Raw genomic sequence first — 72,089 nt, 5'->3', positions numbered from 1 at the left:
ATAAGAAGGTTTAAGGGATACTGTAAACCGGAAGTGAGTCATCGGAATCTAAAACTGGACTCACAGGAGAGGTTCAAATCATAGAAAGTTAGAGTGTCAGTCCTCGTGTACTTAAGTCGGCATTGTGCCTTTTGTATTAAATTCGGACGCAATTTCTATGTTTCATCGTCAATATGAAGGACCGAGGGATACAGTAAACCTGAAGTGAAGCATCGGAATCCAAAACTGGACTCACAGGAGAGGTTCAAATCATAGAAAGCTAGAGTGTCAGTCCTCCTGTACTTAAGTCGGCATTGTGCTATTTGTATTAAATTCGAATGCAATTTCTGTGTTGCATCGTCAATAAGAAGGGCCAAGGTATACAGTAAACCTGAAGTGAAGCATCGGAATCTAAAACTGGACTCACAGGAGAGGTTCAAAACATAGAAAGCTAGAGTGTCAGTCCTCTTGTACTTAAGTCGGCATTGTGCCTTTTGTATTAAATTAGGATTCAATTTCTGTGTTCCATCGTCAATGAGAAGGTCCAAGGGATACCGTAAACATGAAGTGAAGCATTGGAATCTAAAACTGGACTCATTGGAGAGGTTCGAACCATAGAAAGTAAGAGTGTCAGTCATCTTGTACTTAAGTCGGCATTGTGCATTTTGTATTAAAATCGGATGCAATTTCTGTGTTTCATCGTCAATAAGACGGTACAAGGGATACAGTAAAACTGAAGTGAAGCATCGGAATCTAAAACCGGTGTCACAGGAAAGGTTCAAATCATAGAATAAAATAAGTGTCAGTCCACTTGTACTTAAGTCGGCATTGGGCCTTTTGTATTTAATTCCGATGCAATATCTGTGTTTCGTCGTCAATAAGATGGTCCGAGGTATACAGTAAACCTGAAGTGAAGCATCGGTATCTAAAACTGGACTCACAGGAGAGGTTCAAATCATAGAAAGTTAGAGTGTCCAACCTCTTGTTTTTAAGTCGGCATTGTGCCTTTAGTATTAAATTCGGATGCAATTTCTGTGTTTCATCGTCAATAAGATGGACCAAGGGATACAGTAAATCTGAAGTGAAGCTTCGGAAACTAAATCTGGTCTCACGGGATAGGTTGAAATCATAGAAATTTTGAGTGTCACTCCTCTTGTACTTAAGTCGGCTTTGTGCCTTTTGTAATAAATTCGGATGCAATTTCTGTGCTTCATCGTCAATAAGAAGGTCCAAGGTATACAGTAAACCTCAAGTGAAGCATCGGAATCTAAAACTGGGATCAAAGGTGAGGTCCAAATCATAGAAAGTTAGAGTGTCAGTCCTCTTGTACTTAAGTCGGCATTGTGCCATTTGTATTGATTTCGGATGCAATTTCTGTGTTTCATCGTCAATAAGTAGGTCCAAGGGATACAGTAAACCTGCAGTGAAGCATCGGAATCTAAAACTGTAATCACAGGAGAGGTACACTTCTTAGAAAGTTAGAGTGTCAGTCCTCTTGTACTTATGTCGGCATTGTGCCATTTGTATTAAATTCGGATGCAATATCTGTGTTTCATCGTCAATAAGAAAGACCAAGAAATACAGTAAACCTGAAGTGAAGCATCGGAATCTAATACAGGACTCGCAGGAGAGGTTCAAATCATAGAAGGGTAGAGTGTCAGTCCTCTTGTACTTAAGTCAGCATTGTGCTATTTGTATTAAATTCGGATGAAATTTCTGTGTTTCATCGGTAATAAGAAGGTCCAAGGTATACAGTAAACCTAAAGTGAAGCATCGGAATCTAAAACTGGACTCACAGGAGGGGTTCAAACCACAGAAAGTTAGAGTGTCAGTGCTCTTGCACTTAAGTCGGCATTGTGCGTTTTGTATTAAATTCGGATGCAATTTCTGTGTTTCACCGTCAATAAGAAGGTCCAAGGGATGCAGAAAACCTGAAGTGAAGCAGCGGAATCCCAAACTGGACTCACAGGAGAGGTTCAAATCATAGAAGGCTAGAGTGTCAGTCCTCCTGTACTTAAGTCGTCATTGTGCTAATTGTATTAAATTCGGATGCAATTTCTGTGTTGCATCGTCAATTAGAAGGTCCAAGGGATACAGTAAACCTGAAGTGAAGCATCGGAATCTAAAACTGGACTCACAGGAGAGGTTCAAATCATAGAAAGCTAGAGTGTCAGTCCTCCTGTACTTAAGTCGGCATTGTGCTATTTGTATTAAATTCGGATGCAATTTCTGTGTTGCATCGTCAATAAGAAGGTCCAAGGTATACAGTAAACCTGAAGTGAAGCATCGGAATCTAAAACTGGACTCACAGGAGAGGTTCAAATCATAGAAAGCTAGAGTGTCAGTCCTCTTGTACTTAAGTCGGCATTGTGCCATTTGTATTAAATTCGGATGCAATTTCTGTGTTTCATCGTCAATAAGAAGGTCCAAGGTATACAGTAAACCTGAAGTGAAGCATCGGAATCTAAAACAGGACTCACAGGAGAGGTTCAAATCAAAGAAAGTTGGAGTGTCAGTCCTCTTGTACTTAAGTCGGCATTGTGCTTTTGTATTAAATTCGGATGCAATTTCTGTGTTTCATCGTCAATATGAAGGTCCAAGGGATACAGTAAACCTGAAGTGAAGCATCGGAATCTAAAACCAGTCTCACAGGAGAGGTTCAAATCATAGAATAAAATAAGTGTCAGTCCACTTGTACTTAAGTCGGCATTGGGCCTTTTGAATTTAATTCCGATGCAATATCTGTGTTTCGTCGTCAATAAATGGTCCAAGGTATACAGTAAACATGAAGTGAAGCATCGGTATCTAAAACTGGACTCACAGGAGAGGTTCAAATCATAGAAAGTTAGAGTGTCCAACCTCTTGTTCTTAAGTCGGCATTGTGCTATTAGTATTAACTTCGGATGCAATTTCTGTGTTTCATCGTCAATAAGAAGGTCCAAGGGATACAGTAAACCTGCAGTGAAGCATCGGAATCTAAAACAGGACTCACAGGAGAGGTTCAAATCATAGAAAGTTAGAGTGTCTGTCCTCTTGTACGTAAGTCGGCATTGTGCTTTTGTATTAAAATCGGATGCAATTTCTTTGTTTCACCGTCAATAAGAAGGTTTAAGGGATACTGTAAACCTGAAGTGAGTCTTTGGAACCTAAAACTGGACTCACAGGGGAGCTTCAAATCATAGAAAGTTAGAGTGTCAGTCCTCTTGTACTTGAGTCGGCATTGTTCCTTTTGTATCAAATTCGGATGCAATTTCTGTGTTTCATCGTCAATAAGAAGGTAGAGGGGATACAGTAAACCTGAAGTGAAGCATCGGAATCTAAAACTGGACTCACAGGAGAGGTTGAAATCATAGAAATTTTGAGTGTCTCTCCTCTTGTACTTATGTCGGCATTGTGCCTTTTGTAATAAATTCGGATGCAATTTCTGTGCTTCATCGTCAATAAGAAGGTCCAAGGTATACAGTAAACCTCAAGTGAAGCATCGGAATCTAAAACTGGGCTCAAAGGAGAGGTCCAAATCATTGAAAGTTAGAGTGTCAGTCCCCTTGTACTTAAGTCGGCATTGTGCCTTTTGTTTTAAATTCGGATGCAATTTCTGTGTTTCAATGTCAATAAGAAGGTCCAAGGTATACAGTAAACCTGAAGTAAAGCATCGGAATTTAAAACAGGACTCACAGGAGAGGTTCATATCATACAAAGTTAGAGTGTCAGTCCTCTTGTACTGAAGTCAGCATTGTGCCTTTTGTATTAAATTCGGATGCAATTTCTGTGTTTCATCGTCAATAAGAAGGTCCAAGGTATACAGTAAACCTGAAGTGAAGCATCGGAGTCTAAAACTGGACTCACTGGAGGGGTTCAAATAATAGAAAGTTAGAGAGTCAGCCCTCTTGTACGTAAGTAGGCATTGTGCGTTTTGTATTAAATTCGGATGCAATTTCTGTGTTTCATCGTCAATAAGAAGGTCCAAGGGATACAGTAAACCTGCAATGAAGCATCGGAATCTAAAACTGGACTCACAGGAGAGGTTCGAATCATAGAAAGTTAGAGTGTCAGTCCTCGTGTACTTAAGTCGGCATTGTGCGTTTTGTATTAAATTCGGATGCAATTTCTGTGTTTCATCGTCATTACGAAGGTCCAAGTGATACAGTAAACCTGAAGTGAAGCATCGGAATCTAAAACTGGACTCACAGGAGAGGTTCAAATCATAGAAAGCTAGAGTGTCAGTCCTCCTGTACTTAAGTCGGCATTGTGCTATTTGTATTAAATTCGGATGCAATTTCTGTGTTTCATCGTCAATAAGAAGGTCCAAGGTATACAGTAAACCTGAAGTGAAGCATCGGAATCTTAAACTGGACTCACAGGAGAGGTTCAAATCATTGAAAGTTAGAGTGTCAGTCCTCCTGTCCTTAAGTCGGCATTGTGCTTTTGTATTAAATTCGGATGCAATTTCTTTGTTTCACCGTCAATAAGAAGGTCCAAGGTATACAGTAAACCTGAAATGAAGCATCGGAATCTAAAACAGGAATCACAGGAGAGGTTCAAATCATAGAAAGTTAGAATGTCAGTCCACTTGTACCTAAGTCGACATTGTGCCTTTTGTATTAAATTCGGATGCAATTTCTGTGTTTCATCGTCAATAAGAAGGTCCAAGGGATACAGTAAACCTGCAATGAAGCATCGGAATCTGAAACTGGACTCACAGGAGAGGTTCGAATCATAGTAAGTTATAGTGTCAGCCCTCATGTACTTAAGTCGGCATTGTGCCTTTTGTATTACATTCGGATGCAATTTCTGTGTTTCATCGTCAATACGAAGGTCCAAGGGATACAGTAAACCTGAAGTGAAGCATCGGAATCTAAAACTGGACTCACCGGAGAGGTTCAAATCATAGAAAGCTAGAGTGTCAGTCCTCCTGTACTTAAGTCGGCATTGTGCTATTTGTATTAAATTCGGACGCAATTTCTGTGTTTCTTCGTCAATAAGAAGGTCCAAGGTATACAGTAAATCAGAAGTGAAGCATCGGAATCTAAAACTGGACTCACAGGAGAGGTTCAAATCATAGAAAGTTAGAGTGTCAGTCCTCTTGTACTTAAGTCGGCATTGTGCCATTTGTATTAAATTCGGATGCAGTTTCTGTGTTTCATCGTCAATAAGAAGGTCCAAGGTATACAGTAAACCTGAAGTGAAGCTTCGGAATCTAAAACAGGACTCACAGGAGAGGTTCAAATCATAGAAAGTTAGAGTGTCAGTCCTCTTGTACTTAAGTCGGCATTGTGCGTTTTTTATTAAATTCGGATGCAATTTCTGTGTTTCTTCGTCAATAAGAAGGTCCAAGGGATACAGTAAACCTGCAGTGAAGCATCGAAATGTAAATCAGGACTCACCGGATAGGTTCAAATCATAGAAAGTTAGTGTGTCAGTCCTCTTGTAATTAAGTCGGCATTGTGCCTTTTGCATTAATTTCGGATGCAATTTCTGTGTTTCATCGTCTGTAAGAAGGACCAAGGGATACAGCAAACCTGAAGTGAAGCTTCGGAATCTAAAACTGGACTCACAGGAGATGTTCAAATCATAGAAAGTTAGAGTGTCATTCCCCTTGTAGTTATTTCGGCATTGTGCCTTTTGTATTCAATTAGGATGCAATTTCTGTGTTTCATCGTCAATAAGAAGGTCGAAGGGATACAGTAAACCTGAAGTGAAGCATCGAAATCTAAAACTGGACTCACAGGAGAGGTTCAAATCATAGAAAGTTAGAGTGTCAGTCCTCTTGTACTTATGTCGGCATTGTGCCTTTTGTATTGAATTCGGATGCAATTTCTGTGTTTCATCGTCAATAAGAAGGTACAAGGGATACAGTAAACCTGAAGTGAAGCATCGGAATCTAAAACTGGACTCACAGGAGAGGTTCAAATCATAGAAAGTTAGAGTGTCATTCCTCTTGTACTTAGGTCGGCATTGTGCTTTTGTATTAAATTAGGATGCAATTTCTTTGTTTCACCGTCAATAAGAAGGTTTAAGGGATACTGTAAACCGGAAGTGAGTCTCCGGAATCTAAAACAGGATTCACAGGAGAGGTTCAAATCATAGAAAGTTGGAGTGTCAGTCCCCAAGTACCTAAGTCGGCATTGTGCCTTTTGTATTAAATTCGGATGCAATTAATGTGTTTCATCGTCAATAAGAAGGTCCAAGGGTTACAGTAAACCTGCAGTGAAGCATCGGAATCTAACTGGACTCACAGGAGAGGTTCAAATCATAGAAAGTTAGAGTGTCAGTCCTGTAGTACTTAAGTCGGCATTGTGCCTTTTGTATTAAATTCGCATGCAATTTCTGTGTTACATCGTCAATAAGAAGGTCCTAGGGATACAGTAAACCTGTAGTGAAGCATCGGAATCTAAAACTGGACTCACAGGAGAGGTTCAAATCATAGAAAGCTAGAGTGTCATTCCTCTTGTACTTAGGTCGGCATTGTGCCATTTGTATTAAATTCGGATGCAATTTCTGTGTTTCATCGTCAATAAGAAGGTCCAAGGTATACAGCAAACCTGAAGTAAAGCATCGGAATTTAAAACAAGACTCACAGGAGAGGTTAAAATCATAGAAAGTTAGAGTGTCAGTCCTCTTGTACTGAAGTCAGCATTGTGCCTTTTGTATTAAATTCGGATGCAATTTCTGTCTTTCATCGTCAATAAGAAAGTCCAAGTTATACAATAAACCTGAAGTTAAGCATCGGAATCTAAAACTGGACTCACAGGAGAGGTTCAAATCATAGAAAGTTAGAGTGTCAGTCCTCTTGTACTTAAGTCGGCATTGTGCCTTTTGTATTGAATTCGGATGCAATTTCTGTGTTTCATCGTCAATAAGAAGGTCCAAGGGATACAGTAAAAATGCAGTGAAGCATCGGAATCTAAAACTGGACTCACAGGAGAGGTTCAAATCATAGAAAGTTAGAGTGTCAGTCCTCCTGTACTTAAGTTGGCATTGTGCCATTTGTATTAAATTCGGATGCAATTTCTGTGTTTCATCGTCAATAAGAAGGTCCAAGGTATACAGTAAACCTGAAGTGAAGCATCGGAATCTAATGCAGGACTCACAGGAGAGGTTCAAATCATAGAAAGTTAGAGTGTCAGTCCTCTTGTACTTAAGTCGGCATTGTGCCTTTTGTATTACATTCGGATGAAATTTCGGTGTTTCATTGGCAATAAGAAGGTCCAAGGTATACAGTAAACCTGAAGTGAAGCATCGGAATCCAACACTGGACTGACATGAGAGGTTCAAATCATAGAAAGTTAAAGTGTCAGTCCTCTTGCACCTAAGTCGGCATTGTGCCTTTTGTATTAAGTTCGGATGCAATTTCTGTGTTTCATCGTCAATAAGAAGGTTCAAGGTATACAGTAAACCTGAAATGAAGCATCGGAATCTAAAACTGGACTCACAGGAGGGGTTCAAATAATAGAAAATTTGAGTGTCAGTCCTCATGTACTTAAGTCGGCATTGTGCGTTTTGTATTAAATTCGGATGCAATTTCTGTGTTTCATCGTCAATAAGAAGGTCCAAGGGATACAGTAAACCTGCAATGAAGCATCGGAATCTGAAACTGGACTCACAGGAGAGGTTCGAATCATAGTAAGTTATAGTGTCAGCCCTCATGTACTTAGGTTGGCATTGTGCCTTTTGTATTACATTCGGATGCAATTTCTGTGTTTCATCGTCAATACGAAGGTCCAAGGGATACAGTAAACCTGAAGTGAAGCATCGGAATCTAAAACTGGACTCACAGGAGAGGTTCAAATCATAGAAAGATAGAGTGTCAGTCCTCCTGTACTTAAGTCGGCATTGTGCGTTTTGTATTAAATTTGGATGCAATTTCTGTGTTTCTTCGTCAATAAGAAGGTCCAAGGGATACAGTAAACCTGCAGTGAAGCATCGAAATGTAAATCAGGACTCACCGGATTGGTTCAAATCATAGAAAGTTAGTGTGTCAGTCCTCTTGTACTTATCGGCATTGTGCCTTTTGCATTAATTTCGGATGCAATTTCTGTGTTTCATCGTCAGTAAGAAGGACCAAGGGATACAGCAAACCTGAAGTGAAGCTTCGGAATCTAAAACTGGACTCACAGGAGATGTTCAAATCATACAAAGTTAGAGTGTCATTCCCCTTGTAGTTATTTCGGCATTGTGCCTTTTGTATTCAATTAGGATGCAATTTCTGTGTTTCATCGTCAATAAGAAAGTCCAAGGGATACAGTAAACCTGTAGTGAGGCATCGGAATCTAAAACAGGACTCACAGGAGAGGTTCAAATCATAGAAAGTTAGAGTGTCAGTCCTCTTGTACTTGAGTCGGCATTGTTCCTTTTGTATCAAATTCGGATGTAATATCTGTGTTTCATCGTCCTTAAGAAGGTACAAGGGATACAGTAAACCTGAAGTGAAGCATCGGAATCTAAAACTGGACTCACAGGTGAGGTTCAAATCATAGAAAATTAGAGTGTCATTCCTCTTGTACTTAAATCGGCATTGTGCCATTTGTATTAAATTCGGATGCAATGTCTGTGTTTCATCGTCAATATGAAGGTCCAAGGTGTACAGTAAACCTGAAGTGAAGTATCGGAATCTAAAACAGGATTCACAGGAGAGGTTCAAATCATAGAAAGTTGGAGTGTCAGTCCCCAAGTACCTAAGTCGGCATTGTGCCTTTTGTATTAAATTCGGATGCAATTAATGTGTTTCATCGTCAATAAGAAGGTCCAAGGGTTACAGTAAACCTGCAGTGAAGCATCGGAATCTAACTGGACTCACAGGAGAGGTTCAAATCATAGAAAGTTAGAGTGTCAGTCCTCTTGTACTTAAGTCGGCATTGTGCCTTTTGTATTGAATTCGGATGCAATTTCTGTGTTTCATCGTCAATAAGAAGGTCCAAGGTATACAGTAAACCTGAAGTAAAGCATCGGAATTTAAAACAAGACTCACAGGAGAGGTTAAAATCATAGAAAGTTAGAGTGTCAGTCCTCTTGTACTGAAGTCAGCATTGTGCCTTTTGTATTAAATTCGGATGCAATTTCTGTCTTTCATCGTCAATAAGAAAGTCCAAGGTATACAGTAAACCAGAAGTTAAGCATCGGAATCTAAAACTGGACTCACAGGAGAGGTTCAAATCATAGAAAGTTAGAGTGTCAGTCCTCTTGTACTTAAGTCGGCATTGTGCCTTTTGTATTGAATTCGGATGCAATTTCTGTGTTTCATCGTCAATAAGAAGGTCCAAGGGATACAGTAAAAATGCAGTGAAGCATCGGAATCTAAAACTGGACTCACAGGAGAGGTTCAAATCATAGAAAGTTAGAGTGTCAGTCCTCCTGTACTTAAGTTGGCATTGTGCCATTTGTATTAAATTCGGATGCAATTTCTGTGTTTCATCGTCAATAAGAAGGTCCAAGGTATACAGTAAACCTAAAGTGAAGCATCGGAATCTAAAGCAGGACTCACAGGAGAGGTTCAAATCATAGAAAGATAGAGTGTCAGTCCTCTTGTACTTAAGTCGGCATTGTGCCTTTTGTATTACATTCGGATGAAATTTCGGTGTTTCATTGGCAATAAGAAGGTCCAAGGTATACAGTAAACCTGAAGTGAAGCATCGGAATCCAACACTGGACTGACATGAGAGGTTCAAATCATAGAAAGTTAAAGTGTCAGTCCTCTTGTACCTAAGTCGGCATTGTGCCTTTTGTATTAAGTTCGGATGCAATTTCTGTGTTTCATCGTCAATAAGAAGGTTCAAGGTATACAGTAAACCTGAAATGAAGCATCGGAATCTAAAACTGGACTCACAGGAGGGGTTCAAATAATAGAAAATTTGAGTGTCAGTCCTCATGTACTTAAGTCGGCATTGTGCGTTTTGTATTAAATTCGGATGCAATTTCTGTGTTTCATCGTCAATAAGAAGGTCCAAGGGATACAGTAAACCTGCAATGAAGCATCGGAATCTGAAACTGGACTCACAGGAGAGGTTCGAATCATAGTAAGTTATAGTGTCAGCCCTCATGTACTTAGGTTGGCATTGTGCCTTTTGTATTACATTCGGATGCAATTTCTGTGTTTCATCGTCAATACGAAGGTCCAAGGGATACAGTAAACCTGAAGTGAAGCATCGGAATCTAAAACTGGACTCACAGGAGAGGTTCAAATCATAGAAAGATAGAGTGTCAGTCCTCCTGTACTTAAGTCGGCATTGTGCGTTTTGTATTAAATTTGGATGCAATTTCTGTGTTTCTTCGTCAATAAGAAGGTCCAAGGGATACAGTAAACCTGCAGTGAAGCATCGAAATGTAAATCAGGACTCACCGGATTGGTTCAAATCATAGAAAGTTAGTGTGTCAGTCCTCTTGTACTTATCGGCATTGTGCCTTTTGCATTAATTTCGGATGCAATTTCTGTGTTTCATCGTCAGTAAGAAGGACCAAGGGATACAGCAAACCTGAAGTGAAGCTTCGGAATCTAAAACTGGACTCACAGGAGATGTTCAAATCATACAAAGTTAGAGTGTCATTCCCCTTGTAGTTATTTCGGCATTGTGCCTTTTGTATTCAATTAGGATGCAATTTCTGTGTTTCATCGTCAATAAGAAAGTCCAAGGGATACAGTAAACCTGTAGTGAGGCATCGGAATCTAAAACAGGACTCACAGGAGAGGTTCAAATCATAGAAAGTTAGAGTGTCAGTCCTCTTGTACTTAAGTCGGCATTGTGCCTTTTGTATTGAATTCGGATGCAATTTCTGTGTTTCATCGTCAATAAGAAGGTACAAGGGATACAGTAAACCTGAAGTGAAGCATCGGAATCTAAAACTGGACTCGCAGGAGAGGTTCAAATCATAGAAAGTTAGAGTGTCATTCCTCTTGTACTTAGGTCGGCTTTGTGCTTTTGTATTAAATTAGGATGCAATTTCTTTGTTTCACCGTCAATAAGAAGGTTTAAGGGATACTGTAAACCGGAAGTGAGTCTTCGGAATCTAAAACTGGACTCACAGGGGAGGTTCAAATCATAGAAAGTTAGAGTGTCAGTCCTCTTGTACTTGAGTCGGCATTGTTCCTTTTGTATCAAATTCGGATGTAATATCTGTGTTTCATCGTCCTTAAGAAGGTACAAGGGATACAGTAAACCTGAAGTGAAGCATCGGAATCTAAAACTGGACTCACAGGTGAGGTTCAAATCATAGAAAATTAGAGTGTCATTCCTCTTGTACTTAAATCGGCATTGTGCCATTTGTATTAAATTCGGATGCAATGTCTGTGTTTCATCGTCAATATGAAGGTCCAAGGTGTACAGTAAACCTGAAGTGAAGTATCGGAATCTAAAACAGGATTCACAGGAGAGGTTCAAATCATAGAAAGTTGGAGTGTCAGTCCCCAAGTACCTAAGTCGGCATTGTGCCTTTTGTATTAAATTCGGATGCAATTAATGTGTTTCATCGTCAATAAGAAGGTCCAAGGGTTACAGTAAACCTGCAGTGAAGCATCGGAATCTAACTGGACTCACAGGAGAGGTTCAAATCATAGAAAGTTAGAGTGTCAGTCCTCTTGTACTTAAGTCGGCATTGTGCCTTTTGTATTGAATTCGGATGCAATTTCTGTGTTTCATCGTCAATAAGAAGGTCCAAGGTATACAGTAAACCTGAAGTAAAGCATCGGAATTTAAAACAAGACTCACAGGAGAGGTTAAAATCATAGAAAGTTAGAGTGTCAGTCCTCTTGTACTGAAGTCAGCATTGTGCCTTTTGTATTAAATTCGGATGCAATTTCTGTCTTTCATCGTCAATAAGAAAGTCCAAGGTATACAGTAAACCAGAAGTTAAGCATCGGAATCTAAAACTGGACTCACAGGAGAGGTTCAAATCATAGAAAGTTAGAGTGTCAGTCCTCTTGTACTTAAGTCGGCATTGTGCCTTTTGTATTGAATTCGGATGCAATTTCTGTGTTTCATCGTCAATAAGAAGGTCCAAGGGATACAGTAAAAATGCAGTGAAGCATCGGAATCTAAAACTGGACTCACAGGAGAGGTTCAAATCATAGAAAGTTAGAGTGTCAGTCCTCCTGTACTTAAGTTGGCATTGTGCCATTTGTATTAAATTCGGATGCAATTTCTGTGTTTCATCGTCAATAAGAAGGTCCAAGGTATACAGTAAACCTAAAGTGAAGCATCGGAATCTAAAGCAGGACTCACAGGAGAGGTTCAAATCATAGAAAGATAGAGTGTCAGTCCTCTTGTACTTAAGTCGGCATTGTGCCTTTTGTATTACATTCGGATGAAATTTCGGTGTTTCATTGGCAATAAGAAGGTCCAAGGTATACAGTAAACCTGAAGTGAAGCATCGGAATCCAACACTGGACTGACATGAGAGGTTCAAATCATAGAAAGTTAAAGTGTCAGTCCTCTTGTACCTAAGTCGGCATTGTGCCTTTTGTATTAAGTTCGGATGCAATTTCTGTGTTTCATCGTCAATAAGAAGGTTCAAGGTATACAGTAAACCTGAAATGAAGCATCGGAATCTAAAACTGGACTCACAGGAGGGGTTCAAATAATAGAAAATTAGAGTGTCAGTCCTCTTGTACTTAAGTCGGCATTGTGCGTTTTGTATTAAATTCGGATGCAATTTCTGTGTTTCATCGTCAATAAGAAGGTCCAAGGGATACAGTAAAACTGCAATGAAGCATCGGAATCTGAAACTGGACTCACAGGAGAGGTTCGAATCATAGTAAGTTATAGTGTCAGCCCTCATGTACTTAAGTCGGCATTGTGCCTTTTGTATTACATTCGGATGCAATTTCTGTGTTTCATCGTCAATACGAAGGTCCAAGGTATACAGTAAACCTGAAGTAAAGCATCGGAATTTAAAACAAGACTCACAGGAGCGGTTAAAATCATAGAAAGTTAGAGTGTCAGTCCTCTCGTACTGAAGTCAGCATTGTGCCTCTTGTATTAGATTCGGATGCAATTTCTGTCTTTCATCGTCAATAAGAAAGTCCAAGGTATACAGTAAACCTGAAGTTAAGCATCGGAATCTAAAACTGGACTCACAGAAGAGGTTCAAATCATAGAAAGTTAGAGTGTCAGTCCTGTAGTACTTAAGTCGGCATTGTGCCTTTTGTATTAAATTCGCATGCAATTTCTGTGTTACATCGTCAATAAGAAGGTCCTAGGGATACAGTAAACCTGTAGTGAAGCATCGGAATCTAAAACTGGACTCACAGGAGAGGTTCAAATCATAGAAAGCTAGAGTGTCATTCCTCTTGTACTTAGGTCGGCATTGTGCCATTTGTATTAAATTCGGATGCAATTTCTGTGTTTCATCGTCAATAAGAAGGTCCAAGGTATACAGTAAACCTGAAGTAAAGCATCGGAATTTAAAACAAGACTCACAGGAGAGGTTAAAATCATAGAAAGTTAGAGTGTCAGTCCTCTTGTACTGAAGTCAGCATTGTGCCTTTTGTATTAAATTCGGATGCAATTTCTGTCTTTCATCGTCAATAAGAAAGTCCAAGGTATACAGTAAACCTGAAGTGAAGCATCGGAATCTAAAACTGGACTCACAGGAGAGGTTCAAATCATAGAAAGCTAGAGTGTCAGTCCTCCTGTACTTAAGTCGGCATTGTGCTATTTGTATTAAATTCGGACGCAATTTCTGTGTTTCATCGTCAGTAAGAAGGACCAAGGGATACAGCAAACCTGAAGTGAAGCTTCGGAATCTAAAACTGGACTCACAGGAGATGTTCAAATCATAGAAAGTTAGAGTGTCATTCCCCTTGTAGTTATTTCGGCATTGTGCCTTTTGTATTCAATTAGGATGCAATTTCTATGTTTCATCGTCAATAAGAAAGTCCAAGGGATACAGTAAACCTGTAGTGAGGCATCGGAATCTAAAACAGGACTCACAGGAGAGGTTCAAATCATAGAAAAGTAGAGTGTCAGTCCTGTTGTACTTATGTCGGCATTGTGCCTTTTGTATTAAAGTCGCATGCAATTTCTGTGTTTCATCGTCAATAAGAAGGTCGAAGGGATACAGTAAACCTGAAGTGAAGCATCGAAATCTAAAACTGGACTCGCAGGAAAGGTTCAAATCATAGAAAGTTAGAGTGTCAGTCCTCTTGTACTTAAGTCGGCATTGTGCCTTTTGTATTGAATTCGGATGCAATTTCTGTGTTTCATCGTCAATAAGAAGGTACAAGGGATACAGTAAACCTGAAGTGAAGCATCGGAATCTAAAACTGGACTCACAGGAGAGGTTCAAATCATAGAAAGTTAGAGTGTCATTCCTCTTGTACTTAGGTCGGCATTGTGCTTTTGTATTAAATTAGCATGCAATTTCTTTGTTTCACCGTCAATAAGAAGGTTTAAGGGATACTGTAAACCGGAAGTGAGTCTTCGGAATCTAAAACTGGACTCACAGGGGAGGTTCAAATCATAGCAAGTTAGAGTGTCAGTCCTCTTGTACTTGAGTCGGCATTGTTCCTTTTGTATCAAATTCGGATGTAATTTCTGTGTTTCATCGTCCTTAAGAAGGTACAAGGGATACAGTAAACCTGAAGTGAAGCATCGGAATCTAAAACTGGACTCACAGGAGAGGTTCAAATCATAGAAAGTTAGAGTGTCATTCCTCTTGTACTTAAGTCGGCATTGTGCCATTTGTATTAAATTCGGATGCAATGTCTGTGTTTCATCGTCAATATGAAGGTCCAAGGTATACAGTAAACCTGAAGTGAAGTATCGGAATCTAAAACAGGATTCACAGGAGAGGTTCAAATCATAGAAAGTTGGAGTGTCAGTCCCCAAGTACCTAAGTCGGCATTGTGCCTTTTGTATTAAATTCGGATGCAATTAATGTGTTTCATCGTCAATAAGAAGGTCCAAGGGTTACAGTAAACCTGCAGTGAAGCATCGGAATCTAACTGGACTCACAGGAGAGGTTCAAATCATAGAAAGTTAGAGTGTCAGACCTGTAGTACTTAAGTCGGCATTGTGCCTTTTGTATTAAATTCGCATGCAATTTCTGTGTTACATCGTCAATAAGAAGGTCCTAGGGATACAGTAAACCTGTAGTGAAGCATCGGAATCTAAAACTGGACTCACAGGAGATGTTCAAATCATAGAAAGCTAGAGTGTCAGTCCTCATGTACTTAAGTCGGCATTTTGCTATTTGTTTTAAATACGGATGCAATTTCTGTGTTTCATCGTCAATAAGAAGGTCCAAGGTATACTGTAAACCTAAAGTGAAGCATCGGAATCTAAAACTGGACTCACAGGAGAGGGTCAAATCATAGAAAGTTAGAGTGTAAGTCCTCTTGTACTTAAGTCGGTATTGTGCCATTTGTATTAAATTCGGATGCAATATCTGTGTTTCATCGTCAATAAGAAGGTCCAAGGTATACAGTAAACCTGAAGTGAAGCTTCGGAATCTAAAACAGGACTCACAGGAGAGGTTCAAATCAATGAAAGTTAGAGTGTCTGTCCTCTTGTACTTAAGTCGGCATTGTGCTTTTGTATTAAATTTGGATGCAATTTCTTTGTTTCACCGTCAATAAGAAGGTTTAAGGGATACTGTAAACCGGAAGTGAGTCTTCGGAATCTAAAACTGGACTCACAGGGGAGGTTCAAATCATAGAAAGTTAGAGTGTCAGTCCTCTTGTACTTGAGTCGGCATTGTTCTTTTTGTATCAAATTCGGATGCAATTTCTGTGTTTCATCGTCAATAAGAAGGTACAGGGAATACAGTAAACCTGAAGTGAAGCATCGGAATCTAAAACTGGACTCACAGGAGAGGTTGAAATCATAGAAATTTTGAGTGTCTCTCCTCTTGTACTTAAGTCGGCATTGTGCCTTTTGTAATAAATTCGGATGCAATTTCTGTGCTTCATCGTCAATAAGAAGGTCCAAGGTATACAGTAAACCTGCAGTGAAGCATCGGAATCAAACTGGACTCACAGGAGAGGTTCAAATCATAGAGAGTTAGAGTGTCAGTCCTGTTGTACTTAAGTCGGCATTGTGCCTTTTGTATTATATTCGCATGCAATTCCTGTGTTACATCGTCAATAAGAAGGTCCAAGGAATACAGTAAACCTGAAGTAAAGCATCGGAATCTAACTGGACTCACAGGACAGTTTCCAATCATAGAAAGTTAGAGTGTTAGTCCTCTTGTACTTAAGTTGGCATTGTGCCTTTTGTATTAAATTAGGATGCAATATCTGTGTTTCATCGTCAATTCGAAGGTCCAGGGGAAACAGTAAACCTGAAGTGAAGCATCGGAATCTAAAACTGGACTCACAGGGGAGGTTCAAATCATAGAAAGTTAGAGTGTCAGTCCTCTTGTAAGTTGAGTCGGCATTGTTCCTTTTGTATCAAATTCGGATGCAATTTCTGTGTTTCATCGTCAATAAGAAGGTACAAGGGATACAGTAAACCTCAAGTAAAGCATCGGAATTTAAAACAAGACTCACAGGAGAGGTTAAAATCATAGAAAGTTAGAGTGTCAGTCCTCTTGTACTGAAGTCAGCATTGTGCCTTTTGTATTAAATTCGGATGCAATTTCTGTCTTTCATCGTCAATAAGAAAGTCCAAGGTATACAGTAAACCTGAAGTTAAGCATCGGAATCTAAAACTGGACTCACAGGAGAGGTTCAAATCATAGAAAGTTAGAGTGTCAGTCCTCTTGCACTTAAGTCGGCATTGTGCCTTTTGTATTGAATTCGGATGCAATTTCTGTGTTTCATCGTCAATAAGAAGGTCCAAGGGATACAGTAAACCTGAAGTGAAGCATCGGAATCTAAAACTGGACTCACAGGAGAGGTTCAAATCATAGAAAGTTAGAGTGTCAGTCCTCCTGTACTTAAGTTGGCATTGTGCCATTTGTATTAAATTCGGATGCAATTTCTGTGTTTCATCGTCAATAAGAAGGTCCAAGGTATACAGTAAACCTGAAGTGAAGCATCGGAATCTAAAGCAGGACTCACAGGAGAGGTTCAAATCATAGAAAGTTAGAGTGTCAATCCTCTTGTACTTAAGTCGGCATTGTGCTTTTTGTATTACATTCGGATGAAATTTCGGTGTTTCATTGGCAATAAGAAGGTCCAAGGTATACAGTAAACCTGAAGTGAAGCATCGGAATCCAACACTGGACTGACATGAGAGGTTCAAATCATAGAAAGTTAAAGTGTCAGTCCTCTTGTACCTAAGTCGGCATTGTGCCTTTTGTATTAAGTTCGGATGCAATTTCTGTGTTTCATCGTCAATAAGAAGGTTCAAGGTATACAGTAAACCTGAAATGAAGCATCGGAATCTAAAACTGGACTCACAGGAGGGGTTCAAATAATAGAAAGTTAGAGTGTCAGTCCTCTTGTACTTAAGTCGGCATTGTGCGTTTTGTATTAAATTCGGATGCAACTTCTGTGTTTCATCGTCAATAAGAAGGTCCAAGGGATACAGTAAACCTGCAATGAAGCATCGGAATCTGAAACTGGACTCACAGGAGAGGTTCGAATCATAGTAAGTTGTAGTGTCAGCCCTCATGTACTTAAGTCGGCATTGTGCCTTTTGTATTACATTCGGATGCAATTTCTGTGTTTCATCGTCAATACGAAGGTCCAAGGGATACAGTAAACCTGAAGTGAAGCATCGGAATCTAAAACTGGACTCACAGGAGAGGTTCAAATCATAGAAAGCTAGAGTGTCAGTCCTCTTGTACTTAAGTCGGCATTGTGCGTTTTGTATTAAATTCGGATGCAATTTCTGTGTTTCTTCGTCAATAAGAAGGTCCAAGGGATACAGTAAACCTGCAGTGAAGCATCGAAATGTAAATCAGGACTCACCGGATAGGTTCAAATCATAGAAAGTTAGTGTGTCAGTCCTCTTGTACTTAAGTCGGCATTGTGCCTTTTGCATTAAATTCGGATGCAATTTCTGTGTTTCATCGTCAGTAAGAAGGACCAAGGGATACAGCAAACCTGAAGTGAAGCTTCGGAATCTAAAACTGGACTCACAGGAGAGGTTCAAATCATATAAAGTTTGAGTGTCATTCCCCTTGTAGTTATGTCGGCATTGTGCCTTTTGTATTCAATTAGGATGCAATTTCTGTGTTTCATCGTCAATAAGAAAGTCCAAGGGATACAGTAAACCTGTAGTGAGGCATCGGAATCTAAAACAGGACTCACAGGAGAGGTTCAAATCATAGAAAAGTAGAGTGTCACTCCTGTTGTACTTATGTCGGCATTGTGCCTTTTGTATTAAATTCGCATGCAATTTCTATGTTTCATCGTCAATAAGAAGGTCGAAGGGATACAGTAAACCTGAAGTGAAGCATCGGAATCTAAAACTGGACTCACAGGACAGGTTCAAATCATAGAAAGTTAGAGTGTTAGTCCTCTTGTACTTAAGTCGGCATTCTGCCTTTTGTATTAAATTAGGATGCAATATCTGTGTTTCATCGTCAATAAGAAGGTTCAAGGGAAACAGTAAACCTGAAGTGAAGCATCGGAATCTAAAACTGGACTCACAGGGGAGGTTCAAATCATAGAAAGTTAGAGTGTCAGTCCTCTTGTACTTGAGTCGGCATTGTGTCTTTTGTATTAAATTCGGATGCAATTTCTGTGTTTCTTCGTCAATAAGAAGGTCCAAGGTATACGGTAAACCTAAAGTGAAGCATCGGTATCTAAAACTGGACCCACAGGAGAGGTTCAAATCATAGAAAGTTAGAGTGTCAGTCCTCTTGTACTTAAGTCGGCATTGTGCCATTTGTATTAAATTCGGATGCAATTTCTGTGTTTCATCGTCAATAAGACGGTCCATGGGATACAGTAAACCTGCAGTTAAGCATCGGAATCTAAAACTGGACTCAGAGGAGAGGTTCAAATCATAGAAAGTTTGAGTGTCAGTCCTGTTGTACTTAAGTCGGCATTGTGACTTTTGTATTAACTTCGGATGCAATTTCTGTGTTTCATCGTCAATAAAAAGGTCCAGGGGATACAGTAAACCTGAAGTGAAGCATCGGAATCTAAAACTGGACTCACAAGAGAGGTTCAAATCATAGTAAGTTAGAGTGTCATTCCTCTTGTACTTAAGTCGGCATTGTGCAATTTGTATTAAATTCGGATGCAATTTCTGTGTTTCATCGTCAATAAGAAGGTCCAAGGTATACAGTAAACCTGAAGTGAAGCATCGGTATCTAAAACTGGACTCACAGGAGAGGTTCAAATCATAGAAAGTTAGAGTGTCAGTGCTCTTGTACTTAAGTCGGCATTGTGCCTTTTGTAATTAATTCGGATGCAATTTCTGTGGTTCATCGTCAATAAGAAGGTCCAAGGTATACAGTAAATCTGAAGTGAAACATCGGAATCCGTAACTGGACTCACAGGAGATGTCCAAATCATTGAAAGTTAGAGTGTCCGTCCTCTTGTACTTAAGTCGGCATTGTGCCATTTGTATTATATTCGGATGCAATTTCTGTTTTTCTCATCAATAAGAAGGTCCAAGGTATACAGTAAACCTGAAGTGAAGCATCGGAATCTATAACTGGACTCACAGGAGAGATTCAAATCATAGAAAGTTAGAGTGTCAGTCCTCTTGTACTTAAGACGGCATTGTGCCTTTTGTATTAAATTCGGATGCAATTTCTGTGTTTTATCGTCAACAAGATGGTCCAAAAGATACATTAAACCTGAAGTGTAGCATCGGAATCTAAAACTGGACTCACTGGAGAGGTTCAAATCATAGAAAGTTAGAGTGTCGGTCCTCTTGTACTTAAGTCGGCATTGTGCCATTAGGATTAAATTCGGATGCAATTTCTGTGTTTCATCGTCAATAAGAAGGTCCAAGGTATACAGTAAACCTGAAGTGAAGCATCGGAATAAAAAACTGGACTCACAGTAGAGGTTCAAATCATAGAAAGTTAGAGTGTCAGTCCGCTTGTACCTAAGTCGGCATTTTGCCTTTTGTATTAAATTCGGATGCAATTTCTGTGTTTCATCGTCAATAAGAAGGTCCAAGGTATACAGTAAACCTGAAGTGAAGCATCGGAATCTAAAACAGGATTCATAGGAAAGGTTCAAATCATAGAAAGTTAGAGTGTCAGTCCTCATGTAACTCAGTCGGCATTGTGCCTTTTGTATTAAATTCGGATGCAATTTCTGTGTTTCATCGTCAGTAAGAAGGACCAAGGCATACAGTAAATCTGAAGTGAAGCATCGGAAACTAATACTGGACTCACGGGATAGGTTGAAATCATAGAAATTAAGAGTGTCAGTGTTCTTGTACTTAAGTCGGCATTGTGCCTTTTGTAATAAATTCGGATGCAATTTCTGTGCTTCATCGTCAATAAGAAGGTCCAAGGTATACAGTTAACTTCAAGTGAAGCATCGGAATCTAAAACTGGGCTCAAACGAGAGGTCCAAATCATAGAAAGTTAGAGTGTCAGCCCTCTTGTACTTAAGTCGGCACTGTGCCTTTTGTATTAAATTCGGATTCAATTTCTGTGTTTCATCGTCAATAAGAAGGTCCAAGGGAAACAGTAAACCTGAAGTGAAGCATCGGAATCTAAAACTGGACTCACAGGAGAGGTTCAAATCATAGAAAGTTAGAGTATCAGTCCTCTTGTACTTAAGTCGGAATTGTGCCTTTTGTATTAAATTCATATCAATTTCTGTGTCTCATCGTCAATAAGAAGGTCGGAGGTATACAGTAAACCTGAAGTGAAGCATCAGAATCTAAAAGTGTACTCACAGGAGAAGTTCAAATCATAGAATGTTAGAGTTTCAGTCGTCTTGTACTTAAGTCAGCATTGTGCCTTTTGTATTAAAATCGGATACAATTTCTGTGTTTCATCGTCAATATAAATGGTCCAAGGGATACAGTAAACCTGCAGTGAAGCATCGGAATCTAAAACTGTACTCCCAGGAGAGGTTCAAATCATAGAAAGTTAGAGTGTCAGTCCTGTTGTACTTTAGTCGGCATTGTGCCTTTTGTATTAAATTCGGATACAATTTCTGTGTTTTATCGTCAATAAGAAGGTACAAGGTATACAGTAAACCTGAAGTGAAGCATCGGAATCTAAAATTGGTCTCACTGGAGAGGTTCAAATCATAGAAAGTTAGAGTGTCAGTCCTCTTGTACTTAAGTCGGCATTGTGCCATTTGTATTATATTCGGATGCAATTTCTGTTTTTTCTCATCAATAAGAAGGTCCAAGGTATACAGTAAACCTGAAGTGAAGCATCGGAATCTATAACTGGACTCACAGGAGAGATTCAAATCATAGAAAGTTAGAGTGTCAGTCCTGTTGTACTTAAGTCGGCATTGTGCAATTTGTATTAAATTCGGATGCAATTTCTGTGTTTCATCGTCAATAAGAAGGTCCAAGGTATACAGTAAACCTGAAGTGAAGCATCGGTATCTAAAACTGGACTCACAGGAGAGGTTCAAATCATAGAAAGTTAGAGTGTCAGTGCTCTTGTACTTAAGTCGGCATTGTGCCTTTTGTAATAAATTCGGATGCAATTTCTGTGGTTCATCGTCAATAAGAAGGTCCAAGGTATACAGTAAATCTGAAGTGAAACATCGGAATCCGTAACTGGACTCACAGGAGATGTCCAAATCATTGAAAGTTAGAGTGTCCGTCCTCTTGTACTTAAGTCGGCATTGTGCCATTTGTATTATATTCGGATGCAATTTCTGTTTTTTCTCATCAATAAGAAGGTCCAAGGTATACAGTAAACCTGAAGTGAAGCATCGGAATCTATAACTGGACTCACAGGAGAGATTCAAATCATAGAAAGTTAGAGTGTCAGTCCTCTTGTACTTAAGACGGCATTGTGCCTTTTGTATTAAATTCGGATGCAATTTCTGTGTTTTATCGTCAACAAGATGGTCCAAAAGATACATTAAACCTGACGTGAAGCATCGGAATCTAAAACTGGACTCACAGGAGAGGTTCAAATCATAGAAAGTTAGAGTGTCGGTCCTCTTTTACTTAAGTCGGCATTGTGCCATTAGGATTAAATTCGGATGCAATTTCTGTGTTTCATCGTCAATAAGAAGGTCCAAGGTATACAGTAAACCTGAAGTGAAGCATCGGAATAAAAAACTGGACTCACAGTAGAGGTTCAAATCATAGAAAGTTAGAGTGTCAGTCCGCTCGTACCTAAGTCGGCATTTTGCCTTTTGTATTAAATTCGGATGCAATTTCTGTGTTTTATCGTCAATAAGAACGTCCAAGGTATACAGTAAACCTGAAGTGAAGCATCGGAATCTAAAACAGGATTCATAGGAAAGGTTCAAATCATAGAAAGTTAGAGTGTCAGACCTCATGTAACTCAGTCGGCGTTGTGCCTTTTGTATTAAATTCGGATGCAATTTCTGTGTTTCATCGTCAATAAGAAGGACCAAGGCATACAGTAAATCTGAAGTGAAGCATCGGAAACTAATACTGGACTCACGGGATAGGTTGAAATCATAGAAATTAAGAGTGTCAGTGTTCTTGTACTTAAGTCGGCATTGTGCCTTTTGTAATAAATTCGGATGCAATTTCTGTGCTTCATCGTCAATAAGAAGGTCCAAGGTATACAGTTAACCTCAAGTGAAGCATTGGAATCTAAAACTGGGCTCAAACGAGAGGTCCAAATCATAGAAAGTTAGAGTGTCAGTCCTCTTGTACTTAAGTCGGCACTGTGCCTTTTGTATTAAATTCGGATTCAATTTCTGTGTTTCATCGTCAATAAGAAGGTCCAAGGGAAACAGTAAACCTGAAGTGAAGCATCGGAATCTAAAACTGGACTCACAGGAGAGGTTCAAATCATAGAAAGTTAGAGTGTCAGTCCTCTTGTACTTAAGTCGGAATTGTGCCTTTTGTATTAAATTCATATCAATTTCTGTGTCTCATCGTCAATAAGAAGGTCGGAGGTATACAGTAAACCTGAAGTGAAGCATCAGAATCTAAAAGTGTACTCACAGGAGAAGTTCAAATCATAGAATGTTAGAGTTTCAGTCGTCTTGTACTTAAGTCAGCATTGTGCCTTTTGTATTAAAATCGGATACAATTTCTGTGTTTCAACGTCAATATAAATGGTCCAAGGGATACAGTAAACCTGCAGTGAAGCATCGGAATCTAAAACTGTACTCCCAGGAGAGGTTCAAATCATAGAAAGTTAGAGTGTCAGTCCTGTTGTACTTTAGTCGGCATTGTGCCTTTTGTATTAAATTCGGATACAATTTCTGTGTTTTATCGTCAATAAGAAGGTACAAGGTATACAGTAAACCTGAAGTGAAGCATCGGAATCTAAAATTGGTCTCACTGGAGAGATTCAAATCATAGAAAGTTAGAGTGTCAGTCCTCTTGTACTTGAGTCGGCATTGTGCCTTTTGTATTAAATTCGGATGCAATTTCTGTGTTTCATCGTCAATAAGAAGGTCAAAGGTATATAGTAAACCTGAAGTGAAGCATCGGTATCTAGAACTGCACTCACAGGAGAGGTTCAAATCATAGAAACTTAGGGTGTCAGTCCTTTTGTACTAAAGTCGGCATTGTGGCTTTTGTATTAAATTCGGATGCAATTTCTGTGTTTCATCGTCAATAAGAAGGTCCAAGGGATACAGTAAACCTGAAGTGAAGCATCGGAATCTAAAACTGGACTCACGGGAGAGGTTCAAATCATATAAAGTTAGAGTGTCAGTCCTCTTGTACTTAAGTCGGCATTGTGCCATTTGTATTAAATTCGGATGCAATTTCTGTGTTTCATCGTCAGTAAGAAGGTCCAAGGTGTACAGTAAACCTGAAGTGAAGCATCGGAATCTAAAACTGGGCTCACAGGAGAGGTTCAAATCATTGAAAGTTAGAGTGTCAGTCCACTTGTACTTAAGTCGGCATTGAGCCATTTGTAATAAATTTGGATGCAAATTCTGTGGTTCATCGTCAATAAGAAGGTCCAAGGTATACAATAAACCTCAAGTGAAACATCGGAATCCGTAACTGGACCCACAGGAGAGGTCCGAATCATTGAAAGTTAGAGTGTCCGTCCTCTTGTACATAAGTCGGCATTGTGCCTTTTGTATCAAATTCGGATGCAATTTCTGTGTTTCATCGTCAATAAGAAGGTCCAAGGGAAGCAGTAAACCTAAAGTGAAACATCGGAATCTAAAACTGGACTCACAGGAGAGGTTCAAATCATAGAAAGTTAGAGTGTCAGTACTCTTGTACTTAAGTCGGCATTGTGCCTTTTGTATTAAATTCGGGTGCAATTTCTGCGTTTCATCGTCAATAAGAAGGTCCAAGGTATACAGTAAACCTGACGTGAAGCATCGGAATCTAAAACTGGACTCACAGGAGAAGTTCAAATCATAGAAAGTTAGAGTGTGAGTCCTCTTTACTTATGTTGGCATTGTGCCTTTTGTATTAAATTCGGATGCAATTTCTGTGTTTCATCGTCAATAAGAAGGTCCCAGAGATACAGTAAACCTGTAGTGAAGCATCGGAATCGCAAACTGGACTCACAGGAGAGGTTCAAATCATAGGAAGTTAGAGTGTCAGTCCTCTTGTACTTAAGTCGGCATTGTGCCATTTGTATTAAATTCGGATGCAATTTCTGTGTTTCATCGTCAATAAGAAGGTCCAAGGTATACAGTAAACCTGAAGTGAAGCATCGGAATCTAAAACTGGACTCACAGGAGAGGTTCAAATAATAGAAAGTTAGAGTGTCAGTCCTCTTGTACTTAAGTCGGCATTGTGACTTTTGTATTAAATTAGGATGCAATTTCTTTGTTTCATCGTCAATAAGAAAGTCCAAGAGATACAGTAAACATGCTGTGGTGCTTCGGAATCTAAAACTGGACTCACAGGAGAGGTTCAAATCATAAATAGTTAGAGTGTCAGTTCGTCAATAAGAAGGTCCAAAGTATACAGTAAACCTGAAGTGAAACATCGGAATCCGTAACTGGACTCACAGGAGGGGTCCAAATCATCGAAAGTTAGAGTGTCCGTCCTCTTGCACTTAAGTCGGCATTGTGCCATTTGTATTATATTCGGATGCAGATCTGTGTTTCATCGTCAATAAGAAGGTCCAAGGTATACAGTAAACCTGAAGTGAAGCATCGGAATCTAAAACAGGACTCACAGGAGAGGTTCAAATCATAGAAAGTTATAGTGTCAGTGCTCTTGTACTTAAGTCGGCATTGCGCCTTTTGTAATAAATTCGGATGCAATTTCTGTGGTTCTTCGTCAATAAGAAGGTTCAAAGTATACAGTAAACCTGAAGTGAAACATCGGAATCCGTAACTGGACTCACAGGAGAGGTCCAAATCATTGAAAGTTAGAGTGTCCGTCCTCTTGTACTTAAGTCGGCATTGTGCCTTTTGTATTCAATTAGGATGCAATTTCTGTGTTTCATCGTCAATAAGAAAGTCCAAGGGATACAGTAAACCTGTAGTGAGGCATCGGAATCTAAAACGGGACTCACAGGAGAGGTTCAAATCATAGAAAAGTAGAGTGTCAGTCCTGTTGTACTTATGTCGGCATTGTGCCTTTTGTATTAAATTCGCATGCAATTTCTGTGTTTCCTCGTCAATAAGAAGGTCGAAGGGATACAGTAAACCTGAAGTGAAGCATCGGAATCTAAAACTGGACTCACAGGACAGGTTCAAATCATAGAAAGTTAGAGTGTTAGTCCTCTTGTACTTAAGTCGGCATTCTGCCTTTTGTATTAAATTAGGATGCAATATCTGTGTTTCATCGTCAATAAGAAGGTCCAAGGGAAACAGTAAACCTGAAGTGAAGCTTTGGAATCTAAAACTGGACTCACAGGGGAGGTTCAAATCATAGAAAGTTAGAGTGTCAGTCCTCTTGTACTTAAGTCGGGATTGTGCCGTTTGTATTAAATTCGGATGCAATTTCTGTGTTTCATCGTCAATAAGACGGTCCATGGGATACAGTAAACCTGCAGTTAAGCATCGGAATCTAAAACTGGACTCAGAGGAGAGGTTCAAATCATAGAAAGTTTGAGTGTCAGTCCTTTTGTACTTAAGTCGGCATTGTGACTTTTGTATTAACTTCGGATGCAATTTCTGTGTTTCATCGTCAATAACAAGGTCCAGGGGATACAGTAAACCTGAAGTGAAGCATCGGAATCTAAAACTGGACTCACATGAGAGGTTCAAATCATAGTAAGTTAGAGTGTCATTCCTCTTGTACTTAAGTCGGCATTGTGCAATTTGTATTAAATTCGGATGCAATTTCTGTGTTTCATCGTCAATAAGAAGGTCCAAGGTATACAGTAAACCTGAAGTGAAGCATCGGTATCTAAAACTGGACTCACAGGAGAGGTTCAAATCATAGAAAGTTAGAGTGTCAGTGCTCTTGTACTTAAGTCGGCATTGTGCCTTTTGTAATAAATTCGGATGCAATTTCTGTGGTTCATCGTCAATAAGAAGGTCCAAGGTATACAGTAAATCTGAAGTGAAACATCGGAATCCGTAACTGGACTCACAGGAGATGTCCAAATCATTGAAAGTTAGAGTGTCCGTCCTCTTGTACTTATGTCGGCATTGTGCCATTTGTATTATATTCGGATGCAATTTCTGTTTTTTCTCATCAATAAGAAGGTCCAAGGTATACAGTAAACCTGAAGTGAAGCATCGGAATCTATAACTGGACTCACAGGAGAGATTCAAATCATAGAAAGTTAGAGTGTCAGTCCTCTTGTACTTAAGACGGCATTGTGCCTTTTGTATTAAATTCGGATGCAATTTCTGTGTTTTATCGTCAACAAGATGGTCCAAAAGATACATTAAACCTGAAGTGAAGCATCGGAATCTAAAACTGGACTCACAGGAGAGGTTCAAATCATAGAAAGTTAGAGTGTCGGTCCTCTTGTACTTAAGTCGGCATTGTGCCATTAGGATTAAATTCGGATGCAATTTCTGTGTTTCATCGTCAATAAGAAGGTCCAAGGTATACAGTAAACCTAAAGTGAAGCATCGGAATAAAAAACTGGACTCACAGTAGAGGTTCAAATCATAGAAAGTTAGAGTGTCAGTCCTCTTGTACCTAAGTCGGCATTGTGCCTTTTGTATTAAATTCGGATGCAATTTCTGTGTTTCATCGTCAATAAGAAGGTCCAAGGTATACAGTAAACCTGAAGTGAAGCATCGGAATCTAAAACAGGATTCATAGGAAAGGTTCAAATCATAGAAAGTTAGAGTGTCAGACCTCATGTAACTCAGTCGGCATTGTGCCTTTTGTATTAAATTCGGATGCAATTTCTGTGTTTCATCGTCAATAAGAAGGACCAAGGCATACAGTAAATCTGAAGTGAAGCATCGGAAACTAATACTGGACTCACGGGATAGGTTGAAATCATAGAAATTAAGAGTGTCAGTGTTCTTGTACTTAAGTCGGCATTGTGCCTTTTGTAATAAATTCGGATGCAATTTCTGTGCTTCATCGTCAATAAGAAGGTCCAAGGTATACAGTAAACCTCAAGTGAAGCATCGGAATCTAAAACTGGGCTCAAACGAGAGGTCCAAATCATAGAAAGTTAGAGTGTCAGTCTTCTTGTACTTAAGTCGGCACTGTGCCTTTTGTATTAAATTCGGATTCAATTTCTGTGTTTCATCGTCAATAAGAAGGTCCAAGGGAAACAGTAAACCTGAAGTGAAGCATCGGAATCTAAAACTGGACTCACAGGAGAGGTTCAAATCATAGAAAGTTAGAGTGTCAGTCCTCTTGTACTTAAGTCGGAATTGTGCCTTTTGTATTAAATTCATATCAATTTCTGTGTCTCATCGTCAATAAGAAGGTCGGAGGTATACAGTAAACCTGAAGTGAAGCATCAGAATCTAAAAGTGTACTCACAGGAGAAGTTCAAATCATAGAATGTTAGAGTTTCAGTCGTCTTGTACTTAAGTCAGCATTGTGCCTTTTGTATTAAAATCGGATACAATTTCTGTGTTTCATCGTCAATATAAATGGTCCAAGGGATACAGTAAACCTGCAGTGAAGCATCGGAATCTAAAACTGGACTCCCAGGAGAGGTTCAAATCATAGAAAGTTAGAGTGTCAGTCCTGTTGTACTTTAGTCGGCATTGTGCCTTTTGTATTAAATTCGGATACAATTTCTGTGTTTTATCGTCAATAAGAAGGTACAAGGTATACAGTAAACCTGAAGTGAAGCATCGGAATCTAAAATTGGTCTCACTGGAGAGGTTCAAATCATAGAAAGTTAGAGTGTCAGTCCTCTTGTACTTGAGTCGGCATTGTGCCTTTTGTATTAAATTCGGATGCAATTTCTGTGTTTCATCGTCAATAAGAAGGTCAAAGGTATATAGTAAACCTGAAGTGAAGCATCGGTATCTAGAACTGCACTCACAGGAGAGGTTCAAATCATAGAAACTTAGGGTGTCAGTCCTTTTGTACTAAAGTCGGCATTGTGGCTTTTGTATTAAATTCGGATGCAATTTCTGTGTTTCATCGTCAATAAGAAGGTCCAAGGGATACAGTAAACCTGAAGTGAAGCATCGGAATCTAAAACTGGACTCACGGGAGAGGTTCAAATCATAGAAAGTTAGAGTGTCAGTCCTCTTGTACTTATGTCGGCATTGTGCCATTTGTATTAAATTCGGATGCAATTTCTGTGTTTCATCGTCAGTAAGAAGGTCCAAGGTGTACAGTAAACCTGAAGTGAAGCATCGGAATCTAAAACTGGGCTCACAGGAGAGGTTCAAATCATTGAAAGTTAGAGTGTCAGTCCACTTGTACTAAAGACGGCATTGAGCCATTTGTAATAAATTTGGATGCAAATTCTGTGGTTCATCGTCAGTAAGAAGGTCCAAGGTATACAATAAACCTCAAGTGAAACATCGGAATCCGTAACTGGACCCACAGGAGAGGTCCGAATCATTGAAAGTTAGAGTGTCCGTCCTCTTGTACATAAGTCGGCATTGTGCCTTTTGTATTAAATTCGGATGCAATTTCTGTGTTTCATCGTCAATAAGAAGGTCCAAGGGAAGCAGTAAACCTAAAGTGAAACATCGGAATCTAAAACTGGACTCACAGGAGAGGTTCAAATCATAGAAAGTTAGAGTGTCAGTACTCTTGTACTTAAGTCGGCATTGTGCCTTTTGTATTAAATTCGGGTGCAACTTCTGCGTTTCATCGTTAATAAGAAGGTCCAAGGTATACAGTAAACCTGAAGTGAAGCATCGGAATCTAAAACTGGACTCACAGGAGAGGTTCAAATCATAGAAAGTTAGAGTGTCAGTCCTCTTGTACTTATGTTGGCATTGTGCCTTTTGTATTAAATTCGGATGCAATTTCTGTGTTTCATCGTCAATAAGAAGGTACAAGAGATACAGTAAACCTGTAGTGTAGCATCGGAATCGCAAACTGGACTCACAGGAGAGGTTCAAATCATAGGAAGTTAGAGTGTCAGTCCTCTTGTACTTAAGTCGGCATTGTGCCATTTGTATTAAATTCGGATGCAATTTCTGTGTTTCATCGTCAATAAGAAGGTCCAAGGTATACAGTAAACCTGAAGTGAAGCATCGGAATCTAAAACTGGACTCACAGGAGAGGTTCAAATAATAGAGAGTTAGAGTGTCAGTCCTCTTGTACTTAAGTCGGCATTGTGACTTTTGTATTAAATTAGGATGCAATTTCTGTGGTTCATCGTCAATAAGAAGGTTCAAAGTATACAGTAAACCTGAAGTGAAACATCGGAATCCGTAACTGGACTCACAGGAGAGGTCCAAATCATTGAAAGTTAGAGTGTCCGTCCTCTTGTACTTAAGTCGGCATTGTGCCTTTTGTATTCAATTAGGATGCAATTTCTGTGTTTCATCGTCAATAAGAAAGTCCAAGGGATACAGTAAACCTGTAGTGAGGCATCGGAATCTAAAACAGGACTCACAGGAGAGGTTCAAATCATAGAAAAGTAGAGTGTCAGTCCTGTTGTACTTATGTCGGCATTGTGCCTTTTGTATTAAATTCGCATGCTATTTCTGTGTTTCATCGTCAATAAGAAGGTCGAAGGGATACAGTAAACCTGAAGTGAAGCATCGGAATCTAAAACTGGACTCACAGGACAGGTTCAAATCATAGAAAGTTAGAGTGTTAGTCCTCTTGTACTTAAGTCGGCATTCTGCCTTTTGTATTAAATTAGGATGCAATATCTGTGTTTCATCGTCAATAAGACGGTCCATGGGATACAGTAAACCTGCAGTTAAGCATCGGAATCTAAAACTGGACTCAGAGGAGAGGTTCAAATCATAGAAATTTTGAGTGTCAGTCCTGTTGTACTTAAGTCGGCATTGTGACTTTTGTATTAACTTCCGATGCAATTTCTGTGTTTCATCGTCAATAACAAGGTCCAGGGGATACAGTAAACCTGAAGTGAAGCATCGGAATCTAAAACTGGACTCACAAGAGAGGTTCAAATCATAGTAAGTTAGAGTGTCATTCCTCTTGTACTTAAGTCGGCATTGTGCAATTTGTATTAAATTCGGATGCAATTTCTGTGTTTCATCGTCAATAAGAAGGTCCAAGGTATACAGTAAACCTGAAGTGAAGCATCGGTATCTAAAACTGGACTCACAGGAGAGGTTCAAATCATAGAAAGTTAGAGTGTCAGTGCTCTTGTACTTAAGTCGGCATTGTGCCTTTTGTAATAAATTTGGATGCAATTTCTGTGGTTCATCGTCAATAAGAAGGTCCAAGGTATACAGTAAATCTGAAGTGAAACATCGGAATCCGTAACTGGACTCACAGGAGATGTCCAAATCATTGAAAGCTAGAGTGTCCGTCCTCTTGTACTTAAGTCGGCATTGTGCCATTTGTACTATATTCGGATGCAATTTCTGTTTTTTCTCATCAATAAGAAGGTCCAATGTATACAGTAAACCTGAAGTGAAGCATCGGAATCTATAACTGGACTCACAGGAGAGATTCAAATCATAGAAAGTTAGAGTGTCAGTCCTCTTGTACTTAAGACGGCATTGGGCCTTTTGTATTAAATTCGGATGCAATTTCTGTGTTTTATCGTCAACAAGATGGTCCAAAAGATACATTAAACCTGAAGTGAAGCATCGGAATCTAAAACTGGACTCACAGGAGAGGTTCAAATCATAGAAAGTTAGAGTGTCGGTCCTCTTGTACTTAAGTCGGCATTGTGCCATTAGGATTAAATTCGGATGCAATTTCTGTGTTTCATCGTCAATAAGAAGGTCCAAGGTATACAGTAAACCTGAAGTGAAGCATCGGAATAAAAAACTGGACCCACAGTAGAGGTTCAAATCATAGAAATTTAGAGTGTCAGTCCTCTTGTACCTAAGTCGGCATTGTGCCTTTTGTATTAAATTCGGATGCAATTTCTGTGTTTCATCGTCAATAAGAAGGTCCAAGGTATACAGTAAACCTGAAGTGAAGCATCGGAATCTAAAACAGGTTTCATAGGAAAGGTTCAAATCATAGAAAGTTAGAGTGTCAGACCTCATGTAACTCAGTCGGCATTGTGCCTTTTGTATTAAATTCGGATGCAATTTCTGTGTTTCATCGTCAATAAGAAGGACCAAGGCATACAGTAAATCTGAAGTGAAGCATCGGAAACTAATACTGGACTCACGGGATAGGTTGAAATCATAGAAATTAAGAGTGTCAGTGTTCTTGTACTTAAGTCGGCATTGTGCCTTTTGTAATAAATTCGGATGCAATTTCTGTGCTTCATCGTCAATAAGAAGGTCCAAGGTATACAGTAAAACTCAAGTGAAGCATCGGAATCTAAAACTGGGCTCAAACGAGAGGTCCAAATCATAGAAAGTTAGAGTGTCAGTCCTCTTGTACTTAAGTCGGCACTGTGCCTTTTGTATTAAATTCGGATTCAATTTCTGTGTTTCATCGTCAATAAGAAGGTCCAAGGGAAACAGTAAACCTGAAGTGAAGCATCGGAATCTAAAACTGGACTCACAGGAGAGGTTCAAATCATAGAAAGTTAGAGTGTCAGTCCTCTTGTACTTAAGTCGGAATTGTGCCTTTTGTATTAAATTCATATCAATTTCTGTGTCTCATCGTCAATAAGAAGGTCGGAGGTATACAGTAAACCTGAAGTGAAGCATCGGAATCTAAAACTGGACTCACGGGAGAGGTTCAAATCATAGAAAGTTAGAGTGTCAGTCCTCTTGTACTAATGTCGGCATTGTGCCATTTGTATTAAATTCGGAAGCAATTTCTGTGTTTCATCGTCAGTAAGAAGGTCCAAGGTGTACAGTAAACCTGAAGTGAAGCATCGGAATCTAAAACTGGGCTCACAGGAGAGGTTCAAATCATTGAAAGTTAGAGTGTCAGTCCACTTGTACTTAAGTCGGCATTGAGCCATTTGTAATAAATTTGGATGCAAATTCTGTGGTTCATCGTCAATAAGAAGGTCCAAGGTATACAATAAACCTCAAGTGAAACATCGGAATCCGTAACTGGACCCACAGGAGAGGTCCGAATCATTGAAAGTTAGAGTGTCCGTCCTCTTGTACATAAGTCGGCATTGTGCCTTTTGTATTAAATTCGGATGCAATTTCTGTGTTTCATCGTCAATAAGAAGGTCCAAGGGAAGCAGTAAACCTAAAGTGAAACATCGGAATCTAAAACTGGACTCACAGGAGAGGTTCAAATCATAGAAAGTTAGAGTGTCAGTACTCTTGTACTTAAGTCGGCATTGTGCCTTTTGTATTAAATTCGGGTGCAATTTCTGCGTTTCATCGTCAATAAGAAGGTCCAAGGTATACAGTAAACCTGAAGTGAAGCATCGGAATCTAAAACTGGACTCACAGGAGAGGTTCAAATCATAGAAAGTTAGAGTGTCAGTCCTCTTGTACTTATGTTGGCATTGTGCCTTTTGTATTAAATTCGGATGCAATTTCTGTGTTTCATCGTCAATAAGAAGGTCCAAGAGATACAGTAAACCTGTAGTGAAGCATCGGAATCGCAAACTGGACTCACAGGAGAGGTTCAAATCATAGGAAGTTAGAGTGTCAGTCCTCTTGTACTTAAGTCGGCATTGTGCCATTTGTATTAAATTCGGATGCAATTTCTGTGTTTCATCGTCAATAAGAAGGTCCAAGGTATACAGTAAACCTGAAGTGAAGCATCGGAATCTAAAACTGGACTCACAGGAGAGGTTCAAATAATAGAAAGTTAGAGTGTCAGTCCTCTTGTACTTAAGTCGGCATTGTGAATTTTGTATTAAATTAGGATGCAATTTCCTTGTTTCATCGTCAATAAGAAAGTCCAAGAGATACAGTAAACATGCTGTGGTGCTTCGGAATCTAAAACTGGACTCACAGGAGAGGTTCAAATCATAAATAGTTAGAGTGTCAGTTCGTCAATAAGAAGGTCTAAGGTATACAGTAAACCTGAAGTGAAACATCGGAATCCGTAACTGGACTCACAGGAGGGGTCCAAATCATTGAAAGTTAGAGTGTCCGTCCTCTTGTACTTAAGTCGGCATTGTGCCATTTGTATTATATTCGGATGCAGTTCTGTGTTTCATCGTCAATAAGAAGGTCCAAGGTATACAGTAAACCTGAAGTGAAGCATCGGAATCTAAAACAGGACTCACAGGAGAGGTTCAAATCATAGAAAGTTATAGTGTCAGTGCTCTTGTACTTAAGTCGGCATTGCGCCTTTTGTAATAAATTCGGATGCAATTTCTGTGGTTCTTCGTCAATAAGAAGGTTCAAAGTATACAGTAAACCCGAAGTGAAACATCGGAATCCGTAACTGGACTCACAGGAGAGGTCCAAATCATTGAAAGTTAGAGTGTCCGTCCTCTTGTACTTAAGTCGGCATTGTGACATTTGTATTATATTCGGATGCAATTTCTGTGTTTCATCGTCAACAAGAAGGTCCAAGGTATACAGTAAACCAGAAGTGAAGCATCGGAATCTAAAACTGGACTCACAGGAGAGGTTCAAATCATAGAAAGTTAGAGTGTCAGTCCTCTTGTACTTAAGTCGGCATTGCGCTTTTGTATTAAATTCAGATGCAATTTCTGTGTTTCATCGTCAATAAGAAGGTCCAAGGTATACAGTAAACCAGAAGTGAAGCATCGGAATCTAAAACTGGACTCACAGGAGAGGTTCAAATCATAGAAAGTTAAAGTGTCAGTCCTCTTGTACATATGTCGGCATTGTGCATTTTGTATCAAATTCGGATGCAATTTCTGTGTTTCATCGTCAATAAGAGGGACCAAGGGACACAGTAAACCTGAAGTGAAGCATCGGAAACTAAAACTGGACTCACGGGAGAGGTTCAAATCATAGAAAGTTAGAGTGTCAGTCCTCTTGTACTTAAATCGGCATTGTGCCATTTGTATTAAATTCGGATGCAATTTCTGTGTTTCATCGTCAATAAGAAGGTCCAATGTATACAGTAAACCTGAAGTGAAGCATCGGAATCTAAAACAGGCCTCACAGGAGAGGTTCCAACCATAGAAAGTTAGAGTGTCAGTGCTCTTGTACTTAAGTCGGCATTTTGCCTTTTGTAATAAATTCGGATGCAATTTCTGTGGTTAATCGTCAATAAGAAGGTCCAAGGTATACAGTAAACCTCAAGTGAAACATCGGAATCCGTAACTGGACTCACAGGAGAGGTCCGAATCATTGAAAGTTAGAGTGTCCGACCTTTTGTACTTAAGTCGGCATTGTGCCTTTTGTATTAAATTCGGATGCAATTTCTGTGTTTCATCGTCAATAAGAAGGACCAAGGGATACAGTAAACCTGAAGCGAAGCATCAGAAACTAAAACTGGACTCACGGGAGAGGTTGAAGTCAAAGAAAGTTAGAAAGTCAATCCTCTTGTACTTAAGTCGGCATTGTGATTTGTGTATTACATTCGGATGCAATTTCTGTGTCGCATCGTCAATAAGAAGGTCCAAGGAGTGCAGTAATGCTGAAGTGATGCATCGGAACCTAAAACTGGACTCACAGGAGAGGTTCAAATCATAGAAAGTAAGAGTGTCAGTCCTCTTGTACTTAAGTCGGCATTGTGTCTTTGTATTAAATTCGGATGCAATTTCTGTGTTTCATCGTCAATAAGAAGGTCCAAGAGATAGAGTAAACCTGCTGTGATGCTTCGGAATCTATAACTGGACTCACAGGAGAGGTTCAAATCATAGATAGTTAGAGTGTCAGTTCGTCAATAAGAAGGTCCAAAGTATACAGTAAACCTGAAGTGAAACATCGGAACCCGTAACTGGACTCACAGGAGAGGTCCAAATCATTGAAAGTTAGAGTGTCCGTCCTCCTGTACTTAAGTCGGAATTGTGCCATTTGTATTATATTCGCATGCAATTTCCGTGTTTCATCGTCAATAAGAAGGTCCAAGGTATACAGTAAACCTGAAGTGAAGCTTCGGAATCTAAAACAGGACTCACAGGAGAGGTTCAAATCATAGAAAGTTAGAGTGTCAGTGCTCTTGTACTTAAGTCGGCATTGCGCCTTTTGTAATAAATTCGGATGCAATTTCTGTGGTTCTTCGTTAATAAGAAGGTCCAAAGTATACAGTAAACCTGAAGTGAAACATCGGAATCCGTAACTGGACTCACAGGAGAGGTCCAAATCATTGAAAGTTAGAGTGTCCGTCCTCTTGTACTTAAGTCGTCATTGTGCCATTTGTATTATATTCTAATGCAATTTCTGTGTTTCATCGTCAATAAGAAGGTCCAAGGTATACAGTAAACCGGAAGTGAAGCATCGGAATCTAAAACAGGACTCACAGGAGAGGTTCAAATCACAGAAAGTTAGTGTGTCAGTCCTCTTGTACTTATTTTGGCATTGTGCATTTAGTATTAAATTCGCTTGCAATTTCTGTGTTTCATCGTCAATAAGAAGGGCCAAGGGACAAAGTAAACCTGAAGTGAAGCATCGGAATCTAAAACAGGACTCACGGGAGAGGTTCCAATCGTAGAAAGTTAGAGTGTCAGTGCTCTTGTACTTAAGTCGGCATTGTGCCTTTTGTAGTAAATTCGGATGCAATTTCTGTGGTTCATCGTCCATAAGAAGGTCCGAGGTAGACAGTAAACCTCAAGTGAAACATCGGAAACTAAAACTGGACTCACGGGAGAGGTTGAAGTCAAAGAAAGTTAGAGTGTCAATCCTCTTGTACTTAAGTCGGCATTGTGATTTTTGTATCACAATCGGATGAAATTTCTGTGTTTCATCGTCAATAAGAAGGTCCAAGGGATACAGTAAACCTGAAGTGAAGGATCTGAATCTAAAACTGGACTCACTGGACACGTTCAAATCATAGAAAGTTAGAGTGTCAGTCCTCTTGTACTTAAGTCGGCATTGGGCCTTTTGTATTATATTCGGATGCAATTTCTGTGTTTCATCGTCAATAAGAAGGTCCAAGGGAAGCAGTAAACCTAAAGTGAAACATCGGAATCTAAAACTGGACTCACAGGAGAGGTTCAAATCGTAGAAAGTTAGAGTGTCAGTCCTCTTGTACTTATGTCGGCATTGTGCCTTATGTATTAAATTCGGATGCAATTTCTGCGTTTCATCGTCAATAAGAAGGTCCAAGGTATACAGTAAACCAGAAGTGAAGCATCGGAATCTAAAACAGGACTCACAGGAGAGGTTCAAATCACAGAAAGTTAGTGTGTCAGTCCTCTTGTACTTATTTTGGCATTGTGCATTTAGTATTAAATTCGCTTGCAATATCTGTGTTTCATCGTCAATAAGAAGGGCCAAGGGACAAAGTAAACCTGAAGTGAAGCATCGGAATCTAAAACAGGGCTCACAGGAGAGGTTCCAATCATAGAAAGTTAGAGTGTCAGTGCTCTTGTACTTAAGTCGGCATTGCGCCTTTTGTAATAAATTCGGATGCAATTTCTAAGGTTCTTCGTCAATAAGAAGGTCCAAAGTATACAGTAAACCGGAAGTGAAACATCGGAATCCGTAACTGGACTCACAGGAGAGGTCCAAATCATTGTAAGTTAGAGTGTCCGTCCTCTTGTACTTAAGTCGGCATTGTGCCATTTGTATTATATTCGGATGCAATTTCTGTGTTTCATCGTCAATAAGAAGGTCCAAGGTATACAGTAAACCTGAAGTGAAGCATCGGAATCTATAACTGGACTCACAGGAGAGGTTCAAATCATAGAAAGTTAGAGTGTCAGTCCTCTTGTACTTAAGTCGGCATTGTGCCCTTTGTATTAAATTCGGATGCAATCTCTGTGGTTCATCGTCAATAAGAAGGTCCAAAGTATACAGTAAACCTGAAGTGAAACATTGGAATCCGTAACTGCACTCACAGGAGAGGTCCAAATCATTGAAAGTTAGAGTGTCGGTCCTCCTGTACTTAAGTCGGCATTGTGCCATTTATATTATATTCGGATGCAATTTCTGTGTTTCATCGTCAATAAGAAGGTCCAAGGGAAGCAGTAAACCTGAAGTGAAACATCGGAATCTAAAACTGGACTCACAGCAGAGGTTCAAATCATAGAAAGTTAGAGTGTTAGTCCTTTTGTACTTAAGTCGGTATTGTGTCTTTTGTATTAAATTCGGATGCAATTTCTGTGTTTCATAGTCAATAAGAATGTCCAAGGCATACAGTAAACCTGAAGTGAAGCATCGGAATCTGAAACAGGACTCACAGGATAGGTTCAAATCACAGAAAGTTAGAGTGTCAATCCTCTTGTACTTAAGTCGGCTTTGTGCCTTTTGTATTAAATTCGGATGCAATTTCTGTGTCGCATCGTCAATAAGAAGGTCCAAGGAATACAGTAAACCTGAAGTGATGCATCGGAACCTAAAACTGGACTCACAGGAAGGTTCAAAACATAGAAAGTTAGAGTGTCAGTCCTCTTGTACTTATGTCGGCAATGTGCCTTTTGTATTAAATTCGGATGCAATATCTGTGTTTCATCGTCAATAAGAAGGTCCAAGGGAAGCAGTAAACCTTAAGTGAAACATCGGAATCTAAAACTGGACTCAGAGGAGACGTTCAAATCATAGAAAGTTAGAGTGTCAGTCATCTTGTACTTAAGTCGGCATTGTGCCATTTGTATTAAATTCGGATGCAATTTCGGTGTTTCATCGTCAATAAGAAGGTCCGAGGTATACAGTAAACCTGAAGTTTAGAATCTAAAACAGGATTCACAGGAGAGGTTCAAATCATAGATAGTTAGAGTGTCAGTTCGTCAATAAGAAGGTCCAAAGTATACAGTAAACCTGAAGTGAAACATCGGAATCCGTAACTGGACTCACAGGAGTAATCCAAATCATTGAAAGTTAGACTGTCCGTCCTCTTGTACTTATGTCGGCATTGTGCCATTTGTATTATATTCGGATGCAATTTCCGTGTTCCGTCGTCAATAAGAAGGTCCAAGGTATACAGTAAACCTGAAGTGAAGCATCGGAATCTAAAACAGGACTCACATCAGAGGTTCAAGTCATAGAAAGTTAGAGGGTCAGTCCTCTTGTACTTAAGTCGGCATTGTGCCTTTTGTATTAAATTCGATTGCAATTTCTGTGTTTCATCGTCAACAAGAAGGTCCAAGAGATACAGTAAACCTGCTGTGATGCTTCGGAATCTAAAACTGGACTCACAGGAAAGGCTCAAATCATAGATAGTTAGAGTGTCAGTCCTGTTGTACTTAAATCTGCATTGTGCCTTTTGTATTAATTTCGGATGCAATTTCTCTGTTTCATCGTCACTAAGAAGCTCCAAGGGATACAGTAAACGTGAAGTGAAGCATCGGAATCTAAAACTGGACTCACAGGAGAGGTTCAAATCACAGAAAGTTAGAGTGTCAGTCCTCTTGTACTTAAGTCGGCATTGTGCCATTTGTATTAAATTCGGATGCAATTTCTGTGTTTCATCGTCAATAAGAAGGTCCAAGGTATACAGTAAACCTGAAGTGAAGCATCGGAATCTAAAACTGGACTCACAGGAGAGGTTCAAATAATAGAAAGTTAGAGTGTCAGTCCTCTTGTACTTAAGTCGGCATTGTGACTTTTGTATTAAATTAGGATGCAATTTCTGTGTTTCATCGTCAATAAGAAGGTCCAAGAGATACAGTAAACCTGCTGTGATGCTTCGGAATCTAAAACTGGACTCACAGGAGAGGTTCAAATCATAGATAGTTAGAGTGTCAGTCCTCTTGTACTTATGTCGGCATTGTGCCTTTTGTATTAAATTCGAATGCAATTTCTGTGTTTCATCGTCAATAAGAAGGTCCAAGGGGTACAGTAAACCTGAAGTGAAGCATAGGAATCTAAAACTGGACTCACAGGAGAGGTTCAAATCATAGAAAGTTAGAGTGTCAGTCCCCATATACTTAAGACGGCATTGCGCCTCTTGTAATAAATTCGGATGCAATTTCTGTGGTTCTTCGTCAATAAGAAGGTCCAAAGTATACAGTAAACCTGAAGTGAAACATCGGAATCCGTAACTGGACTCACAGGAGAGGTCCAAATCATTGAAAGTTAGAGTGTCAGTCCTCTTGTACTTAAGTCGGCATTGGGCCTTTTGTATAAAATTCGGATGCAATTTCTGTGTTTCATCGTCAATAAGAAGGTCCAAGGTATACAGTAAACCAGAAGTGAAGCATCGGAATCTGAAACAGGAGTCACAGGAGAGGTTCAAATCACAGAAAGTTAGAGTGTCAATCCTCTTGTACTTAAGTCGGCTTTGTGCCTTTTTTATTAAATTCGGATGCAATTTCTGTGTCGCATCGTCATTAAGAAGGTCCAAGGAATACAGTAAACCTGAAGTGATGCATCGGAACCTAAAACTGGACTCACAGGAGAGGTTCAAATCATAGAAAGTTAGAGTGTCAGTCCTCTTGTACTTATGTCGGCATTGTGCCTTTTGTATTAAATTCGAATGCAATTTCTGTGTTTCATCGTCAATAAGAAGGTCCAAGGGATACAGTAAACCTGAAGTGAAACATCGGAATCCGTAACTGGACTCCCAGGAGAGGTCCAAATCATTGAAAGTTAGAGTGTCCGTAATCTTGTACTTAAGTCGGCATTGTGCCATTTGTATTATATTCGGATGCAATTTCCGTGTTTCATCGTCAATAAGAAGGTCCAAGGTATACAGTAAACCTGAAGTGAAGCATCGGAATCTAAAACAGGACTCACAGGAGAGGTTCACATCATAGAAACTTAGTGTCAGTGCTCTTGTACTTAAGTCGGCATTGGGCCTTTTGTAATAAATTCGGATGCAATTTCTGTGGTTCTTCGTCAATAAGAAGGTCCAAGAGATACAGTAAACCTGCTGTGATGCATCGGAATCTAAAACTGGACTCACAGGACAGGTTCAAATCATAGATAGTTAGAGTGTCAGTTCGTCAATAAGAAGGTCCAAAGTATACAGTAAACCTGAAGTGAAACATCGGAATCCGTAACTGGACTCCCAGGAGAGGTCCAAATCATTGAAAGTTAGAGTGTCCGTAATCTTGTACTTAAGTCGGCATTGTGCCATTTGTATTATATTCGGATGCAATTTCCGTGTTTCATCGTCAATAAGAAGGTCCAAGGTATACAGTAAACATGAAGTGAAGCATCGGAATCTAAAACAGGACTCACAGGAGAGGTTCACATCATAGAAACTTAGTGTCAGTGCTCTTGTACATAAGTCGGCATTGGGCCTTTTGTAATAAATTCGGATGCAATTTCTGTGGTTCTTCGTCAATAAGAAGGTCCAAGAGATACAGTAAACCTGCTGTGATGCATCGGAATCTAAAACTGGACTCACAGGACAGGTTCAAATCATAGATAGTTAGAGTGTCAGTTCGTCAATAAGAAGGTCCAAAGTATACAGTAAACCTGAAGTGAAACATCGGAATCCGTAACTGGACTCCCAGGAGAGGTCCAAATCATTGAAAGTAGGAGTGTCCGTCCTCTTGTACTTAAGTCGGCATTGTGCCTTTTGTATTAAGTTCGGATGCAATTTCTGTGTTTCATCGTCAATAAGAAGGTCCAAGGGAAGCAGTAAACCTGAAGTGAAGCATCGGAATCTAAAACTGGACTCACAGGACAGGTTCAAATCATAGATAGTTAGAGTGACAGTACTGTTGCACTTAAGTCGGCATTGTGCTTTTGTATTAAATTCGGATGCAATTTCTCTGTTTCATCGTCAATAAGAAGGTCCTAGGTATACAGTAAACCTGAAGTGAAGCATCGGAATCTAAAACTGGATTCACAGGAGAGGTTCAAATCATAGTAAGTTAGAGTGTCCGTCCTCTTGTACTTATGTCGGCATTGTGCCATTTGTATTATATTCGGATGCAATTTCCGTGTTTCATCGTCAATAAGAAGGTCCAAGGTATACAGTAAACCTGAAGTGAAGCGTCGGAATCTAAAACAGGACTCACGGGAGAGGTTCAAATCATAGAAAGTTAGAGTGTCAGTCCTCTTGTACTTAAGACGGCATTGCGCCTTTTGTAATAAATTCGGATGCAATTTCTGAGGTTCGTCGTCAATAAGAAGGTCCAAAGTATACAGTTTACCAGAAGTGAAACATCGGAATCCGTAACTGGACTCACAGGAGAGGTCCAAATCATTGAAAGTTAGAGTGTCCGTCCTCTTGTACTTAAGTCGGCATTGTGCCATTTGTATTATATTCGGATGCAATTTCTGTGTTTCATCGTCAATAAGAAGGTCCAAGGTATACAGTAAACCTGAAGTGAAGCATCGGAATCTATAACTGGACTCACAGGACAGGTTCAAATCATAGAAAGTTAGAGTGTCAGTCCTCTTGTACTTAAGTCGGCATTGTGCCTTTTGTATTAAATTCGGATGCAATTTCTGTGGTTCATCGTCAATAAGAAGGTCCAAAGTATACAGTAAACCTGAAGTGAAACATTGGAATCCGTAACTGGACTCACAGGAGAGGTCCAAATCATTGAAAGTTAGAGAGTCGGTCCTCTTGTATTTAAGTCGGCATTGTGCCATTTATATTATATTCGGATGCAATTTCTGTGTTTCATCGTCAATAAGAAGGTCCAAGGGAAGCAGTAAACCTGAAGTGAAACATCGGAATCTAAAACTGGACTCACAGGAGAGGTTCAAATCATAGAAAGTTAGAGTGTCAGTCCTCTTGTACTTAAGTTGGCATTGGGCCTTTTGTATTAAATTCGGATGCAATTTCTGTGTTTCATCGTCAATAAGACGGTCCAAGGTATACAGTAAACCAGAAGTGAAGCATCGGAATCTAAAACTGGACTCACCGGAGAGGTTCAAACCATAGAAAGTTAGAGTGTCAGTCCTCTTGTACTTAAGTCGGTATTGTGTCTTTTGTATTAAATTCGGATGCAATTTCTGTGTTTCATCGTCAATAAGAATGTCCAAGGCATACAGTAAACCTGAAGTGATGCATCGGAATCTGAAACAGGAGTCACAGGAGAGGTTCAAATCACAGAAAGTTAGAGTGTCAATCCTCTTGTACTTAAGTCGGCTTTGTGCCTTTTGTATTAAATTCGGATGCAATTTCTGTGTTTCATCGTCAATAAGAGGGTCCAAGAGATACAGTAAACCTGCTGTGATGCTTCGGAATCTAAAACTGGACTCACAGGAAAGGTTCAAATCATAGATAGTTAGAGTGTCAGTCCTGTTGTACTTAAGTCTGCATTGTGCCTTTTGTATTAAATTCGGATGCAATTTCTCTGTTTCATCGTCAATAAGAAGCTCCAAGGGATACAGTAAACCTGAAGTGAAGCTTCGGAACTAAACCTGGACTCACAGGTGAGGTTCAAATCATAGAAAGTTAGAGTGTCAGTCCTCTTGTACTTAAGTCGGCATTGTGCCATTTGTTTTAAATTCGGATGCAATTTCTGTGTTTCATCGTCAATAAGAAGGTCCAAGGTATACAGTAAACCTGAAGTGAAGCATCGGAATCTAAAACTGGACTCACAGGAGAGGTTCAAATAATAGAAAGTTAGAGTGTCAGTCCTCTTGTACTTAAGTCGGCATTGTGACTTTTGTATCAAATTAGGATGCAATTTATGTGTTTCATCGTCAATAAGAAGGTCCAAGAGATACAGTAAACCTGCTGTGATGCTTCGGAATCTAAAACTGGACTCACAGGAGAGGTTCAAATCGTAGATAGTTAGAGTGTCAGTTCGTCAATAAGAAGGTCCAAAGTATACAGTAAATCTGAAGAGAAACATCGGAATCCGTAACTGGACTCCCAGGAGAGGTCCAAATCATTGAAAGTTAGAGTGTCCGTCCTCTTGTACTTAAGTCGGCATTGTGCCATTTGTATTATATTCGGATGCAATTTCCGTGTTTCATCGTCAATAAGAAGGTCTAAGGTATACAGTAAACCTGAAGTGAAGCATCGGAATCTAAAACAGGACTCACAGGAGAGGTTCAATTCATAGAAACTTAGAGCGTCAGTGCTCTTGTACTTAAGTCGGCATTGCGCCTTTTGTAATAAATTCGGATGCAATTTCTGTGGTTCTTCGTCAATAAGAAGGTCCAAAGTATACAGTAAACATGAAGTGAAACATCGGAATCCGTAACTGGACTCACAGGAGAGGTCCAAATCATTGAAAGTTAGAGTGTCAGTCCTCTTGTACTTAAGTCGGCATTGTGCCATTTGTATTATATTCGGATGCAATTTCTGTGTTTCATCGTCAATAAGAAGGTCCACGGTATACAGTAAACCTGAAGTGAAGCATCGGAATCTATAACTGGACTCACAGGAGAGGTTCAAATCATAGAAAGTTAGAGTGTCAGTCCTCTTGTACTTAAGTCGGCATTGTGCCTTTTGTTTTAAATTCGGATGCAATTTCTGTGGTTCTTCGTCAATAAGAAGGTCCAAAGTATACAGTAAACATGAAGTGAAACATCGGAATCCGTAACTGGACTCACAGGAGAGGTCCAAATCATTGAAAGTTGGAGTGTCCGTCCTCTTGTACTTAAGTCGGCATTGTGCCATTTGTATTATATTCGGATGCAATTTCTGTGTTTCATCGTCAATAAGAAGGTCCAAGGGAAGCAGTAAACCTGAAGTGAAACATCGGAATCTAAAACTCTACTCACAGGAGAGTTTCAAATCATAGAAAGTTAGAGTGTCAGTCCTCTTGTACTTAAGTCGGCATTGTGCCTTTTGTATTAAGTTCGGATGCAATTTCTGTGTTTCATCGTCAATAAGAAGGTCCAAGGGAAGCAGTAAACCTGAAGTGAAACATCGGAATCTAAAACTGAACACACAGGAGAGGTTCAAATAATAGAAAGTTAGAGTGTCAGTCCTCTTGTACTTAAGTCGGCATTGTGCCTTTTGTATTAAATTGGGATGCAATATCTGTGTCATCGTCAATAAGAAGGGCCAAGGTATACAGTAAACCTGAAGTGAAGCATCGGAATCTAAAACTGGACTCACAGGAGAGGTTCAAATCATAGAAAGTTAGAGTGTCAGTCCTCTTGTATTTAAGTCGGCATTGTGACTTTTGTATTCAATTAGGATGCAATTTCTGTGTTTCATCGTCAATAAGAAGGTCCAAGAGATACAGTAAATCTGCTGTGATGCATCGGAATCTAAAACTGGACTCACAGGAGAGGTTCAAATCATAGATAGTTAGAGTGACAGTCCTGTTGCACTTAAGTCGGCATTGTGCTTTTGTATTAAATTCGGATGCAATATCTGTGTTTCATCGTCAATAAGAAGGTCCTAGGTATACAGTAAACCTGAAGTCAAGCATCGGAATCTAAAACTGGATTCACAGGAGAGGTTCAAATCATAGAAAGTTAGAGTGTCAGTCCTCTTGTACTTAAGTCGGCATTGTGACTTTTGTATTCAATTAGGATGCAATTTCTGTGTTTCATCGTCAATAAGAAGTACCAATGTATACAGTAAACCTGAAGTGAAGCATCTTAATCTAAAACAGGACTCACTGGAGATGTTCAAATCATAGAAAATTAGAGTGTCAGTCCTCTTGTTCTTAAGTCGGAGGTGTGCCTTTTGTATTAAATTCGGATGCAATTTCTGTGTTTCATCGTCAATAAGAAGGATCAAGGGATACAGTAAACCTGAAGTGAAGCCTCGGATACTAAAACTGGACTCACGGGAGAGGTTCAAATCATACAAAGTTAGAGTGTCAGTGCTCTTGTACTTGAGTCGGCATTGTGCCTTTTGTAATAAACTCGGATGCAATTTCTGTGCTTCATCGTCAATAGGAAGGTCCAAGGTACACAGTAGACCTGAAGTGAAACATCGGAATCCGTAACTGGACTCACAGGAGAGGTTCAAATCATAGAAAGTTAGAATGTCAGTCCTCTTGTACTTATGTCGGCATTGTGCCTTTTGTATTAAATTCGAATGCAATTTCTGTGTTTCATCGTCAATAAGAAGGACAAAGGGATACAGTAAACCTGAAGTGAAGCATCGGAAACTAAAACTGGACACACGGGAGAGGTTGAAATCATAGAAAGTTAGAGTGTCAGTCCTCTTGTACTTACGTCGGCATTGTGTATTTTCTAATAAATTCGGATGCAATATCTGTGCTTCATCGTCCAAAAAAAAGGTCCAAGGTATACAGTAAACCTGATGTGAAGCATCGGAATCTAAAACCTTACTCAAAGGAGAGGTCCATATCATAGAAAGATAGAGTGTCAGTCCTCTTGTACTTATGTCGGCATTGTGCCTTTTGTATTAAATTCGGATGCAATTTCTGTGTTTCATCGTCAATAAGAAGGTCGAAGGGAAACAGTAAACCTGAAGTGAGGCATCGGAATCTAAAACTGATCTCACAGGTGTGGTTCAAATCATAGAATGTTAGAGTTTCAGTCCTCTTGTACTTATGTCGAGATTGTGCCTTTTGTATTAAATTCGGATGCAATTTCTGTGTTTCATCGTCAATAAGAAGCTCCAAGGGATACAGTAAACCTGAAGTGAAGCATCGGAATCTAAAACTGGACTCACAGGAGAGGTTCAAATCATAGAAACTTAGAGTGTCACTCCGCTTGTACTTAAGTCTGGATTGTGCCTTTTGTATTAAATTCGGATGCAATTTCTGTGTTTTATCGTCAATAAGAAGCTCCAAGGGATACAGTAAACCTGAAGTGAAGCATCGGAATCTAAAACTGGACTCACAGGAGAAGTTCACACCATAGAAAATTAGAGTGTCAGTCCTCTTGTACTTAAGTCGGCATTGTGTCTTTTGTATTAAATTCGGATGCAATTTCTGTGTTTCATCGTCAATAAGAATGTCCAAGGCATACAGTAAACCTGAAGTGAAGCATCGGAATCTGAAACAGGAGTCACAGGAGAGGTTCAAATCACAGAAAGTTAGAGTGTCAATCCTCTTGTACTTAAGTCGGCTTTGTGCCTTTTGTATTAAATTCGGATGCAATTTCTGTGTTTCATCGTCAATAAGAAGGTCCAAGAGATACAGTAAACCTGCTGTGATGCTTCGGAATCTAAAACTGGACTCACAGGAAAGGTTCAAATCATAGATAGTTTGAGTGTCAGTCCTGATGTACTTAAGTCTGCATTGTGCCTTTTGTATTAAATTGGGATGCAATTTCTCTGTTTCATCGTCAATAAGAAGCTCCAAGGGATGCAGTAAACCTGAAGTGAAGCATCGGAATCTAAAACTGGACTCACAGGTGAGGTTCAAATCATAGAAAGTTAGAGTGTCAGTCCTCTTGTACTTAAGTCGGCATTGTGACATTTGTATTAAATTCGGATGCAATTTCTGTGTTTCATCGTCAATAAGAAGGTCCAAGGTATACAGTAAACCTGAAGTGAAGCATCGGAATCTAAAACTGGACTCACAGGAGAGGTTCACTTAATAGAAAGTTAGAGTGTCAGTCCTCTTGTACTTAAGTCGGCATTGTGACTTTTGTATTAAATTAGGTTGCAATTTCTGTGTTTCATCGTCAATAAGAAGGTCCAAGAGATACAGTAAACCTGCTGTGATGCTTCGGAATCTAAAACTGGACTCACAGGAGAGGTTCAAATCATAGATAGTTAGAGTGTCAGTTCGTCAATAAGAAGGTCCAAAGTATACAGTAAACCTGAAGTGAAACATCGGAATCCGTAACTGGACTCCCAGGAGAGGTCCAAATTATTGAAAGTTAGAGTGTCCGTCCTCTTGTACTTAAGTCGGCATTGTGCCATTTGTATTATATTCGGATGCAATTTCCGTGTTTCATCGTCAATAAGAAGGTCCAAGGTATACAGTAAACCTGAAGTGAAGCATCGGAATCTAAAACTGGACTCACAGGAGAGGTTCAAATCATAGAAACTTAGAGTGTCAGTGCTCTTGTACTTAAGTCGGCATTGCGCCTTTTGTAATAAATTCGGATGCAATTTCTGTGATTCTTCGTCAATAAGAAGGTCCAAAGTATACAGTAAACCTGAAGTGAAACATCGGAATCCGTAACTGGACTCACAGGAGAGGTCCAAATCATTGAAAGTTAGAGTGTCAGTCCTCTTGTACTTAAGTCGGCATTGTGCCATTTGTATTATATTCGGATGCAATTTCTGTGTTTCATCGTCAATAAGAAGGTCCACGGTATACAGTAAACCTGAAGTGAAGCATCGGAATCTATAACTGGACTCACAGCAGAGGTTCAAATCATAGAAAGTTAGAGTGTCAGTCCTCTTGTACTTAAGTCGGCATTGTGCCTTTTGTATTAAATTCGGATGCAATTTCTGTGATTCATCGTCAATAAGAAGGTCCAAAGTATACAGTAAACCTGAAGTGAAACATCGGAATCCGTAACTGACTCACAGGAGAGGTCCAAATCATTGAAAGTTGGAGTGTCCGTCCTCTTGTACTTAAGTCGGCATTGTGCCATTTGTATTATATTCGGATGCAATTTCTGTGTTTCATCGTCAATAAGAAGGTCCAAGGGAAGCAGTAAACCTGAAGTGAAACATCGGAATCTAAAACTCTACTCACAGGAGAGTTTCAAATCATAGAAAGTTAGAGTGTCAGTCCTCTTGTACTTAAGTCGGCATTGTGCCTTTTGTATTAAGTTCGGATGCAATTTCTGTGTTTCATCGTCAATAAGAAGGTCCAAGGGAAGCAGTAAACCTGAAGTGAAACATCGGAATCTTAAACTGAACACACAGGAGAGGTTCAAATAATAGAAAGTTAGAGTGTCAGTCCTCTTGTACTTAAGTCGGCATTGTGCCTTTTGTATTAAATTGGGATGCAATATCTGTGTTTCATCGTCAATAAGAAGGGCCAAGGTATACAGTAAACCTGAAGTGAAGCATCGGAATCTAAAACTGGACTCACAGGAGAGGTTCAAATCATAGAAAGTTAGAGTGTCTCTCCTCTTGTACTTAAGTCGGCATTGTGCCTTTTGTATTAAATTCGGATGCAATTTCTGTGTTTCATCGTCAATAAGAAGGTCCAAGAGATACAGTAAACCTGCTGTGATGCATCGGAATCTAAAACTGGACTCACAGGAGAGGTTCAAATCATACATAGTTAGAGTGACAGTCCTGTTGCACTTAAGTCGGCATTGTGCTTTTGTATTAAATTCGGATGCAATATCTGTGTTTCATCGTCAATAAGAAGGTCCTAGGTATACAGTAAACCTGAAGTGAAGCATCGGAATCTAAAACTGGGTCACAGGAGAGGTTCAAATCATAGAAAGTTAGAGTGTCTCTCTTCTTGTACTTAAGTCGGCATTGTGACTTTTGTATTCAATTAGGATGCAATTTCTGAGTTTCATCGCCAATAAGAAGAACCAATGTATACAGTAAACCTGAAGTGAAGCATCGGAATCTAAAACAGGACTCACAGGATAGGTTCAAATCATAGAAAGTTAGAGTGTCAGTCCTCTTGTTCTTAAGTCGGCGGTGTGCCTTTTGTATTAAATTCGGATGCAATTTCTGTGTTTCATCGTCAATAAGAAGGATCAAGGGATACAGTAAACCTGAAGTGAAGCATCGGATACTAAAACTGGACTCACGGGAGAGGTTCAAATCATACAAAGTTAGAGTGTCAGTGCTCTTGTACTTGAGTCGGCATTGTGCCTTTTGTAATAAACTAGGATGCAATTTCTGTGTTTCATCGTCAATAGGAAGGTCCAAGGTACACAGTAGACCTGAAGTGAAACATCGGAATCCGTAACTGGACTCACAGGAGAGGTTCAAATCATAGAAAGTTAGAGTGTCAGTCCTCTTGTACTTATGTCGGCATTGTGCCTTTTGTATTAAATTCGAATGCAATTTCTGTGTTTCATCGTCAATAAGAAGGACAAAGGTATACAGTAAACCTGATGTGAAGCATCGGAATCTAAAACCTTACTCAAAGGAGAGGTCCAAATCATAGAAAGATAGAGTGTCAGTCCTCTTGTACTTATATCAGCATTGTGCCTTTTGTATTAAATTCGGATGCAATTTCTGTGTTTCATCGTCAATAAGAAGGTCGAAGGGAAACAGTAAACCTGAAGTGAGGCATCGGAATCTAAAACTGATCTCACAGGTGTGGTTCAAATCATAGAATGTTAGAGTTTCAGTCCTCTTGTACTTATGTCGAGATTGTGCCTTTTGTATTAAATTCGGATGCAATTTCTGTGTTTCATCGTCAATAAGAAGGTCCAAGGTATACAGTAAACCTGAAGTGAAGCATCGGAATCTAAAACTGGACTCACAGGAGAGGTTCAAATCATAGAAAGTTAGAGTGTCACTCCGCTTGCACTTAAGTCTGGATTGTGCCTTTTGTATTAAATTCGGATGCAATTTCTGTGTTTCATCGTCAATAAGAAGCTCCAAGGGATACAGTAAACCTGAAGTGAAGCATCGGAATCTAAAACTGGACTCACAGGAGAAGTTCAAACCATAGAAAATTAGAGTGTCAGTCCTCTTGTACTTAAGTCGGCATTGTGCCATTTGTATTAAAAATCGGATGCAATTTCTGTTTTTCATCGTCAATAAGAAGGTCCAAGGTATACAGTAAACCTGAAGCGAAGCATTGGAATCTAAAACTGGACTCACAGGAGAGGTTCAAATAATAGAAAGTTAGAGTGTCAGTCCTCTTGTACTTAAGTCGGCATTGGGCCTTTTGTATTAAGTTCGGATGCAATTTCTGTGTTTCATCGTCAATAAGAAGGTCCAAGGGATACAGTAAACCTGAAGTGAAGCATAGGAATCTAAAACTGGACTCACAGGACAGGTTCAAATCATAGAAAGTTAGAGTGTCAGTCCTCTTGTACTTAAGTCGGCATTGTGCCTTTTGTATTAAATTCGGATGCAATTTCTGTGTTTCATCGTCAATAAGAAGGTCCAAGGGAAGCAGTAAACCTGAAGTGAAACATCGGAATCTAAAACTTAACACATAGGAGAGGTTCAAATCATAGAAAGTTAGAGTGTCAGTCCTCTTGTACTTAAGTCGGCATTGTGCCTTTTGTATTAAATTGGGATGCAATATCTGTGTTTCATCGTCAATAAGAAGGTCCAAGGTATACAGTAAACCTGAAGTGAAGCATCGGAATCTAAAACTGGACTCACATGAGAGGTTCAAATCATAGAAAGTTAGAGTGTCAGTCCTCTTGTACTTAAGTCGGCATTGTGCCTTTTGTATTAAATTCGGATGCAATTTCTGTGTTTCATCGTCAATAAGAAGGTCCAAGAGATACAGTAAACCTTCTGTGATGCATCGGAATCTAAAACTGGACTCTCAGGAGAAGTTCAAATCATAGATAGTTAGAGTGACAGTCCTGTTGCATTTAAGTCGGCATTGTGCTTTTGTATTAAATTCGGATGCAATTTCTGTGTTTCATCGTCAATAAGAAGGTCGAAGGGAAACAGGAAACCTGAAGTGAGGCATCGGAATCTAAAACTGGACTCACAGGTGAGGTTCAAATCATAGAATGTTAGAGTTTCAGTCCTCTAGTACTTATGTCGAGATTGTGCCTTTTGTATTAAATTCGGATGCAATTTCTGTGTTTCATCGTCAATAAGAAGGTCCAAGGTATACAGTAAACCTGAAGTGAAGCATCGGAATCAAAAACTGGACTCACAGGAGAGGTTCAAATCATAGAAAGTTAGAGTGTCACTCCGCTTGTACTTAAGTCTGGATTGTGCCTTTTGTATTAAATACGGATGCAATTTCTGTGTTTCATCGTCAATAAGAGGCTCCAAGGGATACAGTAAACCTGAAGTGAAGCATCGGAATCTAAAACTGGACTCACAGGAGAAGTTCAAATCATAGAAAGTAAGAGTGTCAGTCCTCTTGTTCTTAAGTCGGTATTGTGCCATTTGTATTAAATTCGGATGCAATTTCTGTTTTTCATCGTCAATAAGAAGGTCCAAGGTATACAGTAATCCTGAAGTGAAGCCTCGGATACTAAAGCTGGACTCACGGGAGAGGTTCAAATCATACAAAGTTAGAGTGTCAGTCCTCTTGTACTTAAGTCGGCATTGGGCCTTTTGTATTAAATTCGGATGCAATTTCTGTGTTTCATCGTCAATAAGAAGGTCCAAGGTATACAGTAAACCAGAAGTGAAGCATCGGAATCTAAAACTGGACTCACAGGAGAGGTTCAAACCATAGAAAGTTACAGTGTCAGTCCTCTTGTACTTAAGTCGGTATTGTGTCTTTTGTATTAAATTCGGATGCAATTTCTGTGTTTCATCGTCAATAAGAATGTCCAAGGCATACAGTAAACCTGAAGTGAAGCATCGGAATCTGAAACAGGAGTCACAGGAGAGGTTCAAATCACAGAAAGTTAGAGTGTCAATCCTCTTGTACTTAAGTCGGCTTTGTGCCTTTTGTATTAAATTCGGATGCAATTTCTGTGTTTCATCGTCAATAAGAAGGTCCAAGAGATACAGTAAACCTGCTGTGATGCTTCGGAATCTAAAACTGGACTCACAGGAAAGGTTCAAATCATAGATAGTTTGAGTGTCAGTCCTTTTGTACTTAAGCCTGCATTGTGCCTTTTGTATTAAATTGGGATGCAATTTCTCTGTTTCATCGTCAATAAGAAGCTCCAAGGGATGCAGTAAACCTGAAGTGAAGCATCGGAATCTAAAACTGGACTCACAGGTGAGGTTCAAATCATAGAAAGTTAAAGTGTCAGTCCTCTTGTACTTATGTCGGCATTGTGCCATTTGTATTAAATTCGGATGCAATTTCTGTGTTTCATCGTCAATAAGAAGGTCCAAGGTATACAGTAAACCTGAAGTGAAGCATCGGAATCTAAAACTGGACTCACACGAGAGGTTCACATAATAGAAAGTTAGAGTGTCAGTCCTCTTGTACTTAAGTCGGCATTGTGACTTTTGTATTAAATTAGGATGCAATTTCTGTGTTTCATCGTCAATAAGAAGGTCCAAGAGATACAGTAAACCTGCTGTGATGCTTCGGAATCTAAAACTGGACTCACAGGAGAGGTTCACATCATAGATAGTTAGAGTGTCAGTTCGTCAATAAGAAGGTCCAAAGTATAGAGTAAACCTGAAGTGAAACATCGGAATCCGTAACTGGACTCCCAGGAGAGGTCCAAATCATTGAAAGTTAGAGTGTCCGTCCTCTTGTACTTAAGTCGTCTTTGTGCCATTTGTATTATATTCGGATGCAATTTCCGTGTTTCATCGTCAATAAGAAGGTCCAAGGTATACAGTAAACCTGAAGTGAAGCATCGGAATCTAAAACAGGACTCACAGGAGAGGTTCAAATCATAGAAACTTAGAGTGTCAGTGCTCTTGTACTTAAGTCGGCATTGCGCCTTTTGTAATAAATTCGGATGCAATTTCTGTGGTTCTTCGTCAATAAGAAGGTCCAAAGTATACAGTAAACCTGAAGTGAAACATCGGAATCCGTAACTGGATTCACAGGAGAGGTCCAAATCATTGAAAGTTAGAGTGTCAGTCCTCTTGTACTTAAGTCGGCATTGTGCCATTTGTATTATATTCGGATGCAATTTCTGTGTTTCATCGTCAATAAGAAGGTCCAAGGTATACAGTAAACCTGAAGTGAAGCATCGGAATCTAAAACAGGACTCACAGGAGAGGTTCAAATCATAGAAACTTAGAGTGTCAGTGCTCTTGTACTTAAGTCGGCATTGCGCCTTTTGTAATAAATTCGGATGCAATTTCTGTGGTTCTTCGTCAATAAGAAGGTCCAAAGTATACAGTAAACCTGAAGTGAAACATCGGAATCCGTAACTGGACCCCCAGGAGAGGTCCTAATCATTGAAAGTTGGAGTGTCCGTCCTCTTGTACTTAAGTCGGCATTGTGCCATTTGTATTATATTCGGATGCAATTTCTGTGTTTCATCGTCAATAAGAAGGTCCAAGGGAAGCAGTAAACCTGAAGTGAAACATCGGAATCTAAAACTCAACTCATAGGACAGTTTCAAATCATAGAAAGTTAGAGTGTCAGTCCTCTTGTACTTAAGTCGGCATTGTGCCTTTTGTATTAAGTTCGGATGCAATTTCTGTGTTTCATCGTCAATAAGAAGGTCCAAGGGAAGCAGTAAACCTGAAGTGAAACATCGGAATCTAAAACTGAACACACAGGAGAGGTTCAAATAATAGAAAGTTAGAGTGTCAGTCCTCTTGTACTTAAGTCGGCATTGTGCCTTTTGTATTAAATTCGGATGCAATTTCTGTGTTTCATCGTCAATAAGAAGGTCCAAGAGATACAGTAAACCTTCTGTGATGCATCGGAATCTAAAACTGGACTCTCAGGAGAGGTTCAAATCATAGATAGTTAGAGTGACAGTCCTGTTGCATTTAAGTCGGCATTGTGCTTTTGTATTAAATTCGGATGCAATTTCTGTGTTTCATCGTCAATAAGAAGGTCGAAGGGAAACAGGAAACCTGAAGTGAGGCATCGGAATCTAAAACTGGACTCACAGGTGAGGTTCAAATCATAGAATGTTAGAGTTTCAGTCCTCTTGTACTTATGTCGGCATTGTGCCTTTTGTATTAAATTCGAATGCAATTTCTGTGTTTCATCGTCAATAAGAAGGACAAAGGGATACAGTAAACCTGAAGTGAAGCATCGGAAACTAAAACTGGACACACGGGAGAGGTTGAAATCATAGAAAGTTAGAGTGTCAGTCCTCTTGTACTTACGTCGGCATTGTGCCTTTTGTAATAAATTCGGATGCAATATCTGTGCTTCATCGTCCAAAAAAAAGGTCCAAGGTATACAGTAAACCTGATGTGAAGCATCGGAATCTAAAACCTTACTCAAAGGAGAGGTCCAAATCATAGAAAGATAGAGTGTCACTCCGCTTGTACTTAAGCCTGGATTGTGCCTTTTGTATTAAATTCGGATGCAATTTCTGTGTTTCATCGTCAATAAGAAGCTCCAAGGGATACAGTAAACCTGAAGTACAGCATCGGAATCTAAAACTGGACTCACAGGAGAAGTTCAAATCATAGAAAATTAGAGTGTCAGTCCTCTTGTACTTAAGTCGGCATTGTGCCATTTGTATTAAAAATCGGATGCAATTTCTGTTTTTCATCGCCAATAAGAAAGTCCAAGGTATACAGTAAACCTGAAGCGAAGCATTGGAATCTAAAACTGGACTCACAGGAGAGGTTCAAATAATAGAAAGTTAGAGTGTCAGTCCTCTTGTACTTAAGTCGGCATTGTGCCTTTTGTATTACATTGGGATGCAATTTCTGTGTTTCATCGTCAATACGAAGGTCCAAAGTATACAGTAAACCTGAAGTGAAGCATCGGAATCTATAACTGGACTCACAGGAGAGGTTCAAATCATAGAAAGTTAGAGTGTCAGTCCTCTTGTACTTAAGTCGGCATTGGGCCTTTTGTATTAAGTTCGGATGCAATTTCTGTGTTTCATCGTCAATAAGAAGGTCCAAGGGATACAGTAAACCTGAAGTGAAGCATAGGAATCTAAAACTGGACTCACAGGACAGGTTCAAAACACAGAAAGTTAGAGTGTCAGTCCTCTTGAACTTAAGTCGGCATTGTGCCGTTTGTATTAAATTCAGATGCAATTTCTGTGTTTCATCGTCAATAAGAAGGTCCAAGGGAAGCAGTAAACCTGAAGTGAAACATCGGAATCTAAAACTGAACACACAGGAGAGGTTCAAATCATAGAAAGTTAGAGTGTCAGTCCTCTTGTACTTAAGTCGGCATTGTGCCTTTTGTATTAATTTGGGATGCAATATCTGTGTTTCATCGTCAATAAGAAGGTCCAAGGTATACAGTAAACCTGAAGTGAAGCATCGGAATCTAAAACTGGACTCACATGAGAGGTTCCAATCATAGAAAGTTAGAGTGTCAGTCCTCTTGTACTTAAGTCGGCATTGTGCCTTTTGTATTAAATTCGGATGCAATTTCTGTGTTTCATCGTCAATAAGAAGGTCCAAGAGATACAGTAAACCTGCTGTGATGCATCGGAATCTAAAACTGGACCCACAGGAGAGGTTCAAATCATAGATAGTCAGAGTGACAGTCCTGTTGCATTTAAGTCGGCATTGTGCTTTTGTATTAAATTGGGATGCAATTTCTGTGTTTCATTGTCAATAAGAAGGTCGAAGGGAAACAGGAAACCTGAAGTGAGGCATTGGAATCTGAAACTGGACTCACAGGTGAGGTTCAAATCATAGAATGTTAGACTTTCAGTCCTCTAGTACTTATGTCGAGATTGTGCCTTTTGTATTAAATTCGGATGCAATTTCTGTGTTTCATCGTCAATAAGAAGGTCCAAGAGATACAGTAAACCTGCTGTGATGCTTCGGAATCTAAAACTGGACTCACAGGAAAGGTTCAAATCATAGATAGTTTGAGTGTCAGTCCTTTTGTACTTAAGTCTGCATTGTGCCTTTTGTATTACATTGGGATGCAATTTCTCTGTTTCATCGTCAATAAGAAGCTCCAAGGGATGCAGTAAACCTGAAGTGAAGCATCGGAATCTACAACTGGACTCACAGGTGAGGTTCAAATCATAGAAAGTTAAAGTGTCAGTCCTCTTGTACTTAAGTCGGCATTGTGCCATTTGTATTAAATTCGGATGCAATTTCTGTGTTTCATCGTCAATAAGAAGGTCCAAGGTATACAGTAAACCTGAAGTGAAGCATCGGAATCTAAAACTGGACTCACACGAGAGGTTCACATAATAGAAAGTTAGAGTGTCAGTCCTCTTGTACTTAAGTCGGCATTGTGACTTTTGTATTAAATTGGGATGCAATTTCTGTGTTTCATCGTCAATAAGAAGGTCCAAGAGATACAGTAAACCTGCTGTGATGCTTCGGAATCTAAAACTGGACTCACAGGAGAGGTTCAAATCATAGATAGTTAGAGTGTCAGTTCGTCAATAAGAAGGTCCAAAGTATACAGTAAACCTGAAGTGAAACATCGGAATCCGTAACTGGACTCCCAGGAGAGGTCCAAATCATTGAAAGTTAGAGTGTCCGTCCTCTTGTACTTAAGTCGGCTTTGTGCCATTTGTATTATATTCGGATGCAATTTCCGTGTTTCATCGTCAATAAGAAGGTCCAAGGTATACAGTAAACCTGAAGTGAAGCATCGGAATCTAAAACAGGACTCACAGGAGAGGTTCAAATCATAGAATTTTAGAGTGTCAGTGCTCTTGTACTTAAGTCGGCATTGCGCCTTTTGTAATAAATTCGGATGCAATTTCTGGGGTTCTTCGTCAATAAGAAGGTCCAAAGTATACAGTAAACCTGAAGTGAAACATCGGAATCCGTAACTGGATTCACAGGAGAGGTCCAATTCATTGAAAGTTAGAGTGTCGGTTCTCTTGTACTTAAGTCGGCATTGTGCCATTTGTATTATATTCGGATGCAATTTCTGTGTTTCATCGTCAATAAGAAGGTCCAAGGTATACAGTAAACCTGAAGTGAAGCATCGGAATCTAAAACAGGGTTCACAGGAGAGGTTCAAATCATAGAAACTTAGAGTGTCAGTGCTCTTGTACTTAAGTCGGCATTGCGCCTTTTGTAATAAATTCGGATGCAATTTCTGTGGTTCTTCGTCAATAAGAAGGTCCAAAGTATACAGTAAACCTGAAGTGAAACATCGGAATCCGTAACTGGACCCCCAGGAGAGGTCCAAATCATTGAAAGTTGGAGTGTCCGTCCTCTTGTACTTAAGTCGGCATTGTGCCATTTGTATTATATTCGGATGCAATTTCTGTGTTTCATCGTCAATAAGAAGGTCCAAGGGAAGCAGTAAACCTGAAGTGAAACATCGGAATCTAAAACTCAACTCATAGGAGAGTTTCAAATCATAGAAAGTTAGAGTGTCAGTCCTCTTGTACTTAAGTCGGCATTGTGCCCTTTGTATTAAGTTCGGATGCAATTTCTGTGTTTCGTCGTCAATAAGAAGGTCCAAGGGAAGCAGTAAACCTGAAGTGAAACATCGGAATCTAAAACTGAACACACAGGAGAGGTTCAAATAATAGAAAGTTAGAGTGTCTGTCCTCTTGTACTTAAGTCGGCATTGTGCCTTTTGTATTAAATTGGGATGCAATATCTGTGTTTCATCGTATATAAGAAGGGCCAAGGTATACAGTAAACCTGAAGTGAAGCCTCGGATACTAAAACTGGACTCACGGGAGAGGTTCAAATCATACAAAGTTAGAGTGTCAGTGCTCTTGTACTTGAGTCGGCATTGCGCCTTTCGTAATAAACTCGGATGCAATTTCTGTGCTTCATCGTCAATAGGAAGGTCCAAGGTACACAGTAGACCTGAAGTGAAACATCGGAATTCGTAACTGGACTCACAGGAGAGGTTCAAATCATAGAAAGTTAGAGTGTCAGTCCTCTTGTACTTATGTCGGCATTGTGCCTTTTGTATTAAATTCGAATGCAATTTCTGTGTTTCATCGTCAATAAGAAGGACAAAGGGATACAGTAAACCTGAAGTGAAGCATCGGAAACTAAAACTGGACACACGGGAGAGGTTGAAGTCATAGAAAGTTAGAGTGTCAGTCCTCTTGTACTTACGTCGGTATTGTGCCTTTTGTAATAAATTCGGATGCAATATCTGTGCTTCATCGTCCAAAAAAAAGGTCCAAGGTATACAGTAAACCTGATGTGAAGCATCGGAATCTAAAATCTTACTCAAAGGAGAGGTCCAAATCATAGAAAGATAGAGTGTCACTCCGCTTGTACTTAAGCCTGGATTGTGCCTTTTGTATTAAATTCGGATGCAATTTCTGTGTTTCATCGTCAATAAGAAGCTCCAAGGGATACAGTAAACCTGAAGTACAGCATCGGAATCTAAAACTGGACTCACAGGAGAAGTTCAAATCATAGAAAATTAGAGTGTCAGTACTCTTGTACTTAAGTCGGCATTGTGCCATTTGTATTAAAAATCGGATGCAATTTCTGTTTTTCATCGTCAATAAGAAGGTCCAAGGTATACAGTAAACCTGAAGCGAAGCATTGGAATCTAAAACTGGACTCACAGGAGAGGTTCAAATAATAGAAAGTTAGAGTGTCAGTCCTCTTGTACTTAAGTCGGCATTGTGCCTTTTGTATTACATTGGGAAGCAATTTCTGTGTTTCATCGTCAATACGAAGGTCCAAAGTATACAGTAAACCTGAAGTGAAGCATCGGAATCTATAACTGGACTCACAGGAGAGGTTCAAATCATAGAAAGTTAGAGTGTCAGTCCTCTTGTACTTAAGTCGGCATTGGGCCTTTTGTATTAAGTTCGGATGCAATTTCTGTGTTTCATCGTCAATAAGAAGGTCCAATGGATACAGTAAACCTGAAGTGAAGCATAGGAATCTAAAACTGGACTCACAGGACAGGTTCAAATCATAGAAAGTTAGAGTGTCAGTCCTCTTGTACTTAAGTCGGCATTGTGCCTTTTGTATTAAATTCGGATGCAATTTCTGTGTTTCATCGTCAATAAGAAGGTCCAAGGGAAGCAGTAAACCTGAAGTGAAACATCGGAATCTAAAACTGAACACACAGGAGAGGTTCAAATCATAGAAAGTTAGAGTGTCAGTCCTCTTGTACTTAAGTCGGCATTGTGCCTTTTGTATTAATTTGGGATGCAATATCTGTGTTTCATCGTCAATAAGAAGGTCCAAGGTATACAGTAAACCTGAAGTGAAGCATCGGAATCTAAAACTGGACTCACATGAGAGGTTCCAATCATAGAAAGTTAGAGTGTCAGTCCTCTTGTACTTAAGTCGGCATTGTGCCTTTTGTATTAAATTCGGATGCAATTTCTGTGTTTCATCGTCAATAAGAAGGTCCAAGAGATACAGTAAACCTGCTGTGATGCATCGGAATCTAAAACTGGACCCACAGGAGAGGTTCAAATCATAGATAGTCAGAGTGACAGTCCTGTTGCATTTAAGTCGGCATTGTGCTTTTGTATTAAATTGGGATGCAATTTCTGTGTTTCATTGTCAATAAGAAGGTCGAAGGGAAACAGGAAACCAGAAGTGAGGCATTGGAATCTGAAACTGGACTCACAGGTGAGGTTCAAATCATAGAATGTTAGAGTTTCAGTCCTCTAGTACTTATGTCGAGATTGTGCCTTTGGTATTAAATTCGGATGCAATTTCTGTGTTTCATCGTCAATAAGAAGGTCCAAGGTATACAGTAAACCTGAAGTGAAGCATCGGAATCAAAAACTGGACTGACATGAGAGGTTCAAATCATAGAAAGTTAGAGTGTCACTCCGCTTGTACTTAAGTCTGGATTGTGCCTTTTGTATTAAATACGGATGCAATTTCTGTGTTTCATCGTCAATAAGAAGCTCCAAGGGATACAGTAAACCTGAAGTGAAGCATCGGAATCTAAAACTGGACTCACAGGAGAAGTTCAAATCATAGAAAGTTAGAGTGTCAGTCCTCTTGTTCTTAAGTCGGTATTGTGCCATTTGTATTAAATTCGGATGCAATTTCTGTTTTTCATCGTCAATAAGAAGGTCCAAGGTATACAGTAAACCTGAAGTGAAGCCTCGGATACTAAAACTGGACTCACGGGAGAGGTTCAAATCATACAAAGTTAAGAGTGTCAGTGCTCTTGTACTTGAGTCGGCATTGTCCCTTTTGTAATAAACTCGGATGCAATTTCTGTGCTTTATCGTCAATAGGAAGGTCCAAGGTACACAGTAGACCTGAAGTGAAACATCGGAATCCGTAACTGGACTCACAGGAGAGGTTCAAATCATAGAAAGTTAGAGTGTCAGTCCTCTTGTACTTATGTCGGCATTGTGCCTTTTGTATTAAATTCGGATGCAATTTCTGTGTTTCATCGTCAATAAGAAGGACAAAGGGATACAGTAAACCTGAAGTGAAGCATCGGAAACTAAAACTGGACACACGGGAGAGGTTGAAATCATAGAATGTTAGAGTGTCAGTCCTCTTGTACTTACGTCGGCATTGTGCCTTTTGTAATAAATTCGGATGCAATATCTGTGCTTCATCGTCCAAAACAAAGGTCCAAGGTATACAGTAAACCTGATGTGAAGCATCGGAATCTAAAAGCTTACTCAAAGGAGAGGTCCAAATCATAGAAAGATAGAGTGTCAGTCCTCTTGTACTTAAGTCGGCATTGTGTCTTTTGTATTAAATTCGGATGCAATTTCTGTGTTTCATCGTCAATAAGAAGGTCGAAGGGAAACAGTAAACCTGAAGTGAGGCATCGGAATCTAAAACTGATCTCACAGGTGAGGTTCAAATCATAGAATGTTAGAGTTTCAGTCCTCTTGTACTTATGTCGAGATTGTGCCTTTTGTATTAAATTCGGATGCAATTTCTGTGTTTCATCGTCAATAAGAAGGTCCAAGGTATACAGTAAACCTGAAGTGAAGCATCGGAATCTAAAACTGGACTCACAGGAGAGGTTCAAATCATAGAAAGTTAGAGTGTCACTCCGCTTGTACTTAAGTCTGGATTGTGCCTTTTGTATTAAATTCGGATGCAATTTCTGTATTTCATCGTCAATAAGAAGCTCCAAGGGATACAGTAAACCTGAAGTGAAGCATCGGAATCTGAAACTGGACTCACAGGAGAAGTTCAAATCATAGAAAATTAGAGTGTCAGTCCTCTTGTACTTAAGTCGGCATTGTGCCATTTGTATTAAAAATCGGATGCAATTTCTGTTTTTCATCGTCAATAAGAAGGTCCAAGGTATACAGTAAACCTGAAGTGAAGCATTGGAAACTGAAACTGGACTCACAGGAGAGGTGCAAATAATAGAAAGTTAGAGTGTCTGTCCTCTTGTACTTAAGTCGGCATTGTGCCTTTTGTATTAAATTGGGATGCAATTTCTGTGTTTCATCGTCAATACGTAGGTCCAAAGTATACAGTAAACCTGAAGTGAAGCATCGGAATCTATAACTGGACTCACAGGAGAGGTTCAAATCATAGAAAGTTAGAGTGTCAGTCCTCTTGTACTTAAGTCGGCATTGGGCCTTTTGTATTAAGTTCGGAAGCAATTTCTGTGTTTCATCGTCAATAAGAAGGTCCAAGGGATACAGTAAACCTGAAGTGAAGCATAGGAATCTAAAACTGGACTCACAGGACAGGTTCAAATCATAGAAAGTTAGAGTGTCAGTTCTCTTGTACTTAAGTCGGCATTGTGCCTTTTGTATTAAATTCGGATGCAATTTCTGTGTTTCATCGTCAATAAGAAGGTCCAAGAGATACAGTAAACCTGCTGTGATGCATCGGAATCTAAAACTGGACTCACGGGAGAGGTTCAAATCATAGATAGTTAGAGTGTCAGTCCTGTTGTACTTAAGTCTGCGTTGTGCCTTTTGTATTAAATTCGGATGCAATTTCTGTGTTTCATCGTCAATAAGAAGCTCCGAGGGATACAGTAAACCTGAAGTGAAGCATCGGAATCTAAAACTGGACTCACAGGAGAGGTTCAAATCACAGAAAGTTAGAGTGTCAGTCCTCATGTACTTAAGTCGGCATTGTGCCATTTGTATTAAATTCGGATGCAATTTCTGTGTTTTATCGTCAATAAGAAGGTCCAAGGTATACAGTAAACCTGAAGTGAAGCATCGGAATCTAAAACTGGACTCACAGGAGAGGTTCAAATAATAGAAAGTAAGAGTGTCAGTCCTCTTGTACTTAAGTCGGCATTGTGCCTTTTGTATTAAATTCGGATGCAATTTCTGTTTTTCATCGTCAATAAGAAGGTCCAAAGTATACAGTAAACCTGAAGTGAAGCATCGGAATCTAAAACAGGACCTACAGGAGAGGTTCAAATCATAGAAAGTTAGAGTGTCAGTGCTCTTGTACATAAGTCGGCATTGTGCCTTTTGTAAAAAATTCGGATGCAATTTTTGTGGTTCATCGTCAATAAGAAGGTCCAAAGTATACAGTAAACCTGAAGTGAAACATCGGAATCCGTAACTGGACTCACAGGAGAGGTCCAAATCATTGAATGTTAGAGTGTCAGTCCTCTTGTACTTAAGTCGGCATTGTGCCATTTGTATTACATTCGGATGCAATTTCTGTTTTTCATCGTCAATAAGAAGGTCCAAGGTATACAGTAAACCTGAAGTGAAGCATCGGAATCTATAACTGGACTCACAGGAGGGCTTCAAATCATAGAAAGTTAGAGTGTCAGTCCTCTTGACTTAAGTCAGCAATGTGCCTTTTGTATTAAATTAGGATGCAATTTCTGTGTTTCATCGTCAATAAGAATGTCCAAGGCATACAGTAAACCTGAAGTGAAGCATCGGAATCTAAAACAGGACTCACAGGAGAGGTTCAAATCATAGAAAGTTAGAGTGTCAGTCCTCTTGTACTTATGTCGGCATTGTGCATTTTGTATTAAATTCGGATGCAATATCTGTGTTTCATCGTCAATAAGAAGGACCAAGGGATACAGTAAAACTGAAGTGAAGCATCGGAAACTATAACTGGACTCACGGGAGAGGATGAAATCATAGAAAGGTAGAGTGTCAATCTTCTTGTACTTAAGTCGGCATTGTGCCTTTTGTATTATATTCGGATACAATTTCTGTGTTTCATCGTCAATAAGAAGGTCCAAGGTATACAGTAAACCTGAAGTGAAGCATCGGAATCTATAACTGGACTCACAGGAGAGCTTCAAATCATAGAAAGTTAGAGTGTCAGTCCTCTTGTACTTAAGTCGGCATTGTGCCATTTGCATTAAATTCGGATGCAATTTCTGTGTTTCATCGTCAATAAGAAGGTCCTAGGTATACAGTAAAGCTGAAGTGATGCATCGGAATCTAAAACTGGATTCACAGGAGAGGATCAAATCATAGAAAGTTAGAGTGTCAGTCCTCTTGTACTTAAGTCGGCATTGTGACTTTTGTATTGAATTAGGATGCAATTTCTGTGATTCATCGTCAATAAGAGGAACCAATGTACACAGTAAGCCTGAAGTGAAACATCGGAATCTAAAACTGGACTCACAGGAGAGGTTGAAATCACAGAAAGTTAGAGTGTCAGTCCTCTTGTACTTACGTCGGCATTGTGCCTTTTGTAATAAATTCGGATGTAATATCTGTGCTTCATCGTCAAAAAGAACGTCCAAGGTATACAGTAAACCTGATGTGAAGCGTCGGAAGCTAAAACTGGACTCACAGGAGAGGTCCAAATCATAGAAAGTTAGAGTTTCAGTCCTCTTGTACCTATGTCGAGATTCTGCCTTTTGTATTAAATTCGGATGCAATTTCTGTGTTTCATCGTCAATAAGAAGGTCCAAGGTATACAGGAAAACTGAAGTGAAGCATCGGAATCTAAAACTGGACTCACAGGAGAGGTTCAAATCATAGAAAGTTAGAGTGTCACTCCGCTTGTACTTAAGTCTGGATTGTGCCTTTTATATTAAATTCGGATGCAATTTCTGTGTTTCATCGTCAACAAGAAGCTCCAAGGGATACAGTAAACCTGAAGTGAAACATCGGAATCCGTAACTGGACTCACAGGAGAGGTTCAAATCATAGAAAGTTAGAGTGTCAGTCCTCTTGTACTTATGTCGGCATTGTGCCTTTTGTAATAAATTCGGATGCAATTTCTGTGCTTCATCGTCAAAAGGAAGGTCCAAGGTATACAGTAAACCTGATGTGAAGCATCGGAATCTAAAACTGGACTCAAAGGAGAGGTCCAAATCATAGAAAGATAGAGTTTCAGTCCTCTTGTACTTAAGTCGGCATTGTGCCTTTTGTATTAAATTCGGATGCAATTTCTGTGTTTCATCGTCAATAAGAAGGTCGAAGGGAAACAGTAAACCTGAAGTGAGGCATCGGAATCTAAAACTGGACTCACAGGTGAGGTTCAAATCATAGAATGTTACAGTTTCAGTCCTCTTGTCCTTATGTCGAGATTGTGCCTTTTGTATTAAATTCGGATGCAATTTCTGTGTTTCATCGACAATAAGAAGGTCCAAGGTATACAGTAAACCAGAAGTGAAGCATCGGAATCAAAAACTGGACTCACAGGAGAGGTTCAAATCATAGAAAGTTAGAGTGTCACTCCGCTTGTACTTAAGTCTGGATTGTGCCTTTTGTATTATATTCGGATGCAATTTCTGTGTTTCATCGTCAATAAGAAGCTCCAAGGGATACAGTAAACCTGAAGTGAAGCATCGGAATCTAAAACTGGACTCACAGGAGAAGTTCAAATAATAGAAAGTTAGAGTGTCAGTCCTCTTGTACTTAAGTCGGCATTGTGCCTTTTGTATTAAATTGGGATGCAATTTCTGTGTTTCATCGTCAATAAGAAGGTCCAAAGTATACAGTAAACCTGAAGTGAAACATCGGAATCCGTACCTGGACTCACAGGAGGGGTCCAAATCGTTGAAAGTTAGAGTGTCCGTCCTCTTGTACTTAAGTCGGCATTGTGCCATTTGTATTATATTTGGATACAATTTCTGTGATTCATCGTCAATAAGAAGGTCCAAGGTATACAGTAAACCTGAAGTGAAGCATCGGAATCTATAACTGGACTCACAGGAGAGGTTCAAATCATAGAAAGTTCGAGTGTCAGTCCTCTTGTACTTAAGTCGGCATTGTGCCTTTTGTATTAAATTCGGATGCAATTTCTGTGTTTCATCGTCAATAAGAAGGTCCAAGGTATACAGTAAACCTGAAGTGAAGCATCGGAATCTAAAACTGGACTCACAGGAGAGGTTCAAATAATAGAAAGTTAGAGTGTCAGTCCTCTTGTACTTAAGCCCGCATTGTGCCTTTTGTATTAAATTAGGATGCAATTTCTGTTTTTCATCGACAATAAGAAGGTCCAATGTATACAGTAAACCTGAAGTGAAGCATCGGAATCTAAAACAGGACTCACAGGAGAGGTTCAAATCAAAAAAAGTGTGAGTGTTAGTCCTCTTGTACTTAAGTCGGCATTGTGCCTTTTGTATTAAATTCGGATGCAATTTCTGTGTTTCATCGCCAATGAGGAAGTCCAAGGTATACAGTAAACCTGAAGTGAAGCATCGGAATCTAAAACTGGACTTACAGGATAGTTTAAAATCATAGAAAGTGAGAGTGTCAGTCCTCTTGTACTTAAGTCGGCATTCTGCCTTTTGTATTAAATTCGGATGCAATTTCTGTGTTTCATCGTCAATAAGAAGGTCCAAGGTATACAGGAAACCTGAAGTGAAGCATCGATATCTAAAACTGGACTCACAGGAGAGGTTCAAATCATAGAAAGTGAGAGTGTCAGTGCTCTTGTACTTAAGTCGGCATTGTGCCTTTTGTAAAAAATTCGGATGCAATTTCTGTGGTTCATCGTCAATACGAAGGTCCAAAGTATACAGTAAACCTGAAGTGAAACATCGGAATCCGTAACTGGACTCACAGGAGAGGTCCAAATCATTGAAAGTTAGAGTGTCAGTCCTCTTGTACTGAAGTCGGCATTGTGCCATTTGTATTAAATTCGGATGCAATTTCTGTGTTTCATCGTCAATAAGAAGGTCCAAGGTATACAGTAAACCTGAAGTGAAGCATCGGAATCTAAAACAGGACTCACAGGAGAGGTTCTCATCATTGAAAGTTAGAGTGTCAGTCCTCTTGTACTTATGTCGGCATTGTGCATTTTGTATTAAATTCGGATGCAATTTCTGTGTTTCATCGTCAATAAGAAGGACCAAGGGATACAGTAAACCTGAAGTGAAGCATCGGAAACTATAACTGGACTCACGGGAGAGGTTGAAATCATAGAAAGGTAGAGTGTCAATCTTCTTGTACTTAAGTCGTCGTTGTGCCTTTTGTATTATATTCGGATACAATTTCTGTGTTTCATCGTCAATAAGAAGGTCCAAGGTATACAGTAAACCTGAAGTGAAGCATCGGAATCTATAACTGGACTCACAGGAGAGCTTCAAATCATAGAAAGTTAGAGTGTCAGTCCTCTTGACTTAAGTCAGCATTGTGCCTTTTGTATTAAATTCGGATGCAATTTCTGTGTTTCATCGTCAATAAGAATGTCCAAGGCATACAGTAAACCTGAAGTGAAGCATCGGAATGTAAAACAGGACTCACAGGAGAGGTTCAAATCATAGAAAGTTAGAGTGTCAGTCCTCTTGTACTTAAGTCGGCATTGTGCCTTTTGTATTCAATTCGGATGCAATTTCTGTGTTTCATCGTCAATAAGAAGGTCCAAGAGATACAGTAAACCTGCTGTGATGCATCGGAATCTATAACAGGACTCACAGGAAAGGTTCAAATCATAGATAGTTAGAGTGACAGTCCTGTTGTACTTAAGTCAGCATTGTGCTTTTGTATTAAATTCGGATGCAATTTCTGTGTTTCATCGTCAATAAAAAGCTCCAAGGGATACAGTAAACCTGAAGTGAAACATCGGAATCTAAAACTGGACTCACCGGAGAGGTTCAAATCATAGAAAGTTGGAGTGTCAGTCCTCTTGTACTTAAGTCGGCATTGTGCCATTTGTATTAAATTCGGATGCAATTTCTGTGTTTCTTCGTCAATAGGAAGGTCCTAGGTATAAAGTAAACCTGAAGTGAAGCATCGGAATCTAAAACTGGATTCACAGGAGAGGTTCAAATCATAGAAAGTTAGAGTGTCAGTCCTCTTGTACTTAAGTCGGCATTGTGACTCTTGTATTGAATTAGGATGCAATTTCTGTGTTTCATCGTCAATAAGAAGAACCAATGTACACAGTAATCCTGAAGTGAAGCATCGGAATCTAAAACAGGACTCACAGGAGAGGTTCAAATCATAGAATGTTAGAGTGTCAGTCCTCTTGTCCATAAGTCGGCAGTGTGCCTTTTGTATTAAATTCGGATGCAATTTCTGTGTTTCATCGTCAATAAGAAGGACCAAGGGATACAGTAAACCTGAAGTGAAGCATCGGATACTAAAACTGGACTCACAGGAGAGGTTCAATTCATACTAAGTTAGAGTGTCAGTGCTCTTGTACTTAAGTCGGCATTGTGCCTTTTGTAATAAACTCGGATGCAATTTCTGTGCTTCATCGTCAATAGGAAGGTCCAAGGTACACAGTAAACCTGAAGTGAAACATCGGAATCCGTAACTGGACTCACAGGAGAGGTTAAAATCATAGAAAGTAGAGTGTCAGTCCTCTGGTACTTTAGTCGGGATTGTGCATTTTGTATTAAATTCGGATGCAATTTTGTGTTTCATCGTCAATAAGAAGGTCAAAGGGATACAGTAAACTTGAAGTGAAGCATCGGAATCTATAACTGGTCTCACAGGAGAGGTTAAAATCGTAGAAAGTTAGAGTATCAGTCATCTTGTACTTAAGTCGGCATTGTGCCTTTTGTATTAAATTCGGATGCAATTTCTGTGTTTCATCGTCAATAAGAAGGTCCAAAGTATACAGTAAACCTGAAGTGAAACATCGGAATCCGTAACTGGACTCACAGGAGAGGTCCAAGTCATTGAAAGTTAGAGTGTCCGTCCTCTTGTACTTAAGTCGGCATTGGGCCATTTGTATTATATTCGGATGCAATTTCTGTGTTTCATAGTCAATAAGAAGGTCCAAGGGATGCAGTAAACCTGAAGTGAAACATCGGAATCTAAAACTGGACTCACAGGAGAGGTTGAAATCATAGAAAGTTAGAGTGTCAGTCCTCTTGTCGTTACGTCGGCATTGTGCCTTTTGTAATAAATTCGGATGCAATTTCTGTGCTTCATCGTCAAAAAGAACGTCCAAGGTATACAGTAAACCTGATGTGAAGCATCGGAATCTAAAACTGGACTCAAAGGAGAGGTCCAAATCATAGAAAGTTAGAATTTCAGTCCTCTTGTTCTTATGTCGAGATTGTGCCCTTTGTATTAAATTCGGATGCAATTTCTGTGTTTCATCGTCAATAAGAAGGTCCAAGGTATACAGTAAACCTGAAGTGAAGCATCGGAATCTAAAACTGGACTCACAGGAGAGGTTCAAATCATAGAAAGTTACAGTTTCACTCCACTTGTACTTAAGTCTGGATTGTGCCTTTTGTATTAAATTCGGATGCAATTTCTGTGTTTCATCGTCAATAAGAAGCTCCAAGGGATACAGTAAACCTGAAGTGAAGCATCGGAATCTAAAACTGGACTCACAGGAGAAGTTCAAATCGTAGAAAATTAGAGTGCCAGTCCTCTTGTACTTAAGTCGGCATTGTGCCATTTGTATTAAATTCGGATGCAATTTCTGTTTTTCATCGTCAATAAGAAGGTCCAAGGTATACAGTAAACCTGAAGTGAAGCAAAGGAATCTAAAACTGGACTCACAGGAGAGGTTCAAATAATAGAAAGTTAGAGTGTCAGTCCTCTTGTACTTAAGTCGGCATTGTGCCTTTTGTATTAAATTGGGATGCAATTTCTGTGTTTCATCGCCAATAAGAAGGTCCAAAGTATGCAGTAAACCTGAAGTGATACATCGGAATCCGTAACTGGACTCAAAGGAGGGGTCCAAATCATTGAAAGTTAGAGTGTCCGTCCTCTTGTACTTAAGTCAGCATTGTGCCAATTGTATTATATTTGGATACAATTTCTGTGTTTCATCGTCAATAAGAAGGTCCAAGGTATACAGTAAACCTGAAGTGAAGCATCGGAGTCTATAACTGGTCTCACAGGAGAGGTTTAAATCATAGAAAGTTAGAGTGTCAGTCCTCTTGTACTTAAGTCGGCATTGTGCCTTTTGTATTAAATTCGGAAGCAACTTCTGTGTCTCATCGTCAGTAAGAAGGTCCAAGGTATACAGTAAACCTGAAGTGAAGCATCGGAATCTAAAACTGGACTCACAGGAGAGGTTCAAATCATAGAAAGTTAGAGTGTCAGACGTCTTGTACTTAAGTCGGCATTGTGCCTTTTGTATTAAATTCGGATGCAATTTCTGTGTTTCATCGTCAATACGAAGGCCCAAGAGATACAGTAAACCTGCTGTGATTCATCGGAATCTAAAACTGGACTCACGGGAGAGGTTCAAATCATAGATAGTTAGAGTGTCAGTCGTGTTGTACTTAAGTCTGCGTTGTGCCTTTTGTATTAAATTCGGATGCAATTTCTGTGTTTCATCGTCAATAAGAAGCTCCAAGGGATACAGTAAACCTGAAGTGAAGCATCGGAATCTAAAACTGGACTCACAGGAGAGGTTCAAGTCATAGAAAGTTAGAGTGTCAGTCCTCTTGTACTTAAGTCGGCATTGTGCCATTTGTATTAAATTCGGATGCAATTTCTGTGTTTCATCGTCAATAAGAAGGTCCAAGGTATACAGTAAACCTGAAGTGAAGCATCGGAATCTAAAACTGGACTCACAGGAGAGGTTCAAATAATAGAAAATTAGACTGTCAGTCGTCTTGTACTTAAGTCGGCATTGTGCATTTTGTATTAAATTAGGATGCAATTTCTGTTATTCATCGTCAATAAAAAGGTCCAATGTATACAGTAAACCTGAAGTGAAGCATCGGAATCTAAAACAGGACTCAGAGGAGAGGTTCAAATCTTAGAAAGTTAGAGTGTCAGTCCTCTTGACTTAAGTCAGCATTGTGCCTTTTGTATTAAATTCGGATGCGATTTCTGTGTTTCATCGTCAATAAGAATGTCCAAGGCATACAGTAAACCTGAAGTGAAGCATCGGAATCTGAAACAGGACTCACAGGAGAGGTTCAAATCATAGAAAGTTAGAGTGTCAGTCCTCTTGTACTTAAGTCGGCATTGTGCCATTTGTATTATATTCGGATGCAATTTCTGTGTTTCATCGTCAATAAGAAGGTCCAAGAGATACAGTAAACCTGCTGTGATCATCGGAATCTAAAACTGGACTCACAGGAGAGGTTCAAATCATAGATAGTTAGAGTGACAGTCCTGTTGTACTTAAGTCGGCATTGTGCTCTTGTATTAAATTCGGATGCAATTTCTGTGTTTCATCGTCAATAAGAAGCTCCAAGGGGTACAGTAAACCTGAAGTGAAACATCGGAATCTAAAACTGGACTCACAGGAGAGGTTCAAATCATAGAAAGTTAGAGGGTCGGTCCTCTTGTACTTAAGTCGGCATTGTGCCATTTGTATTAAATTCGGATGCAATTTCTGTGTTTCATCGTCAGTAAGAAGGTCCTAGGCATACAGTAAACCTGAAGTGAAGCATCGGAATCTAAAACTGGATTCACAGGAGAGGTTCAAATCATAGAAAGTTAGAGTGTCAGTCCTATTGTACTTAAGTCGGCATTGTGACTTTTGTATTGAATTAGGATGCAATTTCTGTGTTTCATCGTCAATTAGTAGAACCAATGTACACAGTAAACCTGAAGTGAAGCATCGGAATCTAAAACAGGACTCACAGGAGAGGTTCAAATCATAGAAAGTTAGAGTGTCAGTCCTCTCGTACTTATGTCGGCATTGTGCATTTTGTATTAAATTCGGATGCTGTTTCTGTGTTTCATCGACAATAAGAAGGACCAAGGGATACAGTAAACCTGAAGTGAAGCATCGGAAACTATAACTGGACTCACGGGAAAGGTTGAAATCATAGAAAGGTAGAGTGTCAATCCTCTTGTACCTAAGTCGGCATTGTGAATTTTCTATTATATTCGGATACAATTTCGGTGTTTCATCGCCAATAAGAAGGTCCAAGGTATACAGTAAACCTGTAGTGAAGCATCGGAATCTATAACTGGACTCACAGAAGAGCTTCAAATCATAGAAAGTTAGGGTGTCAGTCCTCTTGACTTAAGTCAGCATTGTGCCTTTTGTATTAAATTCGGATGCAATTTCTGTGTTTCATCGTCAATAAGAATGTCCAAGGCATACAGTAAACCTGAAGTAAAGCATCGGAATCTAAAACTGGACTCACAGGGGAGGTTCAAATCATAGAAAGTTAGACTGTCAGTCCTCTTGTACTTAAGTCGGCATTGTGCCATTTGTATTAAATTCGGATGCAATTTCTGTGTTTCACCGTCAATAAGAAGGTCCAAGAGATACAGTAAACATGAAGTGAAACATCGGAATCTAAAACTGGACTCACAGGAGAGGTTCAAATCATAGAAAGTTAGAGTGTCGGTCCTCTTGTACTTAAGTCGGCATTGTGCTATTTGTATTAAATTCGGATGCAATTTCTGTGTTTCATCGTCAATAAGAAGGCCCTAGGTATACAGTAAACCTGAAGTGAAGCATCGGAATCTAAAACTGGATTCACAGGAGAGGTTCAAATCATAGAAAGTTAGAGTGTCAGTCCTCTTGTACTTAAGTCGGCATTGAGACTTTTGTATTGAATTAGGATGCAATTTCTGTGTTTCATCGTCAATAAGAAGGACCAAGGGATACAGTAAACATGAAGTGAAGCATCGGATACTAAAACTGTACTCACGGGAGAGGTTCAAATCATAGAAAGTTAGAGTGTCAGTCCTCTTGTACTTAAGTCGGCATTGTGCCTTTTGTATTAAATTCGGATGCAATTTCTGTGGTTCATCGTCAATAAGAAGGTCCAAAGTATACAGTAAACCTGAAGTGAAACATCGGAATCCGTAACTTTACTCACAGGAGAGGTCCAAATCATTGAAAGTTAGAGTGTCCGTCCTCGTGTACTTAAGTCGGCATTGTGCCATTTGTATTACATTCGGATGCAATTTCTGTGTTTCATCGTCAGTAAGAAGGTCCAAGGGAAGCAGTAAACCTGAAGAGAAACATTGCAGTCTAAAACTGGACTCACAGGAGAGGTTCAAATCATAGAAAGTTAGGGTGTCAGTCCTC

This window comes from Schistocerca serialis, unplaced genomic scaffold, assembly GCF_023864345.2.
Source record: "Schistocerca serialis cubense isolate TAMUIC-IGC-003099 unplaced genomic scaffold, iqSchSeri2.2 HiC_scaffold_1362, whole genome shotgun sequence".
Lineage (NCBI taxonomy): Eukaryota > Metazoa > Arthropoda > Insecta > Orthoptera > Acrididae > Schistocerca > Schistocerca serialis.
This window is presented reverse-complemented; position numbering follows the sequence as displayed.